Below are 72,089 nucleotides of genomic sequence, written 5' to 3' on the forward strand. Positions count from 1 at the left end.
TGTGTCTATCCATTTGGCTTGGGCGCCTACGATCACAGGCACCATGAATGAGCCACCGTAGCATAGCATAGCAAAGTAGTCATGTTAATTACTCGCCGAGCTGAGTAACTAGGAAGCAATCCTTGGCATCATGCCTGTCATCATGCACCGAAAATGAGCAGGAGATGAGGGCAGTACAGTACTTGAAGTTCTGGAATCGCCAGATTTGTCTCATGCCTGAGTGCGTTCAAGAGAACTAGTACCATTATGACGAAGCAAGAAGCATTATTGCACGCTCGAGATCCGTAGGTTTTTGTCTTCCTTCCAGCGCCATCTTCCACTAGATTCGTATAGTAGTAGCAATTTGTTTGCGCCTAGGGCCGGACCAAGAACAAAAAGACATCGGCCATCTCATGGTATTTTCTGTATCTTTCTGCGGGAGTTCACTCTTCTTGTGTACGATAACGCTGCACTGCGACTCTGCGAGCCTGAATACTCCCAGATCTCAATGCATGGCCGAGATTAAAGCTGCAGCGATTTGATGGGGTCCTTCTGCTCAACAGAGAATCATCGATCCATCTAACAGCTCGATCGAAACCAAACACACAGTGACAAAAAAAGGCATGCGGTGGACACGGCTGCCATGTGCCTGCCCAAGTGAGGTGATTATTCGTTTAACTTAGGTTTTTTTTTTAGAATCCGTTTAAATTAGTTTTGCCTTTTTTTTGCCAGGAACCTATTGATGATTTCGGTGCTCAGTACGCCGCAGCCCACACTGAATGAAATATGCCCGGCCTGATTTTTTTTTAGCATCAGTACAGACACAAGCGCTCATATACATGCGCATACACTCACCCCTATGAACGCACACACGCACACCCTACCCCTATGAGCACCTCCGAAAGACTGAGCCGGCACATCATTTTGAGATTTACGAAGTCACCGTAGGCGCCTCGTTGTTGACGGGAACGTCTCCTCCCACTGAAAACGCATCGCCGGAAATCCTGAAATAAATCCAGGAATAATGCGAGCACCAGGATTTGAACCCTGGTGTGTTGGGAATACCACTGTCCACCTAACCATCTCAACCACAGGTTAGAAGAATCTAGATCTATTTTTAAGACAAAGTACAATCTAGATGAACCGAAAGAACTGTTTTTGATTCAAAGATAAGTTGACCCATTCTCCCTCTAAGAAAAAAAAAGCTGACCCATAGTCGGGCAAAAATGGAAAATCTTATACATAGAATAGTCTTGGGAACTATATTTCGCCTTTTTTTTTGAGAATTCTCACCCAACTTTATTAATGCAGTAGGCGAGCGGTGGGAAGGGCCGACCTAATTAACATATATAGGAGCACTATAGCGAGGCCATGCACCGGTTCGTGAAACTATCCACCAGTTTTGGGAAGGTTCCACACTGTTTTTTCCCTGTGTTTATTGCGGTTTTCATTGGATTTCTTTTTTTATTCTTGCTTTTTTTTTCAAATACGTGTTGAATTTTTAAATACACGTCATACATTTTTTGTATGCACACTTAACATTTTTTTGATACATGTTGAAGATTTTCCGAATACATATTGAACATTTTTTAATACTTGTTTCGATATTTTTTTCCAATATTTTTCAAATATACACTGACCCTTTTTTGAATGCTATAAAACATCTTCATATTACACAAACATATTTTTTACTTTATATTAATGTTTTCAAAATGTCACAAAGTATTTTTTGGAACTTGATAACATTTTAAAATGTCAAGTACCTTTTTTGAATGAAAAAACATTTTGAAAAAGTTACACAATTTTTATTCACTGTATAAAATAAAATTTAAATATGTTACAATTTCTTTTGAAATATGTGAACATTTTCTAGATGTCACTAGCATTACTTTTGTATGGTACAAACTTTTTTCTAAAAGTTGCGAGAACATTTTCTTTACACTATATGAACATCTTTTAAATGTGTGATGAAAATTTTAAAAATTGAACAAAATTGGCTTTCGAAATATATGTATTTAGAATAATTCAAAATATAAGCAGAAATAAAAAAGTAAAAAGAACAAATGCATCACTCCTACGTACATCTGGATGTGCTTAGGTACGTGCCGCTGTTTACATGCTCTCTAAGAAAGAAATAACCGAATTGTTGGGACGGCCCACTACTGGTTTCCCTATTATCCCTCATAAAGCGAGACATAGTCGCTTCCTACTATAGAGTGGTCATATGGTGAACAACAGTAAAGTGCTCAGCTCATTTGTCTCCTGTTTTCTTTTCATGCCAGTTTTATTTTGGGGTTTTAGACTATTTTTTCGTTTTCTCCAGTCAATTTATCCCGGTTATCATTTATTTATTTTCTGTTTTCTTTTTATGTTTACTTCTGTGTTTTTCTTTTGTTCTCTTTCTATAGAAATTTTTATTTTAATTTTGACGTTTTTATTCTTCTACTGTTGCTAAATTCGTTAAAATATTAACTCAAAAATATTTTTAAATTTCATGAGTTCATGAATATTTTTCAAAATTTCTGCACATTTGTAGCAGTAAGTGTATGTTTTATTGCTCATGATTATATTTTGAAATACTGATCATTTAAAAAATTTCAAGAACATTCTTTTTAATTCGTGCATAGTTTGAATTTTCTGAATATTATAAAAAATACATGAACACTTTTCTATCTATGAAAAGTTTTGCACAACAATGATGCAGATTTATTACAAATCTATGAACATTTTTGTAAATCCGTCAACATTTTTTGGTTCACCATGTTTTTTTATATCTATGAAAATATGATAGCCAATATTTGTTCATGGGCTAGAGTCTGCCTATTTTGTTCACATCTTCAAAAAACATTCACTTTTTTCAAAATATGTTGGAAAGGGCAAGCGAGCCTGCGTTAGTGGGTTAGGGTCCACCGAGCATTCTATCTACAATACGTCGCTTAAGTCATAGGATACGACCTCTAGACAAAAACATTTGGTCTGTTTTCAGTTTGCCCTGCATGAGCCGACTTGTTCTTCCAAAAATTGAATGCAGATGAAAACAAATCATCACTGTAAAAAAAAGGGATTCCTTTCAAAATTCCAAACCATTTTTAGAAAGTGAATATTTTTTGAATTTATGAACAAATTTGAAAAGTAGGAACATTTTTTGAAGTTCTGAACTATTTATGAAAGACGCAGTCATTTTTGTAAGAAAAGTTTTTAAAAAACATGAATATTTTGTGGCAAAAACCAAAAAATTAGAAATAAGAGAAAGCAAAAAAAGGAGACGAGAATAATAATAATAATAATAATAATAATAATAATAATAATAATAATAATAATAAAGAAATAGAAAAAAGCGGCTCAGGAACTTACTAGAAGATTCTCAAAACTATATAAAAAACTATTAACTAGATCTCATGTTAATAGGTTTAATCAAAATTTGTTTTGCACGATAAAAAGGATACCAGAAAAAACTGTAAAAAAGAATAACAAACAAAATCCGTAGAAAACCCTGTCCGCAAAAAAAGGAAAAAACCCGGCGCCCATAAGCACATTTTTTTTACCTTTTTAAGAAGCACAGGTTGTGCTTTGCCTTTTTTTCGTATAAACACAACTATACTTTTCGCGGAAGCAAATCTGTACTTCTAGAGAACCAGATTATGTGTTCCGGACGAACGCAAATCATTGTACAGAAGAACCAAATTTGTGCTCGTTGGAAACACAGTGCTTCTTGCGGAAGCAAATCTGTACTTCTAGTGAGAATATAATATTTTTTCTGAGAAGCATAGATGTGCTTCGCAAAAGAAAAGCCAAAACCTAAGCAAACTATACGAAAACCGTAAAACCAAAAACTAGAAAAAACTCATCTAAAACCAGAAAACTCATAGCCAATTTTTTTTGAGAGAGATCGTCCAGCAGGTGACACGTGACTGCTGCTGGACGCACCACTTGGCGCACTTCCTGACAACTGAAAGTTACACCTGACCCTGGATTTTCCAAGTAAGGGCATCTCTAACAGATCCCGTATAAGCTCTTATAATTCAAGACGATTTGTTTGTCTTTTTGTTGAGAAAACATTCGAGCCGATTTGAAAACGCCTTTTTTCTCTCTGGGGTGTGGAATTGCAGGAAACAGGATGCCTTCTCAGGTCCCGGTTGCGTGTTAATATAGATGGGAAGAGCCCCCATCGTGGCGTTACAGAGGAGACCGATCGTTGGTGTACTACACCATACGAAAGGTTCAGAAACAGACACTAGGTTCAGTTACAAGAAGTCCAACACCCCCCCTTAATCTAAACTTTGGAAAGGTTTAGATTACGCCTAAACTCATAAAGTTACGGAACAGGTAACGCCTTGGTAAAACCATCTGCAATTTGATCTTTGCTAGAGATAAAACAAATATCTAGCAATTTGTTGGCAACCCTCTCACGGACAAAATGAAAATCAATCTCAATGTGTTTGGTGCGGTGCTACCTCTTGAGCTTGCGTTGGATTTCCCCGAAGAGGAAGGTATGATGCAGCAGAGTAGCGTAAGTATTTCCCTTAGTTTTTGAGAACCAAGGTATCAATCCAGTAGGAGGCCACGCTCAAGTCCCTCGTACCTGCACAAAACGATAGCTACTCGCAACCAACGCGATTAGGGGTTGTCAATCCCTTCACGGTCAGTTACGAGAGTGAGATCTGATAGATATAATATTTTTGGTATTTTTGGTATAGAGATGCAAAGTAAAAAGTAAAGGCAAAGTAAAAAGCAAAGCAAGATTAAAGTGATGGAGATTGATATGATGAGAATAGACCCCGGGGCCATAGGTTTCACTAGTGGCTTCTCTCAAGAGCATAAGTATTCTACGGTGGGTGAACAAATTACTGTTGAGCAATTGACATAATTGAGCATAGTTATGAGAATATCTAGGCATGATCATGTATATAGGCATCACGTCCGTGACAAGTAGACTGAAATGATTCTGCATCTACTACTATTACTCTACTCATCGACCGCTATCCAGCATGCATCTAGAGTATTAAGTTAAAAACAGAGTAACGCCTTAAGTAAGATGACATGATGTAGAGAGATAAATTCATGCAATATGAAATAAACCCCATCTTGTTATCCTCGATGGCAATGATACAATACGTGCCTTGCTGCCCCTTCTGTCACTGGGAAAGGACACCGCAAGATCGAACCCAAAGCTAATCACTTCTCCCATGGCAAGAACTACCAATCTAGTTGGCCAAACCAAACGGATAATTCGAAGAGACTTGCAAAGATAACCAATCATACATAAAAGAATTCAGAGAAGATTCAAATATTATTCATAGATAGACTTGATCATAAACCCATAATTCATCGGTCTCAACAAACACACCGCAAAAAGAAGATTACATCAAATAGATCTCCACGAGAGAGGGGAGGACTTTGTATTGAGATCCAAAAAGAGAGAAGAAGCCATCTAGCTACTAACTATGGACCCGAAGGTCTGAGGTAAACTACTCACACTTCATCGGAGGGGCTATGATGATGTAGAAGCCCTCCGTGATGACGGCCCTCTCCGGCGGAGCTCCGGAACAGACCCCAAGATGGGATCTCGTGGATACAGAAAGTTGCGGCGGTGGAATTAGGTTTTTGGCTCCGTCTCTGTTCGTTTGGGGGTACGTAGGTATATATAGGAGGAAGTACGTCGGTGGAGCATCGAGGGGCCCATGAGGCAGGGGGGCGCGCCCTAGGGGGTGCCCCCACCCTCGTGACCGCCTCTCTGATGCCTTGGCGTATGGTCCAAGTCTCCTGGATCACGTTCGGTGAGAAAATCACATTTCCGAAGGTTTCATTTCGTTTGGACTCCATTTGATATTCCGTTTCTTCAAAACACTGAAATAGGCAAAAACAGCAATTCTGGACTGGGCCTCCGGTTAATAGGTTAGTCCCAAAAATAATATAAAAGTGGAAAATAAAGCCCAATATAGTCCAAAACGGTAGATAATATAGCATGGAGCAATCAAAAAATTATAGATACGTTGGAGACGTATCAGGCATCCCCAAGCTTAATTCCTGCTCCTCCTCGAGTAGGTAAATGATTAAAAGAGAAATTTTGATGCGGAGTGCTACTTGGCATAATTTCAATGCAAATCTTCTTAATTGTGGTATGAATATTTAGATTAGGAAGATTCAAGACAAAAGTTCATATTGACATAAAGAATAATAATACTTCAAGCAAACCAACAAAGCAATTATGTTTTCTTAAAGTAACATGGCCAAAGAAAGTTCATCCCTACAAAATCATATAGTTTAGTCATGCTCCATTTTCGTCACACAAGAATGATCTCATCATGCACAACCCCGATGACAAGCCAAGCAATTGTTTCATACCTTAATAATTTCAAACTCATAAACTTTCACGCAATACATGAGCGTGAGCCATGGATATAGCACTATGGGTGGAATATAATATAATGGTGGGGGTTATGTGGAGAAGACAAAAAAGGAGAAAGTCTCACATCAACAAGGCTAATCAATGGGCTATGGAGATGCCCATCAATTGATGTTAATGCAAGGAGTAGGGATCGCCATGCAACGGATGCACTAGAGCTATAAATGTATGAAAGCTCAACAAAAGAAACTAAGTGGGTGTGCATCCAACTTGCTTGCTCACGAAGACCTAGGGCACTTGATGTTGGAAATATGCCCTAGAGGCAATAATAAATTGATTATTATTATATTTCCTTGTTCATGATAATCGTTTATTATCCATGCTAGAATTGTATTGATAGGAAACTCAGATACATGTGTGGATACATAGACAACACCATGTCCCTAGTAAGCCTCTAGTTGACTAGCTCGTTAATCAATAGATGGTTACGGTTTCCTAACCATGGACATTGGATGTCATTGATAACGGGATCACATCATTAGGAGAATGATGTGATGGACAAAGACCCAATCCTAAGCCTAGCACAAGATCATGTAGTTCGTATGCTAAAGCTTTTCTAACGTCAAGTATCATTTCCTTAGACCATGAGATTGTGCAACTCCCGGATACCGTAGGAGTGCTTTGGGTGTGCCAAACGTCACAACGTAACTGGGTGGCTATAAAGGTACACTACAGGTATCTCCGAAAGTGTCTGTTGGGTTGGCACGAATCGAGACTGGGATTTGTCACTCCGTGTAAATGGAGAGGTATCTCTGGGCCCACTCGGTAGGACATCATCATAATGTGCACAATGTGATCAAGGAGTTTATCACGGGATGATGTGTTACGGAACGAGTAAAGAGACTTGCCGGTAACGAGATTGAACAAGGTATCGGGATACCGACGATCGAATCTCGGGCAAGTGTCGTACCGATAGACAAAGGGAATTGTATACGGGATTGATTAAGTTCTTGACATCGTGGTTCATCCGATGAGATCATCGTGGAACATGTGGGAGCCAACATGGGTATCCAGATCCCGCTGTTGGTTATTGACCGGAGAGCCATCTCGGTCATGTCTGCATGTCTCCCGAACCCGTAGGGTCTACACAATTAAGGTTCGGTGACGCTAGGGTTATAGAGATATTAGTATGCGGTAACCTGAAAGTTGTTCGGAGTCCCGGATGAGATCCCGGACGTCACGAGGAGTTCCGGAATGGTCCGGAGGTAAATATTTATATATGGGAAGTCTTGTTTTGGTCGCCGGAAAAGTTTCACGCATTATCGGTATTGTATCGGGAGTGCCGAAAGGGGTCCGGGGGTCCACCAAGGGGGTCCACCAGCCCCCGGGGGGCACATGGGCTGTAGGGGTGTGCGCCTTGGCCCATGTGGGCCAAGGGCACCAGCCCCAAGAGGCCCATGCGCCAAGAGATAAGGGAAAGGAAGAGTCCTAAAAGGGGAAGGCACCTCCTAGGTGCCTTGGGGAGGAGGGACTCCTCCCTGGCCGCACCTTTCCTTGGAGGAAGGGCCAAGGCTGCGCCCCCCTCTCCCTTGGCCCTATATATAGTGGGGGGAAGGGAGGGCAGCCGCATCTAAGCCCTGGCGCCTCCCTCTCCCTCCCATGACACATCTCCCTCCTCCCGCAGCGCTTGGCGAAGCCCTGTTGGAATCCCGCTACTTCCACCACCACGCCGTCGTGCTGCTGGATCTCCATCAACCTCTCCTCCCCCTTGCTGGATCAAGAAGGAGGAGATGTTGCTGCTCCGTACGTGTGTTGAACGCGGAGGTGCCGTCCGTTCGGCGCTAGGATCATCGGTGATTTGGATCACGACGAGTACGACTCCATCAACCCCGTTCTCTTGAACGCTTCCGCGCGCGATCTACAAGGGTATGTAGACCCACTCCTCCCTCGTTGCTAGATGACTCCATAGATAGATCTTGGTGACACGTAGGAAAATTTTGAATTTATGCTACGTTCCCCAACACTTGAGGAGGCCCATTGTTGGAATATACAAGCCAAGTTCTATAATGAAAATTCCCACTAGTATATGAAAGTGATAACTCAAGAGACTCTCTATATGAAGAACATGGTGCTAATTTGAAGCACAAGTGTGGAAAAAGGAATAGTAGCATTGCCCCTTTTTATTTTTTTTGGGCCTTCTTTTTTTTCTTTGGCCTTTTTTGGGACAATGCCCTATTAAATGATGATCATCACACTTTTATTTATTTACAACTCAATGATTACAGCTCGATTCTAAAACAAAGTATGACTCTATATGGATGCCTCCGGCGGTGTACCGGGATATGCAATGAATCAAGAGTGACAAGTATGAAAAAATTATGAACGGTGGCTTTGCCACAAATGCTATGTCAACTACATGATCATGCTAAGCAATATGACAATGATAGATGTGTCATGATAAACTGGATGGTGGAAAGTTGCATGGCAATATATCTCGGAATGGCTATGGAAATGCCATAATAGGTAGGTATGGTGGCTGTTTTGAGGAAGATATAAAGAGGTTTTTGTGTGAAAGAGCGTATCATATCACGGGGTTTGGATGCACCGGTGAAGTTTGCACCAACTCTCAATGTGAGAAAGGGTAATGCACGGTACCGTAGAGGCTAGCAATGATGGAAGGGTGAGAGTGCGTATAATCCATGGACTCAACATTAGTCATAAAGAACTCATATACTTATTGCAAAAATCTACAAGCCATCAAAAACCAAAGTATTACGCGCATGCTCCTAGGGGGATAGATTGGTAGGAAAAGACCATCGCTCATCCCCGACCGCCACTCATAAGGAGGACAATCAAATAACACCTCATGTTTCAAATTTGTTGCATAACGTTTACCATACGTTCATGCTACGGGACTTGCAAACTTTAACTCAAGCACTTCTCAAATTCACAATTACTCTACTAGCATGACTTTGATATTACTACCTCCATATCTCAAAACGATTATCAAGCATCCAACTTTTCTTAGTATTCAACACACTCAAAAGAAAGTTTCACAAATCTTGAATACCAAGCATGTCATTATTAAGCAAATTACCATGCCATTAAGACTCTCAAAATAATTTAAGTGAAGCATGAGAGATCAATAGTTTCTTTAAAACAAATCCACCACCGTGCTCTAAAAGATCTAAGTGAAGCACATAGAGCAAAGTACTTAGCTCAAAAGATATAAGTGAAGCACATAGAGCAAAACTACTTAGCTCAAAAGATATAAGTGAAGCACATAGAGCAAAATTACTTAGCTCAAAAGATATAAGTGAAGCACATAGAGTATTCTATCAAATTTTAATTCATGTATGGCTCTCTCAAAAGGTGTGTACAGCAAGGATGATTGTGGCATACTAAAACACAAAGACAAAAATAATACAAGACGCTCCAAGCAAAACACATATCATGTTGGTGAATAAAAATATAGCTTCAAGTAAATTACCGATGGAAGTGGACGAAAGAGGGGATGCCTTCCGGGGCATCCCCAAGCTTTGAATTTTGGTGTCCTTAGATTATCTTGGGGGTGCCATGGGCATCCCCAAGCTTAGGAACTTGCCACTCCTTGTTCCATAATCCATCAAAAGAATTCACCCAAAACTTGAAAACTTCACAACACAAAACTTAAAGTAGAAAACTCGTGAGCTCCGTTAGCGAAAGAAAACAAAAGACCACTTCAAGGTAATGTAATGAACTCATTATTTATTTATATTTGTGTTAAACCTACTGTATTACAACTTCTCTATGGATTATAAACTATTTTACTAGCCATAGATTCATCAAAATAAGCAAACAACACACGAAAAACAGAATCTGTCAAAAACAGAACAGTCTGTAGTAATCTGTAGCTAGCGCAAGATCTGGAACCCCAAAAATTCTAAAATAAACTGATGGACGTGAGGAATTTATCTATTAATCATCTTCAAAAATAATTAACTAAATATCACTCTTCAAATAAAAATGACAGCAGTTCTCGTGAGCGCTAAAGTTTCTGTTTTTTACAGCAAGTTCAACAAGACTTTCCCCAAGTTTTCCCAACGGTTCTACTTGGCACAAACACTAATTAAACACAAAAAACACAACCAAAACAGAGGCTAAATAATTTATTTATTACTAAACAGGAGCAAAAATCAAGGAATAAATATAAAATTGGGTTGCCTCCCAACAAGCGCTATCGTTTAACGTTCCTAGCTAGGCATAAAAAGCGAGGATAGATCTAGGTATTGCCATCTTTGGTAGGCAATCCATAAGTGGCTCTCATGATAGTTTCATATGGCAATTTTATTTTCTTTCCAGGAAAGTGTTCCATGCCCTTTTTTAATGGAAATTGAAATCTAATATTCCCTTCCTTCATATCAATAATCGCGCCAACCGTTCTAAGGAAAGGTCTACCAAGAATAATAGGGCAAGAAGGATTGCAATCTATATCAAGAACAATGAAATATATGGGCACATAATTCCTATTTGCAACAATAAGAACATCATTAATCCTTCCCATAGGTTTCTTAATAGTAGAATCCGCAAGATGCAAGTTTAGAGAGCAATCATCAAAATTACGGAAATCTAGCAAATCACACAAAGTCTTGGGAATAGTAGAGACACTAGCACCCAAATCACACAAAGCATAAAACTCATGATCTTTAATTCTAATTTTAATAGTTGGTTCCCACTCATCATAGAGTTTTCTAGGGATAGAAACTTTCAACTCAAATTTTTCTTCATAAGATTGCATCAAGGCATCAACAATATGTTCGGTGAAGGCTTTATGTTCGGTGAAGGCTTTATGTTGACATCAAAGCATGTGGAGAATTTAGCACGGATTACAACAAGGAAATACAATCAATTAAAGAGCAATTTTCATAATTAAATTCCTTGAAATCCAATATAGTGGTTTTAGCAACATCTAGATTTTTATTTCTTTCAATCCCACTTTCATCAATTTCATCATAAAGATCTAAATACTCCGAATTTTTAGAACGCCTTCTAGGTAAAGGAAGATCATATTCAGTTTCATCAAGATTCATATTGCAAAACAAAGATTTAATAGGTGACACATCAATAACTTTTAGATCTTCATCTTGATTTTCATAGGAATTGGAAGAACACGCTTTAATAAAGGCATCTTTGGAAGCACGCATCCTAGCGGTTATTTCCTTGCACTCATCAATGGAAATTCTCATGGCTTTGAGAGACTCATTGATATCATGCTTAGGAGGAATAGATCTAAGATTTAAAGAATCAACCTCAAGAGAAATTCTATCAACTTTTCTAGCCAAATCATCAACTTTAAGCAATTTCTCTTCAAGCAAAGCATTAAAATTATTTTGTGAATTCATAAACTCTTTAGAACTATTCTCAAATTCAGAGGGCATCTTATTATAATTTCCATAAGAGTTGTTGTAGGAATTCCCATAATTATTAGAAGGATTACTAGGATATGGCCTAGGATTAAAATTCCCTCTATAAGCGTTGTTACCAAAATTATTCCTACCAACAAAATTCACATCCATAGATTCATTGTTATTCTCAATCAAAGTAGACAAAGGCATATCATTAGGATCGGAATAAACACTCTTAGTAGCAAATAATTTCATAAGTTCATCCATCTTTCCACTCAAAACATTAATTTCTTCTATCGCATGCACTTTTTATTAGAAGATCTTTCAGTATGCCATTGAGAATAATTACCATAATATTATCTAGGAGTTTAGTAGCATCTCCTAAAGTGATTTCCATAAAAGTGCCTCCTGCGGCCGAATCAAAAAGATTTCTAGAAGCAAAATTCAATCCGGCATAAAAAATTTGTATAATCATCCACAAATTCAAACCATGAGTAGGGAAATTATGTATCATTAATTTCATTCTCTCCCAAGCTTGTGCAACATGTTCATGATCAAGTTGCTTAAAGTTCATAATATCATTTCTAAGAGAGATGATCTTAGCAGGAGGGAAATACTTAGAGATAAAAGCATCTTTGCACTTGTTCCAAGAATCAATACTATTCTTAGGCAAAGACGAAAACCAAGCTTTAGCACGATCTCTAAGTGAAAAAGGAAATAGCTTCAATTTAACGACATCATTATCGACATCTTTTTTCTTTTACATATCACATAAATCAACGAAGCTATTCAGATGAGTAGCGACATCTTCACTAGGAAGGCCGGCGAATTGATCTTTCATAACAAGATTCAACAAAGCAGTATTGATTTCACAAGATTCAGTATTGGCAAGAGGAGCAATCAGAGTGCTAAGGAAATCATTATTATTGGTATTGGTGAAGTCACACAATTTGGTAGTATCTTGAGCCATCGCGACAAACAAGCAATCCAACACACGAGCAAACAAAAGGCAAGCGGGCAAGAGAGGGAGGATAGAGAGAGAGAGGGAAAATAAAACGACAAGGGTGAAGTGGGGGAGAGGAAAACGAGAGGCAAATGGCAAATAATGTAATGCGAGAGATAGGGGTTGTGATGGGTACTTGGTATGTTGACTTTTTGCGTAGACTCCCCGGCAACGGCTCCAGAAATCATCTTGCTACCTCTTGAGCTTGCGTTGGTTTTCCCCGAGGAGGAAGGGATGATGCAGCAGAGTAGCGTAAGTATTTCCCTCAGTTTTTGAGAACCAAGGTATCAATCCAGTAGGAGGCCACGCTCAAGTCCCTCGTACCTGCACAAAACGATAGCTACTCGCAACCAACGCGATTAGGGGTTGTCAATCCCTTCATGGTCACTTACGAGAGTGAGATCTGATAGATATAATATATTTGGTTTTTTTGGTATAGAGATGCAAAGTAAAAAGTAAAGTCAAAGTAAAAAGCAAAGCAAGATTAAAGTGATGGAGATTGATATGATGAGAATAGACCCGGGGGACCATAGGTTTCACTAGTGGCTTCTCTCAAGAGCATAAGTATTCTACGGTGGGTGAACAAATTACTGTTGAGCAATTGACAGAATTGAGCATAGTGAAAGCACAAGTGCTCCCTAAGTGGTTTTGATAATTGATGACAACATATCTCTTGTTGGACTAACATTTCTATCTAGCATGTTTCAGATAAGTTCAACAATGGATTGGCATGGACTAAAGGTTGTGGGAACTCCTTCAAGATGCTAAGGACAAAGGATTGGCTAAAGCTTCAAGCTCAAGACTCTTCATTTTACATTTTAGTGATCCAAGATCACACTGAGTCCATAGGAAAAGCCAATACTATCAAGGAGGGATGAGGTGTTGCTTAATGAGCCTCTTGCTTCATGTGCTTAATGATATGCTCCAAAATCCTCAGCTACTTTCCCACTTCCACATATGACCTAAACCCAAAGCCAAACTCGGTCCTACTGATTCTTTCTATCCGGCGCCATCGAGTTTCACTTGTCATAAGCCACTGCCAAACCCTAGCAATTCGGTTCTACCGATAGGGATCTCGGTCTCACCGAGATGGGATTGCAAACTCTCTATTTCCCTTTCGTAACTTTTCGGTCACACCGAAAGAGCGGATCGGTCCCACCGAGATTGCAATGTAAATTCAGTGTTTCCTTTTTGTAACTTTTCGGTCTCACCGAAAGAGCAAATCGGTCCCACCGAGTTTGCCTGACCAACTCTCTGGTTAGCTAATTACCGAATTCGGTCTCACCGAGTTTGTGTAATCGGTCTCACCGAGATTATGTTATGCCCAAACCCTAACCATATCGGTCCCACCGAGTTGCATGTCAGTCCCACCGAAAATCTCTAACGGTCACTAGGTTTACCTTTTCGGTCCGACCGAGTTTGTTGATTCGGTCCCACCGAGATTGGAAAACTGTGTGTAACGGTTGGATTTTGTGTGGAGGCTATATATACCCCTCCACCTCCTCTTCATTCGTGGAGAGAGCCATCAGAACACATACACAATTCCAACTCATATGTTCTGAGAGAGAACCACCTACTCATGTGTTGAGACCAAGATATTCCATTCCTACCATATGAATCTTGATCTCTAGCCTTCCCCTAGTTGCTTTCCACTCAAATCTTCTTTCCACAAAATCCAAATCCTATGAGAGAGAGTTGAGTGTTGGGGAGACTATCATTTGAAGCACAAGAGCAAGGAGTTCATTACCTACACACCATTTGTTACTTCTTGGAGAGTGGTGTCTCCTAGATTGGCTAGGTGTCACTTGGGAGCCTCCGACAAGATTGTGGAGTTGAACCAAGGAGTTTGTAAGGGCAAGGAGATCGCCTACTTCGTGAAGATCTACCGCTAGTGAGGCAAGTCCTTCGTGGGCAATGGCCATGGTGGGATAGACAAGGTTGCTACTTCGTGGACCCTTTGTGGGTGGTTGCTTCTTCGTGGACCCTTCATGGGTGGAGCCCTTCGTGGACTCGCGCAACCGTTACCCTTTGTGGGTGGAGCCCTCCGTGGACTCGCGCAACCGTTACCCTTCGTGGGTTGAAGTCTCCATCAACGTGGATGTAGGATAGCACCACCTATTCGAACCACGGGAAAAACATCCGTGTATCCAATTGCGTTTGAATTCTCCAAACCCTTCCCCTTACATTCTTGCAAGTTGCATGCTTTATATTCCGCTGCTCATATACTCTTTGCATGCTTGCTTGATATGTATTGTGTATGTTGAAATTGTGCCTAAAACTCCACTCAAACCAAAAAGGCCTAAAAATTGCAACTTTAGCACTAAGTGTCTAATCACCCCCCCTCTAGACACATCTACTTCTAGGTCCTACACATAGTTATGAGAATATCAAGGCATGATCATCTATATAGGCATCACGTCCGTGACAAGTAGACCGAAACGATTCTGCATCTACTACTATTACTCCACTCATCGACCGCTATCCAGCATGCATCTAGAGTATTAAGTTAAAAACAGAGTAACACCTTAAGCAAGATGACATGATGTAGAGAGATAAATTCATGCAATATGAAATAAACCCCATCTTGTTATCCTCGATGGCAACGATACAATACGTGCGTTGCTACCCCTTCTATCACTGGGAAAGGACACCGCAAGATCGAACCCAATGCTAAGCACTTCTCCCATGGCAAGAACTACCAATCTAGTTGACCAAACCAAACGGATAATTTGAAGAGACTTGCAAAGATAACCAATCATACATAAAAGAATTTAGAGAAGATTCAAATATTATTCATAGATAGACTTGATCATAAACCCACAATTCATCGGTCTCAACAAACACACCGCAAAAAGAAGATTACATCGAATAGATCTCCATGAGAGAGGGGGAGAACTATGTATTGAGATCCAAAAAGAGAGAAGAAGCCATCTAGCTACTAACTATGGACCCGAAGGTATGATATAAAGTACTCACACTTCATCGGAGGGGCTATGATGATGTAGAAGCCCTCCGTGATGACGGCCCTCTCCGGCGGAGCTCCGGAACAGGCCCCAAGATGGGATCTCATGGATACAAAAAGTTGCGGCGGTGGAATTAGGTTTTTGGCTCCGTCTCTGTTTGTTTGGGGGTACGTAGGTATATATAGGAGGAAGGAGCACGTCGGTGGAGCATCGAGGGGCCCACGAGGCAGGGGTGCGCCCCCACCCTCGTGACCGCCTATCTGATGCCTTGGCGTAGGGTCCAAGTCTCCTGGATCACGTTTGGTGAGAAAATCACGTTTCCGAAGGTTTCATTCCGTTTGGACTCCGTTTGATATTCCGTTTCTTCGAAACACTGAAATAGGCAAAAAAAACAACAATTCTGGACTGGGCCTCCGGTTAATAGTTCAGTCCCAAAAATAATATAAAAGTGGAAAATAAAGCCCAATATAGTCCAAAACAGTAGATAATATAGCATGGAGCAACCAAAAATTATAGATACGTTGGAGACGTATCATGCGGGCATGAAATATTGGATTTGCAGACAAGTATGTAGCAACAAGGTTGTCGCACCACAGACAAGGTCTTTCTTTGAGAGGAACTGTAACGCCCTCAAGGCGGCTATATCTCCAACGTGTCGAAGCACGACTTAGAGGCATAACTGCATTGAAAGCAATGTCGCAAGTGAGGTAATCTTCACACAACCCATGTAATACATAAGGGAAAGAGATACATAGTTGGCTTACACTCGTCACTTCACACAATTACATGAATAAAGCATTACATCATCCGAATACAATCAAGGCCCGGCTATGGAGCCAAAATAAAAGAAGACTACCCAAATGCTACACAGATCCCCGATCGACCCCAACTGGGCTCCACTATTGTTCAACTGGAACGAACAACACAAAGGACAAGATCTTCATCGAGCTCCTCCTTGAGCTTGGTTGCGTCACCTGCTCGGTTCAACGGCACCTGCAAGCTGGTTTTGGAAGTAACTGTGAGTCACGGGGACTCAGCAATCTCACACCCTCGCGATCAAGACTATTTAAGCTTATAGGTAAGGTAAAAGGTATGAGGTGGAGCTGCAGCAAGCGACTAGCATATATGGTGGCTAACATACGCAAATGAGAGCGAGAAGAGAAGGCAAAAGCACGGTCGAACAACTATGATCAAGAAGTGATCCTAGAACAACCTACGTCAAGCATTACTCCAACACCGTGTTCACTTCCTGGACCCCGCCGAGAAGAGACCATCACGGTAACACACGCGGTTGATGTATTTTAATTAAGATAAACTTCAGGTTTTCTACAACCGGACATTAACAAATTCCCATCTGCCCATAACCGCAGGCACGACTTTCGAAAGTTCAATCCCTGCAGGGGTGTCCCAACTTAGCCCATCACAAGCTCTCACGGTCAACGAAGGATATTCCTTCTAGCGGGAAGACCCGATCAGGCTCGGAATCTCGGTTACAAGACATTTCAACAATGGTAAAACAAGACCAGCAAAGCCACCCACATGTGCCGACAAATCCCGATAGGAGCTGCACATATCTCGTTCTCAGGGCACACCGGATGAGCAAGACGTCGGGTGGGCCAGCCCAGAGTTGCCCCTGGTAGCTCCGGGCATCGCTCAGTTGGACCAACACTTAGAGAAGCACTGGCCCCGGGGGGTTAAAATAAAGATGACCCTTGAGCCGGCCGACTCAAGGGAAAGAAAAAGGCTAGGTGGCAAATGGTAAAACCAATGTTGGGCCTTGCTGGAGGAGTTTTATTCAATGCGAACTGTCAAGGGGTTCCCATTATAACCCAACCGCGTACGGAACGCAAAATCCAGGAACATAACACCGACATGACGGAAACTAGGGCGGCAAGAGTGGAACAAAACACCAGGCATAAGGCCGAGCCTTCCACCCTTTACCAAGTATATAGATGCATTAATTAAGTAAAAGATATTGTGATATCCCAACAAAATATCCATGTTCCAAACATGGAACAAGCTCCAATCTTCACCTGCAACTAACAACGCTATAAGAGGGGCTGAGCAAAGCGGTAACATAGCCAAACAACGGTTTGCTAGGACAAGGTGGGTTAGAGGCTTGGCTCAACAATATGGGAGACATGATAAGCAAGTGGTAGGTATCGCAGCATAGGCATAGCAAAAGAGCGAGCAACTAGCAAGCAAAGATAGAAGTGATTTCGAGGGTATGGTCATCTTGCCTGGAATCCCGCAAGGAAGAAGAACGAGTCCATGAAGAAGACAAACGGACGAAGTTGAACGAATCCTCACAAACGCGACGTTATCGGAACTAACCCGAAGAAGCAACACCGGAAAGGAGCAAACAACATAGTAAACAACCATCACTTGAACATGGCATGATGCACAATCAAGTATGATGCATGTCCGGTATAATGAAGCATGGCATGGCAAAGTGCACAAACAACCCTACCAATTAAGTGGAGCTCAATATGCAACTCTGTTGCATAGTGACGAAACACCACGTGACTTATTTAGTTCGATCTTGTTTATGTACTCAACAATATTAAATGTTGTTAGCATGGCAAGAGGTGAAGCATAAGTAAAACTACCCATCTAGTCAAGTTTAAATGAGGCCTAAAGCAACAAACAACAATTCCGGTAAATCCCCATATGCATATATTAGGTTTGGTGCTGTTCTGCCATAAACACAATTTTAGAGTTATTAAACATGCAAAACAAGTACACCATGTTAAACTAGGCATTTTTCTACCCCATTTACATATAAAGTTTGTTAGGTTTGGAGCTACGGTTATTTAGTTACGAAATAAATCATTTTAGCAAGTTAATTAAGCAAGTTTAAACAAACAACATCTTAAGCATTTTAAACATAGATGAAAGTTGGATATTATTAAACTAGACAAAATTTTAGACAAGTTTCATATATAAAGTTTTTACATGTGATGCTTAGTTTGTGAGATATTAAATATATGAACATGAGGGTCTTTTCTGTAAAACTGGCACCCTCTGGAAAAAGCTAAAATCACAGATCTGAAAAAAAACAAATGGGCCGAATCTGGTGCAAGTCTGGGCCAACTGGAAAAAAACAAAAGGGACGCTGCTGGGGGGCGTCTCACCATGGCCAAGGCCCAGTTCGGGTGAGAGGGCAGGCTTTAGCAGGGCCTGGGAGAGGCCGCCGGGTCAACGCGAGGCGCAACGGAGGCGCTGACTGCGTGCGCTCTGCGCATCTCTGAAGAAAACGACAGCAGCAGGTCGAGGCAACCCGGCAGGGGACAGGCGCGGCGGCAGCTGGTCTCCAGTGACGCTGCGCGGAGCCTTGGAGGTGGGGAGGAAGTGCAGGGCCATGGCAGGGAGAATTCAGACAAGAGGCAGGGACAGAGAGAGAGAGAGCCGGAGTGAGAGCGAGAGGAGGCGAGGCGACCTGGATGCAGAGGAGGCGCATGGAACTTGGTGGCCGGCGGCGGGTCTTGCGGCGGCGCAAAATCTGGACGGTGCCTGTCATATCCGGCGCGGAGGAGGACGAGAATGGATTCCCTGTGGACCGAGGCAGGTCGGGACGGCTACAGAGGAGCTCCGGGGCCACGAAGAGGATGCAGGGCGCCATGAGGATGGGCGCGGGGACCTGGCGTCCATGGCGGAGGTAGCGGCGCTGGAGGGTCCTGGTTCAGACGAAGCAAGGCAGCAGCGGCGACGGGTAGAGCTGCAGAACTTGGCGCGACGAAGGAGAAGGCTCTTGCTCCGGCGAGAACGAGGTGGAAGCAGGGTCGGGCGATGCTCATGAGGTTCGGCGGCTTCGCGTCCATGGCGGCTTCCTGTAGAGAGAGGCGAGAGGGAGTTGATGGATAGGAGTGAGGACGGGGGAGGAGAAAAAGAGGGAGCACGGGGAGCAGGGAGAGGCGACGGCCTGGCGGTGGTGTTCGTCTCCGGCGACTGGGAGCTGCTGCTCCGGCTGCTTGCAGGTGAGGAGGCCCGCAGGAGATCGGCTGCCGCGGTGATCTGCTCCCCGGCGAGCTCAGGCGAGGTAGAGGGGATCCACGGGCGCGTGGGGACTGCAGTGGTTGGTCGGGGATGCAAATCGAGAAGGGGATTAGGTCGGCCGGGTGGAGTGGATGGATTGGATTGGGGATCCCGAGGAAGATGCGGCGGCGGCCGAAGGGACAAGTCCCTAGATTTTAGGGTTGCTGATTTATATAGTAGGTGGGTTAGGTTAGGGGCTAATCCGGTCCCTCCGATCGTAATCAGACGGTCGGGAAAAATAGGCTAGGGAGCCCAAATGAGAAAACGGAGACGTTTTGTAGATGTTTGGGGATGATCCGGACACGACGGTGACGACTGCTCGGGTCGGGTCCAGGACAATTTTCGGACGCGCGCGCGAGGAGGGCCGCGGGCTGACGAGAGAGGTTAGGTAGGACCTAGCGGTAGGTAGTGGGCTGTGTAGACGGTCTCGAGCTGAGAGAAGAGAAGAGAGGGAGGCCCGGCGACTGTTTCCGGAGACCTAAAACGTCCGACGAGTGTCCGGCTATAATGCCGCTATAGTTTAACGGTTGGGCTATCAAACGAACTCCGAATGCGATGAAACTTGACAGACGGTCTATCTACACTAAAATAAGACCACACGTCAACTCTCATCCCATTCCGAGAACATTTTCCGGCCACTTATAAAATACTATTTCGGACATGCCGCGGGCGCGTGCAAGTGTGTTTGGGCTCAGAACGGACAATGGAAGGAACTGGGGAAACCCGAACAGATGCAAGTTTTGAAAACATGATGATACAATGCACATGATGACATGATATGAGATGCATGACACGCAAGCAATGACAAGGCAACAACAGCGAATAACTGGATGACACCTGGCACATCGGTCTCGGGGCATTACAACACTCCACCACTACGAGAGGATCTCGTCCCAAGATCTAGAATGGCACCGGAGGGAAAACGGAAGAGGAAGAGAAGAGGTAAAACTAAGTTGCTCCTTTGACAAACGAGTGAGACCAAAGAACCTTGAAAAGGTTGAGCAAAATAAAAGAAAGAAAACAACGGAGAAGAACAAAGTTGAAAGCACTCCGTTAAGAAAGAGGAACAAGGAAGAACAAATTCGAACAACACTCCGGTTGAGAAGGGATGCAAGACTTTATAAGATGAAAAGAACTAGAAGAGAAGACACATCACTCCGGTTAGTTAAATAAGCACAGGAAAGAACACGATCCTGACAAAAACAGAAGACGGTTGAAGAGAGCAACATCACCATGCCTTCGGAGCAAAAGAAGGAATGGAATGGAAGAAACTGGGGAAACACGATCTTGAGAGAGCACGCTTTACAACAAATGCTAGAACGGAGTTGTTGGAAAACCAACAACGAAAAGAATAAACTTGATATGGTCTTATGGAATACATCTCAAATTATGAGGTGACAACCTGCCACTCATGGGAAAAGAATTTGATTGATAATAACAAGGAGACGAGAAACTTATTTCACCGGGAGGATAAATAAAGAACTTGGGTCATTATAAGCACCATAGATAGCAACAATCCTTCGGGAAGGCTTTAGGTGAAATATAACCCAAGATAACTCCAATGAAGAGATTGATGGATTTAAGATACCTCATTCTTGACAACATGTGAATCATGAAACATGAAATCGAGTTATGAAGAATGACATAGCACCACCTCAAATGATACGGTAGAAGGAATTACACTCCGGATTGCAAGAAGAAGAAAGCTTGAACTCCTCTGAAAATAATCTTGATGAACGTTTCTAGAACGGATTAAGTCCTTGATAAACTATCATGTAGAACCTCCATGAAGAACTCCGTTAAACAAAAGAATGATCAAACGGAAGGAAAGAGAAGTTGAAAACATAAAGTGAAACCTTATAAAGATTTAGAAGGAGCTTCACGACGAGACAAAGTGGAAAGGCTTGGAACTCCGAAAAAAGATAAGTCCTCTCAAACCGAGAATGTGATATGATGAACCTCCGGAATAAGGAATTAATCACTTGGATGAAACAAGAATAAGAATTACATTATGCTTATCCTTCACCAATTAAATTGATGACAATCAACGGATTTGGCACACTACTTATTCTCATAGCAAGGATTAAGAGAGATATAGCGCCAACTTGGGAAGGTCTTCTATGAATCACCGGTAGGATTGACGACGAATAAATTGATATGATAAATGAAGGAAGACAAAAATCTTTGAAGAACCACCATAAGAATTAAAATGACCGAGGAAAAGAAAAAGAACACCGGGAAGAATTATAAAAAGAACGAAGATACTTGAGAGAATTTAGACCCATGAGAACGAAGAGATTACGAGATGATTAGAGAAACCTTGATTTAAGCACCGGTATGATTTGGAGAACCATAGCTGAAAGCTGAGAATGAATAAATCTTAGATGATGGGCTCCGGATAAACAAACTGAGCATACTCTTGAATTGCCTCGGATGGGTGAAAAGAATTCTCACAATCAAACAATTATGAGAGGATGGTATGAAGCTAGAACCATGAATCTTGAAGAGAATGGAGCAAGATTAACGAGAAACTCTTCTTCGGTCTTCAATATCTGAGAATGACGATGAGAAACACCACCAAATTGTTGAGATACTCCGGGATGAAAGATCAAGGAGAAAGGCATTTGACTGATGATAACTCATTCTTACGTCAAACTTGGAAAAGAATTTGAGAGTAACGCCGGGAAAAATAGAAGAGTCAGGTAAGATCCTAGAAAAAGACATGTGGGTTAGGGCCCATTCAAAAGAAACACCGTTGAACGATTTAAAAGAGAGAAAGCACTGGTTAAATAAAATGGCTTGAAAGAGATAACAACCTCGGAATAGGTTTGAACGGATCTTGAAGGAAAAGACGAGCCTTCCGAGATATCTTCAGCACTCCGGAATAATTGAATAGCGGGAAATGAATGAATATGATGAGAACCGGTATGATAAAACTTCTAAAATGAGGAAAGGATATGATCAACACCAAAAGCTTGAATTGAATCCACCGGAGAAGAAAAGAATGGAGAATGAAGAACGAGTAGAGCATCTTCATGAGAAACACCGGGTAAAAACATGAAGGAAAAAGAATGGAGAGACTTCCATCAATAAAATGGATAGTGATTAAGAAATCTGAATCCTTAAGGCAAACAAGGGTGGGAGGGTGGGGAAAAAACAAAGACAACTTAGAACGGACGAAACAAACGCCGTTGAGAAGAACTAGTAATAGATCTTGCTGATATTGAAATGATCAGATCCACTTGAAGAGAAGCACGCCGGTTGAAAAAGATTGACATGACAATCTCGATTATTATGAAGGATTAGTATTCACATAGGAGTATGAGAACACCACTTAGGAAAGGTATGGAATCAACATTTGACTTCGAAGCAACTCGAATACCACAACTCAAAACAAAACAAAGGATTGGCTTGCAGAATAGGCCAGAACAAACATATGATAGAGATTTCGTCTGAAGTTTTCGTGGTGGGGCCTACACGGGCTCGATCGTACATCACCATCATGTACAAGGTAGTGCACATGACATATGAATCGTCCCCGAGTCGGCATAGCCAAGGACTCTTTAAGACACAACGAGACCACTGTAAAACCAACCATGGATAGGCGGACCACTAGACGTCAAACCCCAATTTCATATCATACATCTGTCGGAAAGATATACTAAGAACTACTTGAATTCCCACCTATGAAACTCCTGAACCTTTCTGGTTATGCAATCAGGTGTTGGGGATACAGGGGAAGCATAATATCTCACCCAAAACTAGCAAATCCTACATTCAGCTGTATCCATCCTTCAACACATAACCAAGAAACCTTCAGAAATCGTCTACCTCAACCTTCGAAAAGCATCCGTTATACGAGTTATGGCAATATTCCCGAACTCCCGCCCCAGTACTGGGTGGCGTCGAGGTTATCTCACCAACAACTGCATAAAAGAGATTTTCGATGTCGGCGAAACTAAACTCAGGTATTCCAGAACTGCAACGATAAAATTGTGACGACAACACCTCGGAGGTCAACTCCTCGGGACACTGCCACAACCCCTAAATGACAGGAGGCACCAAGAACAATGTTCTCGTCACAAATCGATCGGAACGATTTCAAGATACCCGCGTGATCTTAAAAAAAATCAGTGAAAATTTGAGGAGAGAAGAGTCAAAACTCTACGTCAGGATGCCTCACCAGAGCGATGAAGGGACTGAGGAGTAAAAAGAATTCCTAACTCTCCGATATATATAATCCTAAATGACTCAAAGCATTTTTTTCTAGACTCAATAATGCCAGCGATTCGATCAAGGAGGGGGCTCCTAAGGTCGGGGAAGGCTCTGATACCAACTTGTAACGCCCTCGATGCGGCTATATCTCCCACGTGTTGAAGCACGACTTAGAGGCATAACCGCATTGAAAGCAATGTCGCAAGTGAGGTAATCTTCACACAACCCATGTAATACATAAGGGAAAGAGATACATAGTTGGTTTACACTCGTCACTTCACACAATTACATGAATAAAGCATTACATCATCCGAATACAATCAAGGCCCGGCTATGGAGCCAAAATAAAATAAGACTACCCAAATGCTACAAAGATCCCCGATCGACCCCAACTGGGCTCCACTACTGATCAACTGGAACGAACAACACAAAGTACAAGATCTTCATCGAGCTCCTCCTTGAGCTTGGTTGCGTCACCTGCTCGGTTCAACAGCACCTGCGAGCCAGTTTTGGAAGTAACTGTGAGTCACGGGGACTCAGCAATCTCACACCCTCACGATCAAGACTATTTAAGCTTATAGGTAAGGTAAAAGGTATGAGGTGGAGCTGCAACAAGCGACTAGCATATATGGTGGCTAACATACGCAAATGAGGGCGAGAAGAGAAGGCAAAAGCACGGTCGAACAACTATGATCAAGAAGTGATCCTAGAACAACCTACGTCAAGCATTACTCCAACACCGTGTTCACTTCCCGGACCCCGCCGAGAAGAGACCATCACGATAACACACGCGGTTGATGTATTTTAATTAAGATAAACTTCAGGTTTTCTACAACCGGACATTAACAAATTCCCATCTTCCCATAACCGCGGGCACGGCTTTCGAAATTTCAATCCCTGCAGGGGTGTCCTAAATTAGCCCATTACAAGCTCTCACGGTCAACGAAGGATATTCCTTCTAGCGGGAAGACCCGATCAGGCTCGGAATCCCGGTTACAAGACATTTCGACAATGGTAAAACAAGACCAGCAAAGCCACCCAGATGTGCCAACAAATCCCGATAGGAGCTGCACATATCTCATTCTCAGGGCACACCGGATGAGCAAGACGTCGGGTGGGCCAGCCCAGAGTTGCCCCTGGTAGTTCCGGACATCGCTCAGTTGGACCAACACTTAGAGAAGCACTGGCCCGGGGGGTTAAAATAAAGATGACCCTTGAGCCGGCCGACTCAAGGGAAAGAAAAAGGCTAGGTGGCAAATGGTAAAACCAATGTTGGGCCTTGCTGGAGGAGTTTTATTCAATGTGAACTGTCAAGGGGTTCCCATTATAACCAAACCGCGTACGGAACGCAAAATCCGGGAACATAACACCGACATGACGGAAACTAGGGCGGCAAGAGTGGAACAAAACACCAGGCATAAGGCCGAGCCTTCCACCCTTTACCAAGTATATAGATGCATTAATTAAGTAAAAGATATTGTGATATCCCAACAAAATATCCATGTTCCAAACATGGAACAAGCTCCAATCTTCACCTGCAACTAACAGTGCTATAAGAGGGGCTGAGCAAAGCGATAACATAGCCAAACAACGGTTTGCTAGGACAAGGTGGGTTAGAGGCTTGGCTCAACAATATGGGAGACATGATACGCAAGTGGTAGGTATCGCAGCATAGGCATAGCAAAAGAGCGAGCAACTAGCAAGCAAAGATAGAAGTGATTTCGAGGGTATGGTCATCTTGCCTGGAATCCTGCAAGGAAGAAGAACGAGTCCATGAAGAAAACAAACGGACGAAGTTGAACGAATCCTCACAAACACGACGTTATCGGAACTAACCCGAAGAAGCAACACCAGAAAGGAGCAAACAACATAGTAAACAACCATCACTTGAACATGGCATGATGCACAATCAAGTATGATGCATGTATGGTATAATGAAGCATGGCATGGCAAAGTGCACAAACAACCGTACCAATTAAGTGGAGCTCAATATGCAACTCTGTTGCATAGTGATGAAACACCACGTGACTTATTTAGTTCGATCTTGTTTATGTACTCAGCAATATTAAATGTTGTTAGCATGGCAAGAGGTGAAGCATAAGTAAAACTACCCATCTAGTCAAGTTTAAATGAGGCCGGAAGCAACGAACAACAATTCCGGTAAATCCCCATATGCATATATTAGATTTGGTGCTGTTCTGCCCTAAACACAATTTTAGATTTATTAAACATCCAAAACAAGTACACCATGTTAAACTAGGAATTTTTCTACCCCATTTACATATAAAGTTTGTTAGGTTTGGAGCTACGGTTATTTAGTTACGAAATAAATCATTTTAGCAAGTTAATTAAGCAAGTTTAAACAAACAGCATCTTAAGCATTTAAACATAGATGAAAGTTGGATATTATTAAACTAGACAAAATTTTAGACAAGTTTCATATATAAAGTTTTTACATGTGATGCTTAGTTTGTGAGGTATTAAATGTATGAACATGAGGGTCTTTTCTGTAAAACTGACACCCTCTGGAAAAAGCTAAAATCACAGATCTGAAAAAAAACAAATGGGCCAAATCTGGTGCAAGTGTGGGCCAACTGGAAAAAAACAAAAGGGACGTTGCTGGGGGGCGTCTCACCATGGCCAAGGCCCAGTTCGGGTGAGAGGGCAGGCTTTAGCTGGGCCTGGGAGAGGCCGCTGGGTCAACGCGAGGCGCAGCGGAGGCGCTGACTGCGTGCGCTCTACGCATCTCTGAAGAAAACGGCAGCAGCAGGTCGAGGCAGCCCGGCAGGGGACAGGCGCGGCGGCAGCTGGTCTCCGGTGACACTGCGCGGAGCCCTGGAGGCGGGGAGGAACTGCAGGGCCATGGCAGGGAGAATTCAGACAAGAGGCAGGGACAGAGAGAGAGCTGGAGTGAGAGCGAGAGGAGGCGAGGCGACCTGGATGCAGAGGAGGCACAGGGAACTTGGTGGCCGGCGGCGGGTCTTGCGGCGGCGCAAAATCCGGCCGGTGCCTGTCGTATCCGGCGCGGAGGAGGACGGGAATGGATTCCCTGTGGACCGAGGCAGGTCAGGGACGACAACAGAGGAGCTCCGGGGCCACGAAGAGGATGCAGGGCGCCATGAGGACGAGCGCGGGGACCTGGCGTCCATGGCGGAGGCAGCGGCGCTGGAGGGTCCTGGTTCAGACGAAGCAAGGCAGCAGCGGCGACGGGTAGAGCTGCAGAACTTGGCGCGGCGAAGGAGAAGGCTCTTGCTCCGACGAGAACGAGGTGGAAGCAGGGTCGGGCGACTTTCGGGAGGCTCGGCGGCTTCGCGTCCATGGCGGCTTCTTGTAGAGAGAGGGGAGAGGGAGTTGATGGAGAGGAGTGAGGACGGGGGAGAAGAGAAAAGAGGGAGCACGGGGAGCAGGGAGAGGCGACGGCCTGGCGGTGGTGCTCGTCTCCGGCGACTGGGAGCTGCTGCTCCGGCTGCTTGCAGGTGAGGAGGCCCGCAGGAGATCGGGTGCCGTGGTGATCTGCTCCCCGGCGAGCTCAGGCGAGGTAGAGGGGATCCACGGGCGCGTGGGGACTGCAGTGGTTGGTCGGGGATGCAAATCGAGAAGGGGGTTAGGTCGGCCGGGTAGAGTGGATGGATTGGATCGGGGATCCCGAGGAAGATGCGGCGGCGGCTGAAGGGACAAGTCCCTAGATTTTAGGGTTGCTGATTTGTATAGTAGGTGGGTTAGGTTAGGGGCTAATCCGGTCCCTCCGATCGTAATCGGATGGTCAGGAAAAATAGGCTAGGGAGCCCAAATGAGAAAAGGGAGACGTTTTGTAGATGTTTGGGGATGATCCGGACACGACGGTGACGACTGCTCGGGTCGGGTCCGGGACAATTTTCGGACGCGCGCGCGAGGAGGGCCTCGGGCTGACGAGAGAGGTTAGGTAGGACCTAGCGGTAGGTAGTGGGATGTGTAGACGGTCTCGAGCTGAGAGAAGAGAAGAGAGGGAGGCCCGGCGACTGTTTCCGGAGACCGAAAACGTCAGACGAGTGTCCGGCTATAATGCCACTATAGTTTAACGGTTGGGCTATCAAACGAACTCCGAATGCGATGAAACTTGACAGGCGGTCTTTCTACACTAAAATAAGACCACACGTCAACTCTCATCCCATTCCGAGAACATTTTCCGGCCACTTATAAAATACTATTTCGGACATGTCGCGGGCGCGTGCAAGTGTGTTTGGGGTCAGAACGGACAACGGAAGGAACTGGGGAAACCCAAACAGATGCAAGTTTTGAAAACATGATGATGCAATGCACTTGATGACATGATATGAGATGCATGACACGCAAGCAATGACAAGGCAACAACAGCGAATAACTGGACGACACCTGGCACATCGGTCTCGGGGCGTTACAGGAACACCAAGTTCTTTGAGCAAGGCCTCCACCCAAATTAGCTCAGTGGTGGCATTAGCCAGAGCTTTATATTCTGCTTCAGTACTAGATCGAGATACTGTTGCTTGCTTGCGAGCACTCCAAGAAATGAGGTTAGGACCAAAAAATATAGCAAAACCACCTGTAGAGCGTCGGTCATCAAGACATCCTGCCCGATCCGCATTGGAGAAGGCACTAAGAAGGGTAGAAGGGGCCTTTTCAAATGTGAGGCCAACTGACAAGGTGCCCTTAACATATCTCAAAATTCTTTTGGCTGCTGTCCACTGAGTTGTTGTAGGTGCATGAAGAAATTGACAAACTTTATTGACTGAAAAAGATAGATCAGGCCATGTGAGGTTTAAATATTGCAAAGCACCAATAATACTTCTATAGTGTGTAGTATCATCAGGACCAAGAGGTGTGCCATCTGTAAGTGACAATTTTTCTGAAGAAGATAATGGTGTAGGACATGGTGTACAATTATTCATGCCCACTCTTTTAAGCAAGTCAGCGGCATATTTTTCTTGTGTTAAGACCAATGTACCATGAACTTTCTTAACTTCCATGCCCAAAAAGAAGTGAAGATCACCTAAATCTTTTAGAGCAAAATCTTGGCTTAAATCTTTTAATAGAGCAGAGATCACCTGGTTTGAGGAACTGGTCACAATAATATCATCCACATATATCAACATAAAAATAGTGATTCTTGACTTGTTGTAGAGAAACAAGGATGTATCTGCTTTGGATGATATAAAGCCAAGACTGTGAAGTTTAGAGCTAAGCCAAGAGTACCATGCACGAGGAGCTTGTTTTAAACCATAGAGAGCTTTGTCAAGTCTGCAAACATGATGTGGAGCTCGAGGATCTTCAAAACCAGGAGGTTGTTTCATATAGACTTCCTCTTCCAGAACACCATGTAAAAACGCGTTCTTCATGTCTAGCTGTCGTAAGCTCCAACCACGAGAGATTGAAATAGCCAACACAAGACATATAGTAGCTGCTTTGACAACAGGACTAAAAGTTTCCTCATAGTCAATACCATAACGTTGTTTGAAACCTTTTTCAACAAGGCGGGCTTTATACCTATCAACTGTACCATCTGACTTTTTCTTGATGCGGTAGACCCATTTGCAATCAATCAAGTTCTTGTTAGAACTAGAGGGTACAAGGTGCCAAGTTTTGTTATGCATAAGTGCCTAATATTCTTCTTTCATAGCATGATGCCAATTTTTATCACGAATTGCCTCAGAAAGATTTTGTGGTTCTCCTGTAACAGTAAGCATTCCATAACGAACAGTACCATCGGTAAATATTCTTGGTTGGCGTATACCTTTTTTTATACGGGTGCGAGCAGCAATAGGAAGATCTTGTGTAGCAACTAGAGGCATTGCAGGGCTCGGTGGCGCAGAAGATCCTGTTAGGCTGCTGTTGTCGGACACCGAATCAGATCCGCTTGGAGCAAGGGATCCAGGTGTAGCAGTGTGGCCACCACGTGATGTAGAAGATCCGAAGGAGGGAGAACCCCAAGGTGTCATGTCTGATGACATGGAGACACTTGATTCACGCGCAGAGGAACGCATGGGGGAGCGGGACGCGGTCGGCCCATTGGATGCCGGGTGACGCGACGTGGCATCGCTGGACATATCAATCTGCTGCAGGGAGAATATTTGCTCCTGATCTGAGGCAGAACCCAGAGCAGAATCATCATGAGGATCGTCAGGAGGCTGAAAAATGCTAGATGCACCCAACTCTTGGTCAATTTCTGAGTATGTTTGATCATTTCCTGTATTTTCATCACTGGGTTCTTCTGTATTTGTATCAGCGGATGCCTCAGACATTGTGAGCTGTGGATGGTTAGCAACAGTAGGAACAACAAACATGTGGTCATTATTAGTGTGCACCCCCTCATTATCGGATGGACTGTTATGAGGTAATAAAAGGATTTCCTCACGAAGACGTGAACCAGCATTAGGATGAAGAAGAGAAAAGGGAAAACATTCTCATCAAACACAACATCACGTGAGATGTAGACACGACCACTGGATATATCAAGACATTTGACCCCTTTATGTCGAGGACTGTAGCCTAAGAAAACACATCGCTTGGAGCGAAACGAGAGTTTTCGTTTGTTATAAGGGCGAAGGTTTGGCCAACATGCACACCCAAACACACGAAGAGGTTCATAGTTGGGTTTGACATGGAGTAGAACTTTCGTAGGACTCATGTGATTGAGTATCTTGGTAGGGAGCAAATTAATGAGATATGTGGCGGTGAGAAAAGCTTCATCCCAAAATTTAAGAGGCATGCATGCATGAGAAAGTAAGGCAAGGCCAACCTCAACAATATGTCGATGTTTACGTTCAGCTGAACCATTTTGTTGATGGACGTGAGGACATGACACATGATGTGTAATGCCAACTTTTTGGAAGAAGGCATTGAGTTTTTCGTATTCACCACCCCAATCAGTTTGCATGGTAATTATTTTTCGACCAAATTTCCGTTCAACAAGTTGTTGGAAATTAAGAAAGACCTGATAAACATCAGAACGCTTCTTAAGCAAATATGTCCAAGTAAATTTGCTAAAATCATCAATAAAGCTCACATAATATAAGTGTTTCCCAACATAAGCTGGAGCAGGACCCCAAACATCAGAGAATATTTGTTCCAATGGAACAGTAGACACACTAGTAGAGATGGGATAGGGAAACTGATGGCTTTTAGCTTGCTGATATGGATCACATACATAAGGATTTATTTGTGGATCATAAGAGAGTTTATTCTTCCGAAGTACTTGTTGAACAATGAAAGAGGATGGATGCCCTAGACGATTATGCCATATGGATGAAGTGGGTTTGATGGTGACGAAGGCACACTTGGGAGACCTCGTGAACAAGGGCATAATCGGGTAGAGACCACCATGGCAAGGACCTTTAAACAGTGTGTCCCTCGTGACCCGATCCTTTATCAAAAAGAAGAAAGGATGAATTTCAAGAAATATATTGTTGTCTAAGGCAAGTTGATGAGCAGATAAAAGATTTTTGGATGCACTAGGAACATGCAAAATATTGTTAAGAGAAAGAGAATTATGAGAGGTGTGCAAAGTAGAATGACCAACGTGTGTTATTGCCATACCATTTCAATTTGCCGTATGGACTTCATCACGTCCATTGTAATTTTCCTGAGTGGTCAATTTGTGTAATTCTCTGGTGATGTGATTTGTTGCTCCTGTATCAACATACCAGTTTGTATCCACTCCATAAGATGCAAGATGCGCACCATTGTCTTCCGAGTGAGAGTCATCATCATCACCATTGCCAGAATACCTCCACCAACAATCACGTGCTGGGTGCCCATATTTTTTGCATATCTGACATGTAATATCCTGGCGAGGAGAAGGTATGCGACCACGGCCATGACCACCTCTCTGTGGATTACGACCGTGTGTTGGATGTGTCTGCTGTGGACGACCACGGTATTGCCCATATCCACCACGAGAGTTTTGCCGATAATTATTATTGAAGGAACGTCCTCGTGTAGCAGCATTAATTAGCGGAAGACTGAAAAGCCCCAACGGTTTGATCTGACTCGGCAAGCATTTGCTGCCTGTAATCATATGCCGTAAGTTGTGCACAAACATCAGCAAGAGTGGTGGTAGGAACAGTGTTAATAGAGGCAACCACAGAGTTATATTCTCCATCAAGACCACCAAGGATATACTCCTTCAGTTCATCATCATCAATTAGCCGACCAGCTGCAGCAAGTTCTGAAGCAAAACTTTTCATCAAAGCAATATATTTATCTGCAGGCATATCACGCTTCTTTGTATTCACAAGTTTTCCACGCAACATATTGGTGCATGCCTTGGATTGTGAGGCAAACGAGGCTTCAATTGCAGCCCAGATTTCAGCAGCATGTTCTAACGCAAAAAATTGAGCAAGAACATCCTTATTGATTTTGTGAGATAGCTCACCACTTGTTGATCCCTCTCAATCCAGGCTTCGTAGGCCGGATTCGACACAGTGGTCCTCGTGCTTTCAGCCTCAACCTCCAATGTTTTGCAGGTGCTGAATCGGAACCATCAAGTAGCCCCATGACCTGAGCACCGCGAAAGGCAGGAAGAACCTGCATCTTCCAGTAGATGTGATTTTCCCGGGAGAGTTTCTCCGAGGGAGGAGATCCCAGAAGCGCCGCCGGTGTTGAAGAGGAGGTCGCCATGGGGAAGGAGGGAGGGAATCGATCGATGATCTTGACCAGCGATTAGGTTTTTGGCGTGTGTGTTTGGCTAGATCAGATCGCTAGACCTTGGAAGAGGTGGCTCTGTTATGACCGGCCAGGTCTATGGCCGCCGGGGGCCCACTGGGCAGGCTTAAGGCCCAAGTTATCTTAGTTTATTTTTCAGATTTATGATTATATATACAAGTTGTAAGACTATTTTGAGGATTAAGCAATAAGACTATTCTATTGCCAGGCTCCCAGAGGAGCCGGAACCCTAAAACCCTAGCCCTCTCTCTCCTGCGCTGCCGCCGCCCAGCCGCAAGGACGGCGCCTCGCTGCCGACCGCCGCGTTCTAGCCCACGCCCAACTCCCTCCTTTCCCTACCACCTACGTCCTAGAGGAGCCCGAACCCTAGCTCCTAACACCTTGGTATCAGCCAGCTCTGGTTCGACCATGTCATCCTCACCACCATCGCCGTCGCCGCCCATGACCACCACCGCCGCGTCAGCGCCCCTCGCCACGGGGTCGCTGGTCCTCCCGTCCGCGCCGCTGGACCTCATCCCCGGCGCGTCAACCGGCCATCCGCCGGCCCCCATCACCACTACGCTGCCGTCGCCATCAACTCTACCAGCCCACTACACCCCGGAGGCCATGGCGGGGGTCCTCAACGACTTGGTCGTCGCGGTCAAGGGCATCCGGCTCTTCCTGGCCAGCCCGTACGGACCGCCACAGCCGCCCCCGCCGCCTGCGCCCTCCGGGCCGCCGACGCTCCCGTGGTACTTTGTGCCCGCCACGCTCACCGGCGGCTACCCGGCGCTACAGCAGCAGGCCGCTCCAGCGCCGGCTGGGCCACACTGGCCCGCGCCAGCACCCGCGGCATCGGCCGCGTCCGCCCCAACCCCGTGGCCGGTCTGGTCTGCCCCGGCCCCCTCCGCACCAGCTGCGCCGGCCCCCACGCCGTCTCCACTGCCTAGCGCCGGCCTGAGTCAGGGCCCTTTCGGGGGGCTTCCGATCCAGCAGGTGCGGTTTCCACCGTCGCCCTCTCCAATTCCGGCTTGGCTCACCGGAACGTTGCCACCGCCGGTCTACATAGAGGCCGGCGAACCGGCGGTGCCCACGCTACAGTTCGGCGCGCCGTCCTCGGCCCTTCGCATCGACGAACCGGTGGGCACTGGCGCATCGACTCCGACACCACCTCGCTTTGCCCGGATCGACTTTGCCACGTATGATGGCTCGGAGGACCCTCTTAACTGGTTAAACCAGTGTGATCAGTTCTTCCGGGGGCAGCGCACACCCGCGTCCGAGCACACTTGGCCTGCGTCATACCACCTCCGGGGTGCCGCCCAGACATGGTACTACGCCCTCGAGCAGGACGAGGGCGGCATGCCCCCCTGGGATCGTTTCCGCGAGCTGTGTCTCCTTCGCTTCGGACCACCACGGCGCGGCAGCCGCTTGTCCGAGCTGGGCCGCCTACCCTTCACCTCCACGGTCCAGGATTTCGCCGACCGCTTCCAGGCTCTGGCGTGTCACGCATCGAGGGTGACGGCACTACAGCGGGCTGAGCTCTTTGTCGGCAGCCTTCCCGACCACATCCGCGTGGACGTCGAGATGAAGGGACCCCAGGACCTGCAGACGGCCATGTACTATGCTCGGGCGTTCGAGCAGCGTGCCCAGGCCTTAACACGGCCCGCACCACCTCGGGGGAGCCGAGTGCCTCCACGACCACCGTCGGCCGCACCAGCTTCTGCAGCCGCCTCACTGACGGCCACTCCGGCCGCGACGCGGCCCTTCCGGTGCCTCTTGCAGGCCGAGCAGCTCGAGCGCCGCCGCCTGGGGCTGTGCTTTAACTGTGATGCGCCCTATGCCCCGGGCCATGTCTGCCCGCGCCTCTTCTACTTGGAGACAGTCGACGAGACCGAGGACGCTGCACCGACGATGGACTCGGCGACCCAGCCGCCGTCGAGGTCGCGCCGGCACCCGCGCCTGCGCCGGCTACGGCCCTTGTCGTCTCCCTCCACGCGTTGGCCAGCATCCACAATGAGCGGACTATGCTTATTCCGGTCATGATCCACGGCGAGACTCTGGTGGCTCTCTTAGACACGGGCTCTACACATAACTTCCTTCCGGAGGCTACTATGCGGCGCCTTGCCCTACAGCCGACGGGAGGGGAGCAGCTGTGGGTCACCGTCGCTAATGGCGACCGCCTCCGATGCCATGCGCTCGCTCGGGACGTTCCCATTACTATCGGCGACGAGCACTTCACCATCACGTGTGCCGGCATCGACTTGGGCTGCTTCGACTTCATCCTCGGCGTCGACTTTTTGCGGACTCTCGGTCCCATCCTTCGGGACTTCGACACCCTGACGATGACCTTCTGGCGCCTCGGCCGCCGCATCCAGTGGGAGGGCGTTGGCGGCACCCCGGCGTCGCCCCCACTCCAGCTAGCCGCGGCCACCACGAAGGCCGAGCATCCGCTACTGGATCACCTCCTGCAGCAGCACGGTGATCTTTTTGCGGAACCCCAGGGCCTTCCGCCAGCCTGGGTCTACGACCACCGTATTCATCTCCTGCCGGGCTTGGCTCCGGTGGCAGTACGGCCCTATCAGTACCCTCAGTTGCAGAAGGACGAGTTGGAGCGGCAGTGCGCCATCATGCTTGCCGCGGGCATTATCCGTATCTTTACATCACCCTTTACGGCGCCGGTCCTCCTCGTACGTAAGTCGGACGGCACTTGGCGCTTCTGTATCGACTACCGCGCCCTTAATGCTCTCACACTTAAGGATAAGTTTCCTATTCCGGTGGTCGATGAACTCCTGGATGAGCTACATGGTGCGCGTTTCTTCACCAAACTGGACCTCCGGTCGGGGTATCATCAGGTGCGCATGCATCCAGACGACATCGCCAAGACGACGTTTCGGACCCATCACGGCCACTTCGAGTTCTTGGTGATGCCCTTTGGCCTCGCCAACGCCCCGGCGACATTTCATGCCTTGATGAACGATGTCCTCCGGCCCTACTTACGTCGGTTTGTGCTCGTTTTCTTTGATGACATTCTTATCTACAGCGCCTCTTGGGCAGAGCACCTCCAGCATGTGGCCATCGTCTTCAACGAGCTTCGGGCGCATCATCTTCATCTTAAGTGCTCGAAGTGCTCGTTCGGGACACCTTCGGTCGCTTACCTCGGCCATGTCATCTCGGCCGAGGGTGTGGCCATGGACGCCGACAAGGTGACGGCCGTCGCCACCTAGCCCATTCCGCAGTCTCCGCGGGCTCTTCGCGGCTTCCTTGGTCTTGCCGGGTACTACCGGAAGTTCATCCGGGAGTTTGGCCTTATCACGGCCCCGCTCACGCGTCTCCTCCGCCGCGACGCCTTCTCTTGGGATACGGAGGCCACTTCAGCGTTCGAGGCCCTCAAGGGGGCCCTCACGACGGGACCCGTACTGCAGATGCCAGACTTTGACCTTCCCTTCACCGTCGACTGTGACGCTTCCGGTGTGGGGTTTGGTGCGGTCCTGCACCAGGGCGATGGACCCCTCACCTTCTTCAGCCGCCCCTTTGCTACTCGCCATCTTAAATTGGCGGCGTATGAGCGTGAGCTCATTGGGTTGGTGCAGGCAGTACGCCATTGGCGGCCCTATCTTTGGGGTCGTTCCTTCCGGATCCGCACGGACCACTACAGCCTCAAGTTCATGCTGGATCAGAGTCTGTCGACGGTTCCCCTGCACCAGTGGATCAATAAACTCTTTGGCTTTGATTTTACCGTCGAGTATCGGCCAGGTCGCCTCAACACCGTCGTCGACGCCCTATCTCAGCGTGACGCCGATGTGGACGATGGTGCGGCGGAAGGGGCTGCCTTCTGCATCCTCACCGGGCCCTCTTTCGCCCTCTACGCCGACATTCGCCGGGCGACCGCTGCCGCGGCCGACGCCCTCCTCCTGCAGCAGCAGCTGGCAGCGGGCGAGCTAGAGGAGCCGTGGCGTCTAGCTGACGGCCTGCTTCTCCACGGGCGCTGCGTCTTCGTTCCGGCCCATGACGATCTTCGTCAGCAGGTGCTGCGTCTCGCCCACTCGGCGGGCCATGAGGGCGTGCAGAAGACGCTCCATCGCCTCCGCGCCGACTTCTACATTCCAGGTGATCGTGCCCTGGTCCACGACTGGGTACGGTCTTGTGTGACGTGCCAGCGCAACAAAACGGAGACCCTGCGACCAGTTGGTATGCTTCAGCCCTTGGAGGTCCCGTCTCAGGTTTGGGCGGACATCTCCATGGACTTCATTGAGGGCCTTCCCAAGGTGGGCGGCAAATCCGTCATTCTCACGGTGGTCGACCGCTTCTCCAAGTATGCTCATTTCATCGCCCTTGGCCATCCATATTCAGTGGCATCTATCGCCCGGGCCTTCTTCGATGGCATTGTCCGTCTCCATGGGTTCCCTTCTTCGATCGTCAGTGATCGGGATCCTGTATTCACGGGCCATGTATGGCGCGACCTCTTCCGACTGGCGGGCGTGAAGCTCCGCCTGAGTACCGCCTTCCACCCTCAGACAGACGGCCAGTCTGAGATCGTTAACAAGGTGATTGCCATGTATTTGCGTTGTGTTACAGGTGATCGCCCTCGCGCATGTGTGGACTGGCTCTCGTGGGCGGAGTACTGCTACAACACCTCTTACCACTCCGCCCTCCATGCTACGCCCTTTGAGGTGGTGTATGGCCGGCCGCCCCCACCGATTCTGCCGGTTGATCCGGCCTCGGCGCGGACCGAGGTAGCCGGGGCTCTTTTGAGGAGCCATGATGAGATGCTCGCGGAGGTTCGGCAACGACTCCTCCAGGCCCAGCAGTTGGCCAAACGATACTATGATGGCCACCATCGCGAGGCGGAGTTCGCGGTGGGTGATTGGGTCTGGCTGCGTCTACTTCATCGCTCTACGCAGTCGTTGGACCCACGCGCGAGGAAGAAGCTCGGTCCTCGCTATGCCGGTCCCTTTGCTATCCTGGAACGCATTGGCAAAGTGGCGTACCGTCTTCAGCTTCCGGCAGGCGCACGGATCCATGATGTCTTCCATGTCGGGTTGCTCAAGCCATTCTGCGACGTTCCACCCGCGGCACCGCCGGCGCTTCCGCCGCTCACGGACGAGCGTCTCCTTCCTGCACCAGAGAAGGCGCTGAAGGCTCCGCTGCGCCGAGGCTCCTGGTATGTGTTGATTCGGTGGGCTGGACTACCAGAGGAGGACGCTACTTGGGAGCAATGCGAGGAGTTCCGCCAGCACTACCCCGACTTTCAGCTCGAGGACGAGCTGTTTGAGCAGGCGGGGAGAGATGTTATGACCGGCCAGGTCTATGGCCGCCGGGGGCCCACTGGGCAGGCTTAAGGCCCAAGTTATCTTAGTTTATTTTCAGATTTATGATTATATATACAAGTTGTAAGACTATTTTGAGGATTAAGCAATAAGACTATTCTATTGCCCGGCTCCGAGAGGAGCCGGAAACCTAAAACCCTAGCCCTCTCTCTCCTGCGCCGCCGCCGCCCAGCCGCAAGGACGGCGCCTCCCCGCCGGCTGCCGCGTTCTAGCCCACGCCCAGCTCCCTCCTTTCCCTACCACCTACGTCCCAGAGGAGTCCGAACCCTAGCTCCTAACAGGCTCTGATTTCATGTGGAATTGCAGGAAACGGGATGCCTTCTCAGGTCCCGGTTGCGTGTTAATATAGATGGAAAGAGCCCCCATCGTGGCGTTACAAAGGAGATCGATCGTTGGTGTACTACACCATACGAAAGGTTCAGAAACAGACGCTAGGTTCAGTTACAAGAAGTCCAACACGGAGTTCTCTATCTGATTGGGCCGGCGTTTTCCCCACCTCAGGTGGTCTGTTCGCCTGGGGGCAAGCCCACGATGGCACTCGGCGGCGGCGGGTGGTGCGCCGGGGCACGCGCGGCGGCGACGCAACTGGCAGCGAGGCTCAGCGCGTGCGGCGGAAGCACGACGACCGACGATGCAGCGTGCAGCGCAGGCGTTGCGAGCGGCAGCACGGTGCTGCGTTGCGGCGTCACGGCGGACGGCGCCTCGTCGCGTGCCCGCGGTGATGCGGGACCGTTCGAATAGTTGGCCCGGGCATCGCGCGGTGGTTGCGACTTGCGAGTCGGTGCGCACGGGCATGGACATGCTTGCACGTTGAACACGTTTAGGCGACGTGAATGGCGCGACTGCAGCGCGTGCAAGCACGATCGCGATCTTTTGGTTGGGAAACGAGCTTCCATTAATCACAACTGGAGTCCTTCCTGATACGATCCACATACAAGAAAATCAGGAATGATCCTGATATGCACCCACTTCTCCAGCTACACGAAATCAATCATACATGATGTCCTACAGTCAAGTAAGGGGCACCGCCACCTCGCCTTGCTCGCCTCATCGCCGGCTATATAATAGTCGGCCTCTGGCCAAGACCCCCTCCCCCAACCACAGCGAACAGAGTGAGATTTAGACAGAGAAAAGGCTACGGATACATACGGAGAGAAAATGCAGATTACTGGTAAGGTGAAGTGGTTCAACGAATCCAAGGGGTTCGGCTTCATCACCCCCGACGACGGCAGCAAGGACGTCTTCGTCCACTTCAGCGCAATCCATGGCAACGGCTTCAAGACCCTCGCCGAGGGCCAGCGTGTCGAATTCGAAATTCAAGACGGCCAAAAAGGCCCGTCCGCCGTCAATGTCAAGGCCCTAGAGCTAGAGGAGGATAAAAGGATTTCGAGCAAATTGTAAGAGGATGCTCCACCCATCCACATCGTGCGATGCGTGATATCCTATGCTGCGTTCGGAAGGATTTGCTATTGTTTGTATTCTCTTCTCACCTGTGCACTAAAATCTGTACCGTTTCTCCTTTTCTTTTTTACATCAAGCTACATGGGTTAACTACTGCTCTGTTCGGGCTTGCAAGGAATATGGTTTTTTGTTTGAGTCAAATGTTTTTTTTACTTTAAATGAGTGTATACAACGAAATATTGATAATTACAGTACCAAATCAGTATCAATAGAATTATCGTGAAATGTGTTTCTGTAACGTATTTGTTGGGTATTGTAAATTTTGATAATAACTATTTATATAAACCTGGTCCACTACTGTGGAAATTAGTCTCTTGATACCCCTCATTGCACACGGTGTTGACCAAACGGTATGCACGACCGAGAGATTTTATAAGCAACTACATATGTAGCGATGAAAAATTTCAGTGGCCGTTATATGACAAATCAAGTTGTCCGAAGAAATTCCCCGCAAAAAAGAAGTTGTCCGAAGAAAATGATACCAAACCTCATCGAAGTTGGACACAGACTCTGTTGCCCTAGCACGCATGTATGCAACGTAGTAGGCAAGTTTTTTTATATACTAGACCATGAAGACGCGCGTTGCCGCGCCCGTCCCTGCATTGTAAATATAGGTTGACTTCGGCGTCTATTTGACATGTAAACTTTGCACCATACAGCCTCTTTGCAGTAACTTGTTTTCAATAATTTCTTGATCACCTTCATTAAGAAGAGATAAACACAAAGCATATACTCCCTCCGTCCTTAAAAGAGTATACTTTCAACTTTGTTGGAAAGTCAAATTTTATTATGTTTGACCGTATTTATACAATAATACATCAACATTTATGCCATCAAATTAGTAGAATTAGATTCATGACACGATATATTTTCATCATATACCTATTTGGTTTCATAAATATTGATAAATTTTTTCACAAACTCGGTCAAACTTAGAGATAGTTTAACCCTCCAACAAAGTTGGAAGTACAATCTTTCAAGGACAGCAGGAGTATGTTACAATAGTACTGCAGAAACATGAAACCAAAATGCAAGTCTCATAGCAATGAGTGTGGCATAAGATCCTAGGCATGCACAAACATAGTTATTTTATCATTGTCAAAGAATTTGAGACATAATTTCACAATGACAAGTGTATATATGAATTGGCCTCATAATTTCTTGTATTTATCTACATGTGTAACATCACTTCAGAAGAGACCAACAAAAGATACACCCAGGTTAAGCAGCTTTACTCAATAAAAAATATAAAAAGAGAAGACTCGACCGATGCATCTACTCTTACCAGCAGAAAAATGCAAAAAGAACATCTGTTTTAACCATGAGCCAGAAAAAAACGCATTCAGCATGTACCTATTCTTATTAGGAGGACAAACGAGGAAGAAATGATTATGTGAAGCATCTATTCTTACCAGTAGCACAATTTTCCTTACCAATGTTGAATCGATGAAATCATCCCTTTTTGGTAGTGTATAATCTCAACAAGAACAAGAAGTGCATATACGTTCTCATGAATGGGCTACACTATAAGAAGTCATGAACAAGAAGTGTCAGAGCATTTGCACATGATATCAGGCAAAGAACAAATACAAGTGGTAATCTGATCAATTCAATCAGTTTTCAAGCACAGATTTATACATATAGAGCAAAACTAAACATCTAGCATCAACATCACTTACAGGTCGATGGATTTGCATCCACCGATAGCACTACTTCCAAATCTATTGATTTGCAACCGAAACAGAGAAATATCACACGCAAAATAAAAGAAGATAGAGATAGAAATAGATTATATCACCTTGGGAGGAATCATGGAAGATCCACGCAGCTCTTTCAACAAGCACCAAAAAACTGATATTTGTGTTGAAGAAGTAAATGATAAAAATTACCCCATGGCACCATTGTGTTTTTGGAGCTGTGATGTGCGATCCCTGGTTGCTCGATCATAACATAAGTTGGTTTATACATTCCCATGCTTAACTTTTTCTGAATTCACTTCTCTTCTGCAAATTGAGAAGAAACAGATTGATAGCTGATCAATGACAACATGCTTGAAAAAGAAATGGGATAAGAACCAATACTCTAAAAATAATAATGATCAGGCATCAATTTTTTTTCTACTATAAAGTGTAAAGCAGAACAACAATTTACCTTTAAAGGCATTGGTATATTTGTTTCATTGTTGCCATCGTGGTCATAGCAGAATCATATGGACCCGTGACATTGGCAAGCGATTTCTTCTAGAATTCATTGATTTCTTTCTCAATTATCAATCCATGCACAAGAGTCAACATGACCTGAGGGAAGAAATAGAAGCATAGGACTCACAAGCTCACAAGAAGAAAAAAAATTCAATGGAACCAGGGCACGAACCAATCTGTTACGCGATTCCTCAATAGTCCAAATAAAGGGTAGGTGAGATGTGTTTACCTACAGAAGATGAGATTCGTGAGGATGCATCACGCATGCGAATTCATCGGGGGAATAGGGCTCCTTCAGAAAAAGAAGGATCAATCCATGCATCAAGAATTTCTTCTACGTGGGCGGACTGTACAACAGTACAACTTTGTAGGCTAATCTGGTATGCCGATCGGGGGAATAGGGCTCCTTCAGAAAAAGAAGGATTAACCATGAGGGATGAAGACGACAACGCACGTCTAGGAGGACCGCTCAACTGCGAGGAATGAAGCCGACGGCGCACGCCGCCGCCTTGGGAAGAACCGAGGCAATGTGGCGGAAAAGTCATGAGATGATAGAAAGCACGGAACGGGCACGTGTACTCTACTTTCCTGGACCTAACCTATGTTTCTCAGGACTAGTCAGCCCGATTAAGGACAGAATGCCTAGGTCCATCAGCGGAGCAGCAGCCCGTTTATGGTGGGTAAGTGGGGCGCGATGACGGAGCGAAAAACGCGCAGGCGCGGCCGAGGGAACGAACGGCAGATTTGTAGCGTCCATTAGCCTGATCCGACGGCAGAGGACGTCAAATTGCTGTGAAGGGGCGTGGGTAGCTCCGTTTTACTGTTTTGTAATGTGATGATGCCATTATCACAAACGGATCAAAATTTCCACGATTTAACAACCCCCCGACCCCCACCCCCCCTTCCCACTCTCCTTAACTGAAATCCTTTGGGGCAACTAGCTTCCCGCTCAAAAAAAAAACCAACTAGCTCCAACTAGCACCGCCATCATCCTTTGTGTTCACTCAGTATAAGTGACTATTCTTTTTTAGAGAAAAGACGCAGCCGAGTCCAAAAAGGATTCGCACCTTGCCCGACTTTGAATTAACAAAACTATCAACCGGATAGGATACAACTGCAACAAACAACCATCAAGAGCAAATAGGAAACGGAAAGATACAAAGGCGCTGAAAAGCACCTAAGGCCTTGTACAATGCAATGTGTTTAGGAGAGGTGCTTGAAGAAATAAACCAGGCTTTTCTTAAGCATCAATGCTTATTTGTACAGGGTAGATGCTTAATTAGGCGTCTCTTCTATAGAAATAGACACTGGTGCTTCAGAGAAAACCCGATTTATTTTTCTAAGCAGCTTCCTAAGCACCTAGCATTGTACAAGGCCTAACAAGGCCCCAAACGCTTCGCACAGGAAGGATATACAAAGAAACTAAGAGCTTAAAACGTCGAGGTCCTCTTCCACAGAAGATCCATAACAAGTAGCATGCCGACACTGGAGAAGAAATGAGTAAGCATCAACATGGCGTGCCATCACCAAACAATAAGGACCCCGGCGCAATCCGTCCATCCAAATCCATCTCTGAAGGAGGCCACAACCTCCTCGCCTGGATCTCAAGGCGTCGCACCGTCGGAAGTTCGGAAAGTTCCAAGGACATGGATGAATGCCACCGGGGGTCACTTAGAGAGGGTTAGCGCACACTGGATGCGCCGTCTTGGCACTTGTCGGGTGGTAGGTGCGACATATGCCAACGGGTGGCTTATCATTGTGGGAGCCAGTAAGACATCGCCGGTGCCTGGAAACGGGATAAGGCAAAGACATGCACGCGGGCGGATCTTACCCAGCTTCGGGGCTCTCCGTGGAGATAACACCCCTACTGCTGCTCTGCGGGGCCTCCGCATAATCACTAGATGAACAAGTAGCTACACAATGCTCCTTGAGCTGTTTGGTGGGAGGAGGAAGAAGGGCACGGCTAGCCTGCTTCTTCTCCTTGTGTGGTGTCTAGGATTAGTAGGGGGTCGAACCCTTTGCATGGGTGCCCCGGGGGGTTTATATAGGCCTACTCCCCGGGGGTACAATGGTAATCCGACTGGGCGCAGGGCCTAGCCGTCTGTGACTGCGCTCGCCGGCTTCTGCGCCGGCTGTTGGGGCCCGCCGACTGATGGGTCCCGCCGGCTGCCGGCCCCTTGGTCGACAGGCAGGCCCCACTGTCCAGGGCCTGGTCGGCGGCTGGTTACTGTGGCTCCATCTTGGTGACGTGGGCTTCGTCGTGGTAGGCGCGGCTACAGTGCCGCCGCCCGTCGGGCGATCGCTGTAGCCTCACCGCGTCTTGTCTCCTTAATGGGGCATCTCCTTCGAGGGAGGTGGCAAGCCGGCTGCGGGGAGCCGGCTCCGTCTTGGGCCGACTGGTTGGAGGCGTGGCCGCCTTCGGGCGTCTCTCTGCCCGAAGGGGTCCACCATCTGTGGGCCACGCTGGCGGCCCGTCGTGGGTGACATCAGGGTCAACGTGGCAACAGTGTCGCGCCGGACGGGTCATGGCTACTCCGTACGGCGCACTGTGCCAGGCGTGCTCCGGGATTCGGGGGTGGCAGGCTTTACTGTAGCCACGCCCCGTCGCACCGCTGTTAGGTGGGTGCAAACTTTGAGGGTACGGTCTCGACCGCTTTATGGGAGCCGGCTTCTTGGAGTCGGCCTTCTCATGGCCGGCCTCCCGAAGTCGGCCCTCCCGTGGCGTTCTTCATGAGGGCTAAAGTCGGGCCGCCTTCTGAAAGCCGGCCCGGATGGCAGCCAGCAAGGGGAAGGCGGCTCCATGTCTTGGATTCTTGAGAGCCGGACGGGCTCGTAATTTTTTCAGAAGGGCCAGGGGAAGCCGGCTAGGCTACCCATGGCTATTTCATCCGACAGTAGTCCCCGAAGCTGATCGAGCTCCGAGGCGGACAAAGGGACGAGAAGCTTGGTCAGCTTCCCATCCCGAAGAGCCGGCTTTGCGGGTGTATGCCGACTTCAGAGAGCTCTGCGCCTTGCAGGCGGGAAAGGGGGCGACCTGCGCGCTGACCGCGGGCCCTCCTGCGGCCACGTGGCGGCGAGATCCTGCCAGCGCACGCGCGCGACGGGACGCCGCCGCAGGCCCGGGCCCGCCACTCGCAGGCCTTGGTCCGAGCGCGGATCTTCCGTGGCCCACATGGACCGCTTGCCTTCCCGCGGCGGTTTTATTTCGTCGTTAAGGCACAATAAGCGCGGGACGTGGGGGAGCGGGCACGATCGATCCCCACGTTTCCCCACGCCGCGCCTCCTCGGCTTCGCCACGCGAGCCTATAAGTAGGGGGAGGAGGGGGAGCGGCAGAGGTTCGCATGCTCCCTCTCGCTTCGCCCCTTATCGTCTTCGTTTCTTCTCATTGCTGCCGCAGCCTCCCGTCTCAGCGCCGCCGCGCCTCCACATCGTCTCGCTCCCATGGCGCTGTCAAGCTCGTGGGACGGCTCCAACGTCCATGAGGACCACGTTGAGTTCCTCCGCCAGACTCAGCGCCTGCCCGACGCCATCCTTGTGCGGGTCCGCCTGGCGCCGAAGACGGAGATTTCGCCGGTGCCGGAGGAGGGCGAGCGGGTCGTCTTCCGCTCGCACTTCCTGCGCGGCTTCGGTCTTCCGGCGAGCGGATTTCTGCGCTCCTTCCTCGAGTTCTACAACCTTCAGCCGCATCACCTCACGCCCAATGCGGTAATGCTACTGTCGGCCTTCGTCTCCCTCTGCGAAGGTTTCTTGGGGCTGCTCCCCACGCTAGAGCTCTGGGGGGAGTTCTTCCAGAGCAAACTCGGCACCGTCGTCACAGGCGTGCCCGCCCCCTGCGGGGCCTTCATCGCCATGAGGAGGGCGGGCGAGAACAACCCGTTCCCGCCCATCCCCCTGATCTAGTCGGTGAAGATCTGGCAGAAATCATACTTCTACATGAAGAACGTCGCCGAGCAAGGAGACTACGTCAACCTGCCGGCTTACTAGCCGGCGCGCCGGCTGGGAGGCAGCCTTCATGGAGTTTCCGCTCCCGGTTGCTGTCTCAGGCCGGGAACGCCGCCATCTCCCGGCTTCGGGTGATGATCCAGTCGGAAGGCCTGAGCGGGGCCGACTTGGTGGCCGCCTTCGTGGAGCGCCGGATATCCCCTCTCCAAAGCCGGCCCCACATGATGTGCCAGATGAGCGGCCGCTTCGACCCAAGCCGGCTGAGCACCAGGGAGATGCCTCATGCGGAGGTGTCTTACATGGTAAACTGTATCTCCAACTGCAAGCTCACCGAGGACTGGCGATACGGCAAGGCGCCGTATTCTCGCGCCAACCCTCCGCCCGTGGTAAGTTTTCTTCTCTTTCTTCTTTTCATTGGTAGTCGGCTTCATGATGGCCGGCTTCTAATCAGTCGGTCCTTCTTAGCAGAACCCCCTTCTCCCGTCGACGACCGGGACAACGGGGATAGAACGCCAGTATGCCCCCGACCGCACGGCGGACGACGTCGACGATCCGGATTTGGGGGCGGTCGCCATGGAAGACGCCGTCGTGGGGGACGACGCCGAGCCCGGGGGCTCAAGGCTCACCGCGAGCTTTGAGGACTGGCCGGATGATGCTGAAGCCGAAGTCGCCCTGCGTCGCAAGCCGGCAGCCGACCATCAGGGGGCGGGCTCGTCCGTCGCGCCGGCTGCCGGCGGTGGCGCACAGAAGCGCCGGGCCGCTTCAGGCCTCTTCGGCAGTCGGCCGAAAAAGTCCAAAGCCTCCACCGCGGCGACCAAGCGAGACGAGGCGGCTGCGAAAGCAGCCCGCTTCCGCAAGGCGGTGAAGCAGCCTTAGGCGGTCTCAGCGTAAGTCGCCAATTGCCTTGTTGCATGCTGTTCATCATTCTCTTCTTGTTCGAGCATTCTTCTTAACTTCTTCTGCTTGCTGGACAGGGCGCCGCTTTCCCTTGAGCGTGGTCCGGGCGGCTCCGTAGTTGGGCCGACTGGAGGTTCTTCAAGCTCCCGCCGTGTGGACCCCCGCGCCGACCTCAGGGAGGCCATAGAGCGGAACGCCCGTGAAGCGCGGGAGGAACGCGAGGCGGCGGAAAAAGCGGCCGCCCAGGTGGCGAGGGAGCAGGCCGACGCGGCAGCCAAGGCCCAGGCGGAGGCGGCGACTGCGGAGACGGAGGCGGAGGGTTCGCGCAACCAGCCTCCGCTGCTCGCCATTCCCCTCCGAGCCGTGGCCCCCGACACCCCATTGCCCTTGGCGGAGGAGATCGTCCAAGGCCCGCCGCTGATGGAGAGGGGGGAGGACCCCGTGGCCTTTGCGAGGAGAACGCCGCCAGCAGCGCCAACCGGAGCGGGCCAAGGCGGCCAGTCGTCAGCGGCGCCAGAGGGGCCGGCCGGGGGTGAGCCGGAGGACAGAGCCGGCCTCGAGGTGCAGCCGGTGACGGGCCGGCGCGCAGGGGGAGGCGCCGCTCCGCCAGAGTCGCGCCGAGTCGCGGGCGCAGGCCAGTCGGCGGAAGATCTGGAGGCGGCCAGCACTGCCACGTCCGAGTGGACTCCCAGCGGGGGGACTGGCGAGCTGAATGTGGCGGCTCAAGGGGTCCGGAGCCGGCTGCAAGCTCAGGCCGCCCTGCTGCAACCGTTCACCCAGGAGTTCCTGTCGACGCGAGCCACCATCCGGGTAAGTCCTTCATTCTTGGCCGCTTTGCTCTCTTGATTTCTTCCGTGGGGGCGCGTCAGCGCACCCACTGGGTGTAGTCCCCGAGATTCGGGCCGACTGCTGCGCAGTCGGGTCGGATCTTTCTTGACGGCTACCTTATTTTTGCCTCTTGTCTGAACTTCCAGGAATATCACAACCTCCGTGTTGCCGCCTTCAACTCCCAGGCTCGGGAGTTGAGCCGGAGGACCGACGACCTGGCCGACAGCCGAAGTAAGTACTCGATCTTGTCTGTCTCCTGTGGGGGCGCGTCAGCGCACCCAGTGGGTGTAGTCCCCGAGATTCGGGCCGACTGCTGAGCAGTCGGGTCGGATCTTTCTTGACGACTCTTTCCTTATTGGTTTTTCTTTTTCTTTGTCTTCAGGGGCCAACGCCGACTTGAGGAAGGAGCTCGGCGAAGCGAAGGCCGCCCTTCATACCAAGGACGTCGAGTACGCCGCCTTGGTCCAGGAACGTGATCGCCTGGCCAAGAAGCTGGCCGACCAAGAGAAGAGCCATAAGGCGGCCCTGCAGGCGGCGCAGGATAGCGAAGCCGCCCTGAAGGCGGAGTATGAGACCGAGGCGGCGAGCTGGGCTGAGACCCGGCGAGCCCCGGATGAAGGCTTCGGCCGGATCGAGGATTTGATCGACGGTAAGCCGCCTTCCTCGCCCCTCCCCTGCCCCTTGCCGCCTGGGTTTTTGGCTTAACTTGAGCCGCTGCTTGTTTTTTGGTGCAGACTACTTCCCCGGCTATTCCGCCTTCGCCGCCCAAAGCATTGAGGCCCATCGCGAGGCGCGCCGTCAGGCGGGGGCCAACATCGCGCCGGATGCGAACCAGACGCTTGAGGAGCAGCTCTTGGCTGTCCAGGCGCGGTTGCAGCCGGCTCATCGGATGCTTCGCCGGCTCCAACGTGCCGGGGCGCAAGTGTTGGCCGCCCTCTGGCCCGGGGAGACGATCCCCCGCACCCCAAGCCGAACTGCCGACTGGCTGGAGGTCGCGGTCGGTCGCTTTGAGGCTTGGAAGGCGTCGGCGGCCCGCCTCGGAGCCTGGCGGGCATTGGAGTTCGTTTGGGCTTGGTACCCAGGGCTGAGCCTGGACCAGCTGCGCACTTGGCGGATGGAGGCCGACGCGGAGCTGGAGGAGGTGAGGCCGGCTATCTCCCAGCGGGCTTCAACGATCGCCGAGTGCACCGACATCAGCGTTTTCGCACCCGAAATCGATGATGACGGTGTTGCTCAGCCGGAGGAGTGGTTCGGGCTGAACCTAACGGTGGGCGAGGACTCGGCGGAGGAGATTGCCTCCAGCGACGAGGGCGAGGATGACGAAGAGGAGGACGGCGAAGACGTCGAGCCGGCTGGTGGAACAACCGGCCGACCTCAGGCCGACCGTGCCTCCAGCAACGAGGCGCGTGGAAGCGCGCCCTCTGCGGGAAGCGGTGACCAAGCCGAAGTTCGCCAGCCGGCCGCTCCTTCAGCCGGCACGACCGTCTCCGCCAACCAGCCCGGCTCGTCGGTCGCTCCGCCAGCTTGACCTGCCGTCTTTATCTTTCCTGCTTGTTGTCTTTTGAACAATCTTCATTAAGTTTTTGCAGTTCCACCCACTGGGGGTGTATCCAAACTATGTTGAATGCTGGCCTCTCGGAGGTCTTTTATGTAAATATTGTTATGTGCATGTTCGGTTTCCATTCGCGTATGCTTTTTATCCTTAGGCCTTTTCCTTTGCCGCCTTCCCTCTTTGGGGAGGCAAGTACTTGAGCTTTCTTGGATTAAAGTGAAGTGAATGGAAACCGGCCGGCCGGCTACTCTGGTAGCCAGTCGGCGGTGGGAGAAAAAACCGGCTTTTGTTATATTAGTCCGTTAGTCCCTAGCCGTTTTTCGTGTGGGCGCCCATTCCTGCCTTTAACTCTTGCCAGCCAGACAGCCGGTTCTTCGAACTGCGACTTTTGGCAAGAGAAGGCTTGGGAGCTGGCACACTACTTGTCTGATTGCGGGTAGGACTTCTAATATAACTCCAGTCGGCCAGTCCCCGAGCCGACTAGTCGAACCCGGTGCCGGACGGAACAAGTAAATGAAATGACAAGGTCATAAGCATGATACTTTTCATTCATAAATAAGGGATGGCAGTCCCCGAGCCCTCCTCGGGGAGCCTATTGTCTTGTACTTAATACAAAAGTTAACGTGATACATACTGCATTTCAACTGTAAAATCTTCGAAGGAGGTTGGCGTTCCATGGTCGTTCCGACTCCTTGCCGGAGTCGTCTCTCTTGCGTGCCTTCGGCTTCTGTGCATCGATCAGGTAGTAGGAGTCGTTGCCTAGAGCTCTACTGATGACGAAGGGGCCTTCCCAAGGGGCTGAGAGTTTGTGCTGGCCGGCTGTTCGCTGGATCAGCCGGAGCACAAGATCGCCCTCTTGGAAAGATCTTGGCCTGACCTTCCGGCTGTGGTAGCGGCGCAAACCCTGCTGGTAGATGGCAGACCGGCTGAGGGCTAACAGCCGGCTTTCTTCCAGCAGGTCGATGCCGTCTTCTCGTGCTTCCTTGGCCTCCGCTTCCGTGTACATGGTTACTCGAGGCGAGTCGAACTCGATGTCAGTTGGGATGACCGCCTCGGCACCATACACAAGGAAGAAAGGGGTGAAGCCGGTTGACTTGTTTGGTGTAGTGCGCAGACTCCAGAGGACAGCCGGCAGCTCATCGAGCCAACAGCCGGCTGAGCGCTCCAGAGGTACGACCAGTCGAAGCTTGATGCCGGAGAGGATGAGGCCGTTGGCTCGCTCGACCTGGCCGTTTGACTGCGGGTGGGCGACGGATGCTAAGTCCAGTCGGATACCTTGGGCTGCGCAGAAACGTGCCAAGGCTCCTTTGGCAAAATTCGTGCCATTGTCGGTGATGATGCTGTGTGGCACGCCGTACCGAGTTGTTAAGTCTGCAATGAACGTCACAGCAGTCGGCCCATTCAGCTTCTTGATCGGCTTTGCCTCAATCCACTTGGTGAATTTGTCCACGGCGACGAGCAAATGCGTCATGCCGCCGCGCGCCGTCTTGAATGGGCCCACCATGTCCAGTCCCCAAACGGCGAAGGGCCAAGTGAGGGGAATGGTCTTGAGTGCCGAAGCCGGCATGTGTTGCTTGGAGCTGAAGAGTTGGCATCCCTTGCAATGTTTGACTAATTCTTTGGCGTCATCCAAAGCAGTCGGCCAGAAGAAACCATGGCAGAAGGCTTTGGCGACAAGTGATCTTGAGGCCGCATGGTGGCCGCATTCTCCTTGGTGAATGTCTCTGAGGATTGCAATGCCCTTATCTTGCTCGATGCACCGTTGGAGGATTCCAGTGACACTGCGCTTGACTAGTTCTCTGTTGACGATTGTGTATGCTCCGGCTCAACGTTGGACTTGTCTTGCTTTTGTTTCATCAGCCGGCAGGTCTTGGTTTACTAGGAAGTTGAGGATGGACTGAGCCCATGATGGAGCCGCGACTTCTTCTACTGCCAATGTGGCTACTGCCACTAGGGTGGGCGGGCTGGGTGGTGAGATGCTGGAGTCGGCCGCCGGCTGTTGTGCTGGTGCAGTCCCCGGGTCGGCTACCACAGTCCCCGAGCCGGTTGCCGAAGTCCCCGGGCCGGCTGCGGGAGTCTCAGGGTCGCCTGCTTGGTTCTTCGAGCCGGACCCGGCCGCATCGGGGTCAGGCGGCACGAAGATGGAGTCGGACTCTGGAGACGGCTTGATGGACGGCTTGAGGAGGCGTTGTAGAGCGACGCCGGTTGGAATTGCTCACCGAGTGGAGCCTATTCGAGCCAGGGCATCGGCTGGCTCGTTGTCGGCTCGCGGTACGTGGAGGAACTCGCATCCTTTAAAGTATCCGCTGAGTTGTTGGACCAGGAAGCGGTAGCTCGCCATGTTTGCGTCCTTGGCATCCCAGTCGCCGGATGATTGCTGGACCACCAAGTCCGAGTCGCCATAGCATAGGATCCGGCGAATGCCGAGCTCTTTGGCAAGCCAGAGCCCGTGTATGAGCGCCTCGTACTCGGCCACGTTGTTGGAGGCGGCAAAGTGAATCTGCAGCATGTATCTGAGTTTGTCGCCTTTAGGAGAGGTAAGGACGATGCCGGCTCCCAAGCCGGTGCGCATCTTGGACCCGTCAAAGTGCATGCACCAATGGGTGGAGTCGGGAGCCGGCGGCAGGTACTGGGTCTCGGCCCAGTCGACGAGGAAGTCGGCCAGTGCTTGGGACTTGATGGCGGTGCGGGGCTGGTAGAAGATTGTGTAAGGGGCCAGCTCGATGGCCCATTTCGCCACCCGGCCGGATGCGTCCCGGCTGCCTATGATCTCGGCCAGCGGGGCGGTGCATACGACCGTGACGGGATGCTCTTAAAAGTAGGGCTTCAGCTTCTTGGCGGTGAAGTACACGCCGTAACACATCTTCTGGTAGTGCGGGTAGTTCTCCTTTGAGGCGGACAGCACCTCGCTCAAATAATACACCGGCCTCTGGACCGGCTGGGCTCGGCCTTCTTCTAGGCGTTGGACTACGATGACGGTGCTGACCACTCGGCTGGTTGCGGCGATATAGAGGAGCATGGGCTCTTTCTCAGTCGGTGCCGCCAGAACGGGCGGCGTGGCCAGCATCTTCTTCAGCTCGTGAAAAGCTTGGTCGGCCTGGTCATTCCACTCGAAATGAGTGCTCTTCTTCATGAGGCGGGAGAGGGGGAGAGCTTTCTCTCCGAGCCGGCTGATGAAGCGGTTCAAGGAGGCCAAGCACCCGGTGAACTTCTGAATGTCTCGAAGCTTGGTGGGGATCGCCATTCTCTCGATGGCCTTGATCTTCACCGGGTTGCATTCGGTGCCGCGTTCGGAGACCAGGAAGCCTAGGAGCTGGCCGGCTGGCACTCCGAACACGCATTTCTCGGGGTTGAGCTTGATTTGGAACCGGCGTAAGTTCTCAAACGTTTCCTTGAGGTCTCCCAGCAAGGTGCCGCGCTTCTCCGTCTTCACCACGATGTCGTCCACGTAAACGTGAGCGTTTCTGCCGAGTTGCTTGAGGAGGCACTTCTGCATGCAACGCTGAAAAGTGGCACCGGCATTTCTCAAGCCGAATGTCATAGTCAGGTAGCAGAAGGCTCCAAATGGCGTGATGAAGGCGGTCTTCAGGCGGTCGTCCGGATCCAGCTTTATCTGGTGATATCCGGAGTAAGCATCCAAGAAACTCAACAGCTCGCATCCGGCTGTGGAGTCTATCACTTGGTCGATCCTTGGCAGGGCAAAGGGATCTTTGGGGCAAGCCTTGTTGAGGCTCGTGTAGTCTATACACATGCGCCACTTGTTATTCTTCTTTAGCACAAGGACCGGGTTAGCGAGCCACTCTGGAAAGAAAACTTCCATAATGAAGCCGGCCGCCAGAAGCCGGGCTATCTCCTCCCCTACGATCCTGCGTTTCTCCTCCGACAGTCGGCGAAGGGGTTGTTTGACTGGCTTTGCGTCTTCTCGAACGTGTAGTTTGTGCTCGGCGAATTTCCTCGGAACACCCGGCATGTCCTTGGGGGACCATGCAAAGATGTCCCGATTCTCACGGAGGAAATCGGCGAGCTCGCCTTCCTATTTGCTGTTCAGACTTGCCCCGATGACGGCAAACCTCTCTGGATGCTCGGGGTCAAGAGGTATCTTCTTCGTCTCCTTGGCCGACTGGAAGGATCCTTGAGCATCGTGCTCCTTGGGGTCGGGGGACACGGCCGACTGCTTGCCGGCTATGGCCACGACTCGGTCCAACATCTTCTTTTCCTCGGCAATCACAAGGGACTCGGCCAGCCGGCTGCTGGCTGCCGCGCACTCAGAGGAATTCTTGTAATCGCCGGCTACGGTGATGACGCCTTTGGTGCTTGGTATCTTCATCTTGAGGTATGCATAGTGGGGAACTGCCATGAATTTGGCCAAGGCAGGTCGGCCAAGCAATGCATGGTAAGGGCTCTCCAGGTCCACCACTTCAAACCAGATCGCTTCCCGGCGGAAATGCTCCTTGTCCCCAAAAAGTACATCGATCTTGATCTTGCCAATGGGGGCGCAGGATAAGCCGGGTACGATGCCATGAAACACTGTCCGAGTAGGCATGAGCTGCTTCGTCTTGACGTTTAGCTTCTCCAGGGTGTCACGGTACAGGATGTTGATGCTGCTCCCGCCGTCTATCAACACACGGGAGAAGCGGGCGGCGCGTCTGTCCGTTGCAAGGGTGGCTTCCAGGACCAAAGCATAAGAGCCGGGAGACGGCATCACCTCTGGATGGTCGGCCCGGCTCCAGCTGATGGGCTTTTCTGACCAATGCATGTGTCCGGCGGGGTTGGCAGCGACCATGCTGACTTCCTGGTGCTCTCGGCGTTTACTGCGCTGGTCTTCGGGCTGACTTGTAAAGACGATGTAGGTTGCTTGCTCGTCGGGGAATTCGTCGTGCACGGCTCCGACTGCGGGCCGAGCGGCCGGAGGCGGCGGGCCGGCAGGCGGAGGCGGCACGAGCCCCTCGCCTTTAGAGATTCGGGTGAGCCAATGGCACTTCCGGGTTGTGTGGCTGGACGGCTTCGCGCCGCTATGGAACTTGCACGGGGCGTCGAGAGTTTGCTCGTAGGAGAAAGCCGGCTGCCAAGCCGGCCGGCCGCCCTTGGGTTTCTTGGGCGCGGGCCGCCCTTCAGGCGGCACGTCTTCAACTGTGGCCACCTGCCGACTGGCGGGAGGCGGCGCGGGGCCCTTGCGCTTGTGGTCGTTCGAGTGGGGGCGTCGGCCGGAATCCCTAGCCGGCGTCTTGGGCGCCGGGTTGAGCACCTTTCCGGACGCGTCTACCCGAAGCTCGGTCTTCATCGAGGAGTCGGCGGTGGCGTACTTGTCCGCTATGTCCAGAAGCTCGTCGAGGGTAGTCGGCTCGTCGCAGAGGAGCTTGTGCTTGAGGAGGGTGCCTTCTCGGCATCCGGCTATAAAGTACTCGATGGCTTGCACCTCGTGCACCCCCTCGCAAAAATTGCGGAGCTCGGCCCAACGCGTGAGGTAGTCACGAGTGGACTCGGCGGGGCCTTGTACGCACAAGGAGAGCTGTCTGGGCTTGGGAGCCCGCTTGTAGGTGCTGGTGAAGTTGCGGATGAAAGCTTCGGTGAAATCTAGCCAGCTGTTGACGCTGAGAGGCTTGAGGCTGTTGAGCCATGTTCGCGCCGTGTCTTGCAGCATGAGGGGCACGTACTTCACGGCAACGCGCCGGTTGCCGTTGGCTATGCTGACCGCCGTGGAGTAGTCGATTAGCCAATCTTCCGGCTTCACGGAGCCGTTGTACTTGGTCGTGTCTCTTGGGAGCGAGAACCCTTTGGGGAAAGGCTCGTCGCGGATGCGGGGGCCGAAACAAGGCGGGCCGACATCGCCTTCTTCTTCCAACGCCAGGGATCGCGCCAGGCGGTCGATCCGATGGCGGGCGTCGTTCTCGCCGACTCCTTCGCGGCGACCTAGTCGGCCGCTGAGAGTCGGGTGCGCCACTGGCGGCGGGGTGGGATATCTCTCTCCACGGGGTCGAGGCGGAGGCGAGTTGCCCCGCCATTCCATGGCTCGGGGATGGCCGTCCGCGTCTCGCTCGATGGAGATTCGGTTCCGGCTACGGCTGGCAGCCGGCTCTTTCTCGCGCCGCGCGCGGGTGTCGCTCGTAGCCGGCATCCGGGACGTCGCGCCGTGATCTCGGCGCGGGGGAGGGCTTCCCGCGCGGGCGTCTGCTTCATGTCTCTGCGCGGCTGCGTCAATCAGTTGCTGGATGCGCCGGGTCATGTGGGGGAGGTCTTCGGCCTCCAAGCCGTCCAACTCGTCTACGGCCGCCTGGACGGCACGCAAGTTCTCGAGCGGAGTGGCATAGACCGGGCGGTTGACTCCCAGCGTGTCGGCGATGACGGCGCCGCGTTGCTTGACAAGGCCGGCCCGGCTTGGCCCGCCCGGGGCCGGCGTGCCGAAGGCGGCGCGGTCAGCTTTGCGCTGGTAGGCCTCAGTGAGGCGTCTTACGGAAGCCAGCCTCCGGCCCTCTTCGAGGAGGGCGAGGCGGCGTGCCTCCAGTGCTTCGTCGTCAGCATTAGCCAGGAGGGGGGTGGACAAGTCATGGGCCGTCGCGTGCGGGGCGTCGTGGGCGCTCTCGTCGGCTGGGCCGCCGTGGCCGACAGCCATCACTTCGGTGGTGACAGCGTCGCAGCCACCGGCTCGGGGAAGCGGGTCGTTGTAGATCGTGACGTTGGTGGGGAAGGTGTCGAACGAGGCCGCGTCGGAGTCGACAGGCATCGGGTCGGTAGAGCCAACCGACTCCAGGTCCACAGTGGGCTCGCTGGAGACATGGAGCTGGCCGAGAAGGTTGGCGAGGTGGTCGGCGCCCGCATCGGAGGCGAGCTCGTCAGAGATGAGGGTTTCGTCGAGGAGATCGGCGAGGCTGCTCGCCGCGCGGACGATGGTGACGCCTTGCAGCGCGTCGTGGCAAGCGCCATCGGGCGTGCCAGGCTGGCTACGCTCGCGGGGGAGGAAGAAGGTTCCCGTCCAGAACAGGTCTCCGGACGACGGTGCACCTGGCCCCACGGTGGGCGCCAAATGTCGGGTGGTAGGGTGCGACATATGCCAACGGGTGGCTTATCATTGTGGGAGCCAGTAAGACATCGCCGGTGCCTGGAAACGGGATAAGGCGAAGACATGCACGCCGGCGGATCTTACCCAGCTTCGGGGCTCTCCGTGGAGATAACACCCCTACTGCTGCTCTGCGGGGCCTCCGCATGATCACTAGATGAAGAAGTAGCTACACAATGCTCCTTGAGCTGTTTGGTGGGAGGAGGAAGAAGGGCACGGCTAGCCTGCTTCTTCTCCTTGTGTGGTGTCTAGGATTAGTAGGGGGTCGAACCCTTTGCATGGGTGCCCCGGGGGGTTTATACAGGCCTACTCCCCGGGGGTACAATGGTAATCCGACTGGGCGCGGGGCCCAGCCGTCTGTGACTGCGCTCGCCGGCTTCTGCGCCGGCTGCTGGGGCCCGCCGACTGGTGGGTCCCGCCGGCTGCCGACCCCTTGGTCGACAGGCAGGCCCCACTGTCCAGGGCCTGGTCGGCGGCTGGTTACTGTGGCTCCATCTTGGTGACGTGGGCTTCGTCGTGGTAGGCGCGGCTACAGTGCCGCCGCCCGTCGGGCGATCGCTGTAGCCTCACCGCATCTTGTCTCTTTAATGGGGCGTCTCCTTCGAGGGAGGTGGCAAGCCGGCTGCGGGGAGCCGGCTCTGTCTTGGGCCGACTGGTTGGAGGCGTGGCCGCCTTCGGGCGTCTCTCTGCCCGAAGGGGTCCACCATCTGTGGGCCACGCTGGCGGCCCGTCGTGGGTGACATCAGGGTCAACGTGGCAACAGTGCCGCGCCGGACGGGTCATGGCTACTCCGTACGGCGCACTGTGCCAGGCGTGCTCCGGGATTCGGGGGTGGCAGGCTTTACTGTAGCCACGCCCCGTCGCACCGCTGTTAGGTGGGTGCAAACTTTGAGGGTACGGTCTCGACCGCTTTATGGGAGCCGGCATCTTGGAGTCGGCCTTCTCATGGCCGGCCTCCCGAAGTCGGCCCTCCCGTGGCGTTTTTCATGAGGGCTAAAGTCGGGCTGCCTTCTGAAAGCCGGCCCGGATGGCAGCCAGCAAGGGGAAGGCGGCTCCATGTCTTGGATTCTTGAGAGCCGGACGGGCTCGTAATTTTTTCAGAAGGGCCAGGAAAAGCCGGCTAGACTACCCATGACTATTTCCTCCGACAACACTCTAAGAGCAAGCAGAGGCCACATTGCACATGGCGAGACCACGTCGGAGGAAAAGCACATGTTTGGACAAAGAAGAGCACACCAGTTGCCGCCTCGAACAAACCCAATAGTGCCCACCACCGCAAAGCTCCCAAGGCGACGCCTTCAAGAAGGAAACGACGCAGAGCACCGCCGCCGCCCACCGTTGTTAGGATTTTCACCCGGGAGGCTCTGGGCAAGGAAGAGGTGGAGCAGACTTGGCCAACGTCTCCATGAAGAACTACGACACCCTCGGGCGTCATCGTCGTCGCGGCCGGCCGAAGCCGACCAGGGATTTCTCCCAGTCTGGATTCCCACCACCAGCTCCCACCGCAACCTGGACGAAGGTCGACTAGCATGCCAGCGCGGCCCAAATCCAGAGGGAATGGAGCTATGACGCCTCGAGACCGATGTGTCAGGTGTCTTCCAGTTATTCGCTGTCGTTGCCATGTCATTTGCTTGCGTGTTGCATCTTGCCATGTCATCATCTGCATTGCATCGTCATGTTTTCAAAACTTGCATTTCCGAGTTCTCCTCGTTCCGTCCGTTGTCCGTTCTGAGCCCAGACACACTTGCACGCGCCAGCGGCATGTCCGAAATATTATTTTATAAGTGGCCGGAAAATGTTCTCGGAATGGTTTGAAAGTTGGCAGGTGGTGTTGTTATGTTGTTAGTAGGTCGCCTGCCAAGTGTCATCGCATTCGGAGCTCGTTTGATAGCCCAGCCGTTAAACTATAGCGGCAATATAGCCGGTCTAACGTCGGATGTTTTCGGTCTCCGAAAACTGTTGCCGGGTCTCTCTCCCTCTCTTCTCTCCCACAGCCCTCGGCTTTCTACACAGTCACAATCATCCCACCTATCCCCCCTCCCGATCGGATCCATCGGTCGCGATCAGAGGCTCCGAAACCCATCCTAACCCGCCCTTGCCTCCGTGGCCTTTTGTCGGAATCCCTCTTTGCACAGTGCATCGAAACCCTTCGCAACCATGTCCGAAACTTCCCCGAACCCGAATCCGCACGGTCATGACCAGTGGGTCCGGAACAATCCCGAGTTATCCTAAACATCATCCGTTCTTTGTTTAGACCACCCGAAGCCGTTCGATCAAAATCTAGAGGCTCTAATCCCCTCTCTTTTTAGCCACCTACTATATATAGTGGGCAACCCCTAACAAAATCAAACCAAAACCCTAAATTTTAGGGAGATGTCCCATCCATCCTTCTCTGTCGCCGCCACCCCGTGTCTCATCTTCCACATCGGGATCCCCTCACTCAAATCTCCCTCGATCCGCTTGCCCAACCATCGAGCTGCTGTGTCCCGCACCCACAGCCTCGTGCGCCCGAGGCCTCGCCTCTTCCCGATCCTGCCTGAATTTAGGGAGACGAGCTGCTCCCAAGGCAAGCCCCTCGACCCTGCCGTCCGTCGCGCCGCCGGCAACCAACTCCCCGTAGTAGAGCTCCGCCTCGCCACTGTTTTGCACCCATTCCAGCAGAGAAACGGACGGATCTGTCTTCCCCGCATCCGCCCTCTGCCTCTTCGCCTCACCGAAGTCCAGCACATCGCCGGCAGTGCCACCGCAGGACCTCCTCGACCCTCCTTCTCCTGCCCAAGCTCGTGGAGGCCCGTCTCCTTGCAGCGCCCTTCGCCGCCTAGTTCGTCCGCGCCTTGCCCGCCAGACTCCCTCGCCGTCCTCCCGCGGCCGGAGAGCACCACCAGCAGCGCCGCGAGGCCTCTGCTCCATTCCCTTTCCTTTTCCTTGCTGAACCTCTCCCTCTCCTGTCGCTCAGCTCTCTTTCTCTCCTTTTTTTGTTTTTTTCATGGACAGGGGATCAAGCCACCACCACTATGGTCTTCCTCCGCCACGGGACACCGGCGCCCCGACCTCCATCCCCGCCCGGCGCCCAGTTCCGCTCGCCTCCTCTACTTCGGCGTCATCCCCGTCGCTGGAGGATGCGGCACCCGGCCGCCTCGAGCCCCGACGCCGGCGAGCCATCACCTCCACCGCCCTTGCCCGTTCCCGACCGGCGTCGCTTTGAAACCCGTCGCTGTCGTTTGTCTTCAGAAACGAGCAGAGCAGTTCCCCCGCGCCCGGAACCGCCCGATCCCGTTGACCGCCCTCTGCTTCGCGTTCCTGGGCCTGCATCATGCGCGTGGCATCTTCGCCTTGGGCCTCTTCTACTGCACCGCGCCAGGGCCACATCCAGATCCGGCCTCGCCGTCCTGGGCCATGGCCCGCTATGTGAGCAGCCGCCCGAGATCCCCTGTGCACTATCGGGGCAGCTAGTTTCAGCCTGTTCTGTTTTTTTCTGCTGCTGCGATTTTAGCAATTATCCAGAAAACTACATATTTACAGAACAGTCCTTCATGTTCATGCATTTAATATCTCACAAACCGTGCATCGGTTTAAAATGTTTTAAATAGGTAAAATGCTTAGAATTGCATCTAGTTTCATAATATGATGTTTTCGTTCATGTTTAAGATGTTTAAATTAATGTTTGCTTAAATTTGCTCAAATGCCATGTTAAAATGATTTATTTCATAAATAAATAACCGTAGCTCCGAACTTAACAAACTTTATATGTAAATGGGGTGTAAAAAAGCTTAGATTAACATGGTGGCATGCTTTGCATGTTTAACAACTCTAAAATATGCTTTAGGGCAGAACAGTACCAAATCTAAAATATGCACATGAGGATTTTTCCGGACTTGTTGCTTGTTGTTCCGGCCTCATTTAAATTTGCCTAGATAGGTAGTTTTCATATGCTCTACCTCTTGCCATGTTTAACAACATTTAATATTGTTGGGTACATAAATGAGATCGAACTAAATAAATTGTTGTGGTGTTTCATCAATATGCAACTCGTTGCATATTGATCTCCACTTAATTTGTAGAATTGTTTGTGCACTTTGCCATGCCATGTATCTTTAAACCGGACATGCATCATACTTGGTTGTGCATCATGCGATGGTTATGTGATGGTTGTTTACCATGTTGTTTGCTTCTTTCCGGTGTTACTTCTTCGGGTTAGTTCCGTTAACGTCGTGTTTGTGAGGATACGTTCGACTACGTCCGTTTGTCTTCTTCATGGACTCGTTCTTCTTCCTTGCGGGATCTCAGGCAAGATGACCATACCCTCGAAATCACTTTTATCTTTGCTTGCTAGATGCTCGCTCTATTGCTATGTCTATGCTACGATACCCACCACTTGCTTATCATGTCTCCCATATTGCCATGTCAAACCTCTAACCCACCTTGTCCTAGCAAACCGTTGTTTGGCTATGTTACCGCTTTGCTCAGCCCCTCTTATAGCGTTGATAGTTGCAGGTGAAGATGAAGCTTGTTCCATGTTTGGAACATGAATATTTGTTGGGATATCACAATACCTCTTATTTAATTAATGCATCTATATACTTGGTAAAGGGTGGAAGGCTCGGCCTTATGCCTGGTGTTTTGTTCCACTCTTGCTGCCCTAGTTTCCGTCATACCGGTGTTATGTTCCTTGATTTTGCGTTCCTTACACGGCTGGGTTATAATGGGAACCCCTTGACAGATCGCTTTAAATAAAACTCCTCCAGCAAGGCCCAACCTTGGTTTTACCATTTGCATTAACAACCTACCACCTTCCCTTGGGTTCTGCAGACTCAAGGGTCATCTTTATTTTAACCCCCCCGGGCCAGTGCTTCTCTAAGTGTTGGTCCGAACTGAGCTGCCTGCGGGGCCACCTCGGGGAAACTTGAGGGCTGGTTTTACTCGTAGCTAGTCTCATCCGGTGTTGCCCTGAGAACGAGGTACGTGCGACTCCTATCGGGATTTGTCAGCACATCGGGTGGCTTTGCTGGTTTAGTTTTACCATTGTCGAGATGTCTTGTAACCGGGATTCCGAGTCTGATCAGATTGTCTTGGGAGAAGGAATATCCTTCGTTGACCGTGAGAGCTTGTGTTGGGCTAAGTTGGGACACCCCTACAGGGTTTTAAACTTTCGAAAGCCGTGCCCGTGGTTATGGACAGATGTGAATTTGTTAATGTCCGGTTGTAGAGAACCTGAAGCTTGACTTAATTAAAATACATCAACCGCGTGTGTAACCGTGATGGTCTCTTTCCGGCGGAGTTTAGGGAGTGAACACGGTGTTGGAGTTATGCTTGACGTAGGTTGTTCTAGGATCACTTCTTGATCATGGATTCTCGAACGTGCTTTGCCTTCTCTTCTCACTCTCATTTGCGTATGTTAGCCACCATACATGCCAGTGCTTGCTGCAGCTCCACCTCATACCCTTTTACCTACCTATAAGCTTAAATAGTCTTGATCGCGAGGGTGTGAGATTGCTGAGTCCCCGTGACTCACAGATTCCTTCCAAAACCATTTTGCAGGTGCCGATGAAACCGTGCAGGTGACACAACCGAGCTCAAGGAGGAGCTCGATGAAGATCGTGTTCGTTATGTTGTTCCGTTTCCAGTTGATCAGTAGTGGAGTCCAGTTGGGACGATCGGGGATCTGTGTAGCATTTGGGGTAGTCTTCTTTTATTTTGGGTTCTGTAGTCGGACCTTGATTGTATCGGGTGATGTAATGCTTTATTCATGTAATTGTGTGAAGTGGCGATTGTAAGCCAACTATGTATTTTTTTCCCTTATGTATTACATGGGTTGTGTGAAGATTACCTCACTTGCGACATTGCTTTCAATGCGGTTATGCCTCTAAGTCGTGCTTCGACACGTGGAAGATATAGCCGCATCGAGGGCGTTACAGGAGCACACCGAACAGGGGAAGATAAGCAACAGGCAGATCTAGCACCGCCAGCCTCCAGGGCTGCATGCCGAGGCCATAGTCCACCGAACCCCCGCCGCATGGCCAGGCCACTGGTACCACGCCTACTCCATCTTTCACTGCAAAGCAAATGGAGTCTCACCGGAAGGGCCGCCGCCCAAATCCAAAGAGCCACGCTCACCCGTCTCCGAAGAAACGAGCAGCTCACGTGAAGCCGGCCGGTCCATCCACCGCAGCGAGAACCACTCCAAGGCCCCACCTGGAATGACCTCCTTCAAGCACCCCAGCACCGTGATCTAGATCTGGCCGCTCCAAGCACAGGGAGCGACCCACCGAACGGGGCAGCAGTCAGCAACGACCATGCCTGCTCCCCATGTCGGCTGGCGGCAGGAGGCAAGGCCCCAGCCCGCAGGGAGGCCACCTGAACGAGATCCAGCGGCGCCGACCTCCACGCAGCCCCCGTGCCACCGAGCACGAAGCGGGCGAGCAGGGACGAGGCCAACGCGGGGATGGAGGGAGGAGGAGGAGGTGGAAGGAGTCTCGCCGCCGCGGGCCGGTCGAAGGTCGCCGGCGACGGCGGCAACGGGAGGTAGCAGGGGTGGCGGCGCTTGGGGAAAAAACCTAATCGCCCCCGAGTCGCCTGCGCGAGACGATGCAGGGGACATGACTTCATACAAATGACTATTCAAGCTACTCAAAGAGGAATATGTTTGGCAAGAAGTACTTCGTAACAAATACCTACACGCAAAAGACTTTATCCCAGGTGACGGCTAAACCAACAAAATCGCCCTTTTGCAAGGGTCGGTTGAGGATGAAGGTTGATTTTTTTAGCTGAGGGGATTTCATAATAGGCAATAGTCAAACTAAACAATTTTGGGAAGATACTTGGATAGAGATGCTCGGGTAGGCCTTAAATACCCAAACCATTATACCATCAAGTAGCGAAATAACAGCGAATCAACCTGTGGTTGAGTTGGTTTGGTGGGCAGTGGTATTCCCAACCCACCAGGGTTCAAATACCGGTGCTCGCATTATTCCTGAATTTATTTTAGGATTTCCGGCGATACGCTTTCAATGGGAGGAGACGTTCGACTTCGTAAATCTCAAGATGATATGCCGGCTCAGTCTCTCGAAGGTGCTCATAGGGGTGAGTGTATGCGCGTGTATATGAGCGCTTATGTCTGTACTGATGCTTAAAAAAAAAGTAGCGAAATAACATGTTTGTGACTTTTGTGTTAGAGCCACGTTTGTTGAATATTATGTTTCAACAAGCACTTATTGGGGATAAGTGGATCGTTTGGGTTCATTTGCTCCAAATGTTGACGGCGGATAACCTCCCGCTTGATGAAGACTCTTTCCGGTGGAAGCTCACCAATTTGGGTGCTTTTCTATTAAGTTTGCGTACGTTGGTATTATAAAAATTGGATCGACCTTAAAAAACAAATGTTTCTTAAGTTGATGGCCTCATTAAAGATAAAGAATTGTATGTGGTTCTTATACAAAGGTGTATTTTCTAACCAAAGTAAAACAAGTTACATGCTTAAAAAGTGTGTAAACATTCTATTTAAAAAGCATGATTTTTGGAAAGTTCATCGTCTATTTAATAAATGTGCATGACATATTTAAAAATTAACGTGTATTAAATTTTTCTCATATTTTAAAAAATGTTCAATGTATGTTTAAAAAAATCATTGTGTGTTTGAAAACTGTTCATCAGGTATTAAAAATGTTCAACATATTTTGCAAAAAGCATTCACCGCATATTAGAAAAATGTTCATGTATAAAAATGCCCTAAAAATATTAAACGAGAATAAAAAAATTCACCATGTTTAAAAAAGTTCAATGTGCATTTTCAAAAATCTTTGATAAAGAAATGCAAATTTAAATTATTCGCAAAAAATGTGATTAAAAATAAGGGAGAAAAACGTAATAACAAAAACCGGAGTGAAAAACCAAATCGTAAACAGAAAAACAAACAAGAAAACGTTGTACTGGAGGAAAGCCCCCCGACTGGGCCGGCCCGATTTCCATCACTGTCGGCGTGCCACACAGTTCTCAAAAAAAAAAAGCGTGCACGTTGGAGCACGTGAACGGCGCGACAGTATCTGGGCAGGTTTGCGTGTGTGATTTGATCCTGATATGCACCCACCTCTCCAGCTACATGAAATCAATCGTACATGACATCCTGCACTAAAATACCCGGTCGCACCACCACCTCTCCTCGCCTTGCTCGCCTCACCGCCGGCTATATAACAGTCCACCTCTGGCCAAGACCCCCACCCCCAAGCACAGGCACAGCGAACAGGTTGAGATCTTGAGAGAGAAGAGACTGCAGAGATACATACCGAGAGAAAATGTCGCTTACTGGTCAGGTGAAGTGGTTCAACGAATCCAAGGGGTTCGGCTTCATCACCCCCTCGGACGGCAGCAAGGACGTCTTCGTCCACTACTCGGCAATCGCTGGCCCCGGCCTCCAGAACCTCGCCGAGGGCCAGAATGTCGAATTCACCATCGAGAACGGCCCAAAAGGTCCGACCGCCGCCAATGTCAAGGCCATATAGGAGGAGCAATATCGGCTCCTTTTGTAATTTGCTCCACCCGGTCGAGCAAATGGAGTCCAAGGGTATGCTGCTTTCGTAAGGACTGCTATTTGTTTGTGTTCTATTCTCACCAGTGCACCAAAATCTGAACTGTTTCTTTCTTTTCTCTTTTTACACCAAATCTACACGGGTTAATTACTGTTGCGTTCGGGTTTGCAAGGATTGTGGATTTTGTTTAAGTCAAATATTTAAACTTCGAATAAGTTTGTACAAAGATGTATCAACATTCACAGTACCAAATCAATATCAATAATTTGTCATGAAATCTCTTCTTATTATGTATTTCTGGGATATTGTAAGATGTTATTAATACGGACGCCGATAACTGGCGAACGTTCGGTCTGGGGAGGGACCAGACTGAACGACTCGTTCGTGCTGGAGTAGTGAAGGACCGAACAAACTCATTCGGTGGAAAAGAACCTCCAGCCCGAACGCCTCACCCCCCCTAACGATCAAACTTGTCGTTACGCAAAACACACGATCCAGTAGAGAAAGTGGGCCTACAGGCCTTTTTCCTGTGAAAAGAAAAACGAAAAATAAAGCCCATATTGAGTTATGACTAGTAAAAAGCTCAGTTTCCTGTGACTAATAAACACTGGTCTTTTGCACGACAAAAATGTCATTGACTATTGGCATTCTATGAAATAAATTGCCATGTTCAAGTTTATGTTTTCAAAAATGGCACAAAAAAAGGAAGAAGTTCATGGCAATCTGCATCGCTACGGTATGAAAAGTTGCCATCACTACGAAATTTACAAAAAAACAAAAAAGTTGCCATGAAGTGATATGATGAAAAAGGTTCTGTGTAGACACATAGAAAAATTTCAGAAAAAATATAAAGAAAACATCTTAAGTTGTAATGATATCGTTCATGTAATCCCCATGGCAAAACAAATTTCAAAGGATCAAAACTTTTTGCCATGGCAAAAACAAATTTGAAAAAACAAACTTGCCGTATTCTCAAACTAATTTGTAAAAATGGCCATGACTAACATTCTACGGACGGACATGGCAAAAAGACACAACGAACCATGGCAAAAAATGCATTTAGTTGCCATGGAAAAATTCGCATCTATAAACAAATACTGATTTTAGTTGCCATGGCAAGTTTGCCATGGGTTTGAACATCTTAGCTTGCCATGTTTTTTAACATCTTTAGTTGTCATAGCAAGTTTGTCATGTTCATGTTTGCCATCTATTTGTACAAACTTAATTAAAACAGAAGTTTGCCTTGTTTTTGCACATCTTAAGTTTGCCATGGCAAGTTTGTAAAATGTATTTGACATCTTAAATTGCCATGTTTTTGAACATCTTTTGTTGCCATGGCAAGTTTGCATGTTTGTGAACATGTTAATTAAAAAAAGTTTGCCATGTTTTTGAACAAACTTAATTAAAAGAAGTTACCATCTTTTTGCACATATTAAAGTTTGCGATGTTTTTGAACATTTTAAAATGCCATGGAAAATTTGCCATATTTTTGAACATCTACAAAGTTTGCCATGTTTTTGAACATCTAAAGTTACCATGGAAAAGTTTGCCATGTTTTTGAACATCTATAACTTTTCCATGGCAAGTTTGCATGTTTTTTGACAAGTTAATTAAAGAAGTTTTCCATGCCATAAATGGAGTCAAATTTGCCATGGCAAAAATGTAGTACTTTTGCCATGGAAATAACTTAAAAATATCATGGCTACACAATTATACATAGTAAAAGTTGCCATGTTCTATAAACGCAAATTTGCCATAATATTTAAATAAAAATTGCCATGCTCTTTACAATAAATTTGCCATGGCAACTTAGAAGAAAATTTGCCACGGCGACTTAATCCAAAATTTGCCATGTGAAAATGAAAGTATTTTTTTCCATGGCAAAAAATCAAGTTAAATTTGCCATGGCAAAAATGGAGTAACAATTTGCCATGGTAACTTAAAATAAAATTTGCCATGGCAACTTAATCTAAAATTTTCCATGTGAAATACAAGTATTTTTGCCATGGCAACTTAATCTAAAATTTTCCATGTGAAATACAAGTATTTTTGCCATGGCAAATATTGATGTTTGCGAAGCACAAAACATGACAAAATTGCAGTGGGGGTGCATACCAACTTGCCATCACTGGAAACAAATTTGCCATCATTTTTAGGGGGAGGGGGACATTTTAATCTGTAACTTGCCATGTGCTCCCGAACAAAACCACAAAAATGGCAGCCTGCAACAAAATGTTGCAGCAAAAATGTGCCATGGCAACATCTACCCACATTTGTGCAAATTAGCAGGACACAAATTATAGAGGATTCATCTCCTGCAGCTAATACATACGTTCCAGTCCCCAAAGTACTACACTAAGCAACACCCCATGTTGATTATCTTCTAAAAATCCAACAATCGGCAGGACGACAACTCGTCTCGAGAAAACTCACACTAGTTAGTAGAAGAACTGGAATGGGAGAGGCGTGGGCACGATTCATACCTTAGACACGAGCTGCACAATTTGTAGAAAACGCGGCGAGCGGTCGGCAGCGAGCGCCTCGACCCGGACGTAACCACGCCGCCGCCCGGCCTCTGGCGAGCCGCCGCTCATGGAGACGGTCGCGCGTGGAGGGCCTCGTTCTCCGCTTCCAGGCGCGCGTGGTCGGCGACAAGCGGCTCGACCCGGTCATACACACGCCACCGCCCGGTCTCCGGCGAGCCGCGGCTCATGAAGACGGCCGCGCATGGAGGGCCTCTCGTTCTCCGCTTCCAGGCGCACGCGATCGGCGGTGAGCGCCTCGACCCGGTCATACCCACGCGGCCGCCCGGCCTCCGGCGAGCCGCCACTCATGAAGACGGCCGCGCGGTTCGTCTCCGTGCCCTGGCGTGCTTGGGTGGGATCCAGCCATCTACCGCCATCCGGGGCTCTCCTACCGCGCATCTAGCGCGGGCTACTCGCCGGGAGTCGCCGGGATCCGCGGGCCTCACCGTATTAGAGGCAGCCGGGGGAGGATAGGGGAAGAGTGGGGAAAAGGAGTGAGGCAGAGGAGTGGACGGCGTTCGGGAGAGTTCGTTTCATCCCGAACGAGTTTGTGGGCTGACGTGGCGACTTTGTATGCTCCAAAATTCGTGCGACACGATGGACGGCGATGAGGACGTTCGGGCCGGGACGCCCAGAAACCGAACGTTCGGAGGTTATCGATTCCGCAATAATAACTATTCCTATAAACTCGGTCCACTACTACGGAAACTAGTCTCTTGGTACCCCTCATTGCACACGGTTTGGACCAAACTTTATGCGCAACCCAGAGATTCCGTGAACAATTGAATGTGTGGCGATGAAATTTTTCAGTGGTGATTGTATGTTAAATCAAATTGTTTTGAGAAAATGATAGCAAATCCCCATTTACGTTGGACTCTCACGCGGTCACCCTAACATGTGAGTATGCGGTGTACTAGGCAATATTCTTTCCGAAATGATAAGTACCTGATGCCATGTACGAGCAAATGGCAAATTGAACGTTTTTGATGGCAATTCTAATGACGCAAGAATGACAAGTTAGTTAACACACACGGCAATTTTCTGTCAAAAAAAAGACTGAAGCATGAAGTGGCCGTGCTTGCCAACTCCTCATAAAACTAAACTCGCCATAAAAAACGTTCAATTTGCCATGTGCTTATACTTGAGGTCCGGGCGTTATTAGATTCCTATTATTTTGTGTATCACGTGGCTATTAAGCCTATTATCACAAATGGGTAAAAAATTCTAGCAGTTGAAATACTTCTCGATATATTTAGTTGTTCTATTTAAGCGTGGCATGTAAAATCTAAAAAAAACCTATACCTATGCAATTGTCGCCCTCGCCCTGTCTCTCCCCCAAATCTCCCTCTTCCCCCTCCGCTGAAATCCCCGTCAGGGATTCCTCAGGTCCCAAAAACCACGCATCTCTCCCCCGTGCCGCTCCCTCCCCGGGGCGACACGGGCGGTGCCCCCGTCCCCGCAGCCTCTTCCCTCCCTCCGCCTTCTATCCCTCGCCGTCGCCGGCGGCCTCCGGCAGGCAAAGCCTACGAGGAGCCGGCGGCGGCGGGGCGCTCTCTGGCTGCCGCTTGCGCGTGAGATGGGGATATCGCGTGCGGACGGCGGCTAACCGGCCCTTGGCTCTGGGGTGGTGTCCTGGCTCATGGCGAAGATGGTCTCCGGCGCTCGGCGCGGGATCCGGTCGCGGCGGTCGGTGCGCCGCTGCGGGCGAGTGGTCGTGGTCGTGGCGCCCATGAGGGCCCGATCTGGATCCTCGCATGCTGCGGCCGGCGCGGTCGGTGGTGCTGGGGTGGAGGGAGGCTCGGCCCCCTGCTGTGCGTCCAGGAAGAGCCCTTGCTGCGTTCCTCCGGCCTGGTGCCGTGGTGGTGCCGGCTGGTGCTTCGGCTGGCGGGTTGCGGATCTGGCAGCCCGTCCGGCGAGTTGGGGTGGGGTGGCGGCCCTCCCTCCCTGCTCGGGCTTCTTCTCTGCTGTGCAGCATGCGGCGGCCGCGCGGTGGAGGTCTGCGGTCTGGATCCTGGGGCGGCGGCCCTAGGGCGATGATGGGTGACGACGGCTGCGGTGTTCGTTAGGGTGAAGCAGTGGCCGTGGTGTGCCGGTGGATCAGCCGATCTTTAGTCATATGGTGCGGCTGCTGGTGAAAACCATGCTTGTCTATGGACGGGGCAACGATGGCGGCGTCCACGGGCGCCATGACCCCGTTGAGGGCGTCCTCGCTGCAGCTTGTCTCCCTGACTGAGTTCCGGTTGTGGGGACTCGTGGCTAATGGTGTTGCCGGGGCGGCGGCCCCGGGTTTTGGTGGTGGCAGCTTCGGTCAGGGGGCGGTGCGTGCCTGGGCGTGGTGGATCGAGGGATCCCGCGGCCAGATTGGAGTCGGCTTCGGCAGGGGTGTGGTGATTGGTGGGCGGCGGTCGGTGGCAGTAGGTGGTCGGCGCACCTTTGAGAGAAATCCTTGTTCCGGTCTGCATCGGAGCCGGCGACAGCACCCGCGGGTGTCGCGCCCTTTATTGGAAGCGTCGTCGTGGAGGTGTGTTCCTCCTCTCCACGTCTTGGGTTCTGGAGGGAAACCTCAGATCCGCTGGATCAGGCGAGGAAGACGTCTTCGCGTCTTTCTCCTCCTTGGGGGCATAGTATTAGAGCCGGCTACGACTGGGAGACCGGTGGATGGCGGCATCTTCGCCGTGTGGTTAGCTGAGGCGGGGCGCTGGTTTCTGTTTTGGCAACGATCATGGCGTCGAGAGGAGCTCGAGTCGCGGCGTGCACTTCGGTAGTCGGTGAGGGAGTCCTGGACTAAGGGGTCCTTGGGCGTCTGGCCTGTTATCCATGGGCCGGACTGATGGGCTGTGAAGACATGAAGGCCGAAGACTGTACCTATGTCCAGATTGGACTCTCCTTGGCGTGGAAAGCAAGCTTGGCGACCGACTATGAAGATTCCTTCTTATGTAACCGACTCTATGTAGCCCCAGATTCCCCCCTCCCCCCACGGTGTCTATATAAACCGGAGGGGTTAGTCCGGAAAGGATATACTCATTACCATAGTCATACAGGCTAGGCTTCTAGGGTTTAGCCATCACGATCTCGTGGTAGATCAACTCTTGTAATACTCATATTCATCAAGATCAATCAAGCAGTAAGTAGGGTATTATCTCCATAGAGAGGGCCGGAACCTGGGTAAACATTGTGTCCCCCGTCTCCTGTTACCATCGATCTTAGACGCACAGTTCGGGATCCCATACCCGAGATCCGCCGGTTTTGACACCGACATTGGTGCTTTCATTGAGAGTTCTGATGTGCCGTCGACAAAAGGTTCGATGGCCCCTTCAATTGTCTATAGTAACGTTGTCCAAGGCGGAACTTTCCTTCCCGGACAGATTTTCGCGTTCGGCGGCTTCGTACTGCGGGCCAACTCGCTTGGCCGTCTGGAGCAGGTCGATAGCTATGCCCCTGGCCATCAGGTCAGATTTGGAAGCTTGAACTATGTCACAGATATCCGTGGAGACTTGATCTTTAATGGATTTGAGACCGCGGCGATCTCTCCCCCTCGCTCCGATGAACGTGACCTAAATATGTCATCGGACCAGGTTCTGGGGATGGTTCCTATAACTGCTACGACCTTAGATCCGGAGCAGTTTGCACCATCCGAAGCCACAGAGTCCTCGGCGTTGGAGCCGCACACAAACTCAACACCAGGCAATATCAGCGTCAACGGAATTTCGGACTTGTTTCCGACTATAAGTTCTGAACCTTGCGCACTCCCGGACACCGAGCTGGATCGGTTATCAATCATCAAGTTCAGCGCCGCTGATGTCTTCCGACACTCCCTTTGGCGATGTGCTGAATTCGTTGAAAAACCTGTCCCCGATGGGGGACTCACGGCCGAACTATGTCCGGTTCGAGCTTGAGGCTGACAATGGAGAATTTTGCTTCCCCCCCGCCACCCACTTCATAGCCACTGTCGAGGACTTCACCAACATGCCCGCTTCTGGATCTGAAGACATTGACGGCATAGACGGCGATGCCGATAAGGAGCAAGGCCAAGACCCGCCAGTCAACAGGCGTGGAACGACCACCCCTTCATATGACGTGTACATGATCGATACACTTAAAAAGCCTCACGGCAAGGACAAGGGAGATCCAGTTAAAACTCCTGAGACACAGTTTAAGTTCCGGCGCCCAAAACGCAGCCCCAAGTCACGCCGCAGAAACGATGGCGCTGGAGAAAATAGTACTCCGGACGGTGCCGAAAGCAATGAAGACCCTGTGGGAGCAATATCCGAGCAGGAGGAACAGGGAAACCGACAAGCCATCCCCAATGAACAGGACCCGCCCAGCGACGGTTCGGAGGACGACAACTACGTTCCGCTCTCCGAAGATGAGGTAAGCCTCAGCGACGAAGACTTCATCGTACCCGAAGAGCCCCTCGAGCAGGAGTGCTTCAAGCACAGGCTGATAGCTACGGCAAGGAGCCTGAAAAAGAAGCAGCAGCAGCTTCAAGCTGACCAAGACCTACTCAATGACAGATGGGCCGAAGTCCTGGTCGCCGAAGAATACGGCCTTAGTGGCCTAGCCAAAGCACAGATCGCTATACCAGTCCGATGATGGGGCGTTGGAGCCCATACCATAGTCACACAATGCGACAGGTCGCCGACAACTCTGTCTGGATAAAGAGGCAACTCAAGCCGAACACCAGACCGCCCCACCTCGCCGTAAAGGCAAGAACAACGCAGGTCATGATTACCTAGACAACCTGCAGAGGGACTTGGACAATAGAGTAGGAAACGCAAGACCGATCTATGGATCGCGAAAGCATGCTTCGACATGCGACGATGGCTACCTATTTGGACGTGTCAAACCTCGCCACGCCTGATCCGAAAACCGCAAAGGGACTCTTTCGGAGTTACGTCGCAGTGTGGCCCAACATAAAGGCGCCGCACACCCGCTTTGCTTCATTGATGAAGTAATGGATCATGAATTCCCCGAAGGATTCAAACATGTCAATATTGAATCATACGACGGGACAACCGATCCCGCGGTATGGATAGAAGATTTCATCCTCCACATCCACATGGCCCATGGGGACGACCTCCACGCCATTAAATACCTCCCACTAAAACTAAAAGGGCCGACTCGGTACTGGTTAAACAGCCTGCTCGAAAACTCCATAGGCAGCTGGGAGGACTTGGAAGAGGCCTTCCTCGATAACTT

At 49.9% G+C, this 72,089-nt stretch overlaps 1 pseudogene; it reads right to left on the reverse strand.

Moving 5' to 3' along the window:
• Nucleotides 1–31,948: 31,948 nt before the first annotated feature.
• On the reverse strand, nucleotides 31,949–32,084 carry LOC125526766 (small nucleolar RNA Z247; annotated as a pseudogene).
• Nucleotides 32,085–72,089: the final 40,005 nt, after the last annotated feature.

The sequence above is a fragment of the Triticum urartu genome, chromosome 2A (assembly GCF_056163025.1).
Source record: "Triticum urartu cultivar PI428250 chromosome 2A, HENAU_Tu73, whole genome shotgun sequence".
In the NCBI taxonomy this organism is placed as follows: Eukaryota; Viridiplantae; Streptophyta; class Magnoliopsida; order Poales; family Poaceae; genus Triticum; species Triticum urartu.